A 52,820-nucleotide genomic window follows, 5' to 3' on the forward strand; every position below is an offset into this window, starting at 1 on the left:
GGGTGTGGGGTCTAGTGGTTAGAGCAGGGGGCTGGGAGCCAGGACTCCTGGGTTCTAGTCACTGGCTCTGGGAGAGGAGGTGGGGTCCCATTCCAACTCCTGCCGCTGTCCCCCCTGTGGGTCCTGGGGATGAGGACGAAGCCTGAGGCACTGCAGGGGATTTGTTGATGTGGCCCAGGGCACGTGGGGCCTGAGACGCTGGGATTAGAGAAAACCTCCACCCAGCCGCACTTAGTGCCTCGGGAGCAGCCAGCATCCGAGTCTAGGCCCAGCCTGCCCTTGAAAATCCCAGCACTCGGCCTCTGGTTCCACTTCACGATCTGCTGAGGCAGCGGGGCCCCCTCAGAGTCAGGGGCTCCAGCCCAGCTCCCTTTGGACCATTATCTGGGGAGACGGGACTCTAGTGCCAAGGGAATGAGTGACTGGGGGCAGGAGCTGTACAGCCTCAGAGGCCCCTCAACCCCGCCCCGCAGCCCCCTGCTGCCCCAGCCCTGTCTGCGTCCCCCCAGGTTGGCCATTGCGGGAAGGCTGTGGCCACCACCTTAGCCTCACTTAGGCCAAGTCTCCACTGACGAAGGTAAGCGGCCAGAGTATTCATGTCCTGGCTGAGTGGCCCTTCGCTGGCTGTGGATCGTTATCCCCATCAGTCAGACAGACAGCACCCGCGGAGACGAACTTATCGGCCTTAACTGCTGGTAGGTCGCGAGTGTGTCTGCTGAAACGGAGAAGCGCTCGCCCGGATCTCGCAGGGGTTGGATACGGAGACGCCTAAACTGGCTGGCTTTGGCTCGGGCTTGCAAGGTGAAGCTCCAGTTCGTTATCACTTCCGTGAGAAGCCGCACTCTGCGCATACAGGGAAGCACCGGCAGCAGCTTGCGGGTCAGCCCCACATGCCGGACACGCTCTACCCAGCTGACGGGTCCACCTGAACGGCTCCAACTTTCTTGCCCTTCTTGAAGGGTGGATAGTTCACAGGATCTAGCCTTCCATCTGAACAACCGCCTGGCCAATCAACCCCCCGGTCTGTGCTGGGAACTGTCCAGGCCCAGTCCAGCCAGGGGTCACCCACTTAGACGTCTAACATACCGGTGCCATCCCACTGCCTCCCCATCGCCTTGATCCAGAAGCCAGCGGGAGCCTTCTTGTGAGCAGAGGCGGATGGTTTAGGAATCTCCGTCCGCACTCCGTCCCGGTGAATATCGCGCAGCAATTTGAGGCAGAAGTCGGCACACTCATCTCGGTGATTTGGAGTTGAGCTCACGCACCTGTATCATTAGTGGCTGTCCCAGCCGCTCATTAGCGTGAACTTAGTGTGTGTTGGCTCACAGGCTCCCCCCCACCCCGGCAAACGTCGATGTGCTGCCATCACCCGTAGCGCATGGAGGGCGACCCCGGAGGAACGTGACCTGCTCACGCGAGGCTGACAGCGGTTGCCACGGGGCTGAGAAGCTGCCTGCCTCCAGAAGAAAACACGGATCCGGGCAGCTCCTGCTGGTGTGCCAGGGTTGTCTTGGCGACATCTTCGTCCTGCCCATGGGCTCACGTGCAGTGCCGCCGGCCCAGCGCCAATCACAGAGGAACCGCAGCGGATCGGGGCCGCCAGCCACGGCCTTGCAGGGCGGCAGCGGCTCTGGGACGGAGAGGCAGGTGTGACTGCGGGCGGCGATGCAGACGGGGTGCAGACCATTGGAGGGTGAACTGCCACAGCCGGCTGCCCTCCACGACGCAGCGGAACGAGACATCAGCGTGCGACACACATGAAAGCAGCAGCGCTGCTGGGGCCCCTCACTCCCGACCCGCAGCCCCCTGCTATTCCAGTCCTGGGCTGCCCCTCCTCCCAGCCCCACTGTGCCCCTCACTCCCGACCCGCAGCCCCCTGCTATTCCAGCCCTGGGCTGCCCCTCCTCCCAGCCCCGCTGGTGCCCCTCACTCCCGACCCGCAGCCCCCTGCTATTCCAGCCCTGGGCTGCCCCTCCTCCCAGCCCCGCTGGTGCCCCTCACTCCCGACCCGCAGCCCCCTGCTATTCCAGCCCTGGGCTGCCCCTCCTCCCAGCCCCCCTGGTGCCCCTCAATCCCGACCCGCAGCCCCCTGCTATTCCAGCCCTGGGCTGCCCCTCCTCTCAGCCCCACTGGTGCCCCTCACTCCTGACCCGCAGCCCCCTGCTATTCCAGCCCTGGGCTGCCCCTCCTCCCAGCCCCGCTAGTGCCCCTCACTCCCGACCCGCAGCCCCCTGCTATTCCAGCCCTGGGCTGCCCCTCCTCCCAGCCCCACTGGTGCCCCTCAATCCCGACCCGCAGCCCCCTGCTATTCCAGCCCTGGGCTGCCCTTCCTCCCAGCCCCGCTGGTGCCCCTCACTCCTGACCCGCAGCCCCCAGCTATTCCAGCCCTGGGCTGCCCTTCCTCCCAGCCCCGCTGGTGCCCCTCAATCCCAACCCGCAGCCCCCAGCTATCCCCACAGGTTTTATAGTGGGGGTGCTGAGAGCATTTTAACCAAACTGTAAATCCTGCATGTAATGGAAACCACTTAAAGCCAGAGTTCCAGCACCCACGATCCCAGCCTAATGAGGGGAGCACCCCCTGTTGAGCCCAGAGTGGGGGCAGCCACCGGTGCAGACGCCTGTCCAGGAGGAACCTGGTTGAGCCCCATGTCCACCGGCAGCAGTGTCGAGCCCAGGCCATCCCGGCTGGACTGGAACCAGTGACGCATTCTGGCCTGGGACATGAAGTCCGTGTCCCAAGTCCTGGGGTCACCTTCTGGGAAGAGTGAAACTCATGTGGGTGGGGTCTTGCCAGGTCGACACCAGGCACCTAAGGGGCTGAGGCAGGCAAAGGAAGGGGCACTGGAGCTGGGGAAGGGGCAGCCGGTGGCAGCGAAATGCTGGCAGCTCCAAGCCCCAGAGCCAGGGCTCCCTTCCCGTGCTTGCCCATCTCCTTGGCGAGGGGGCTGCAGCCCGGCTCTGTGTCTGGGGCAGGAACCCCAGGACAGGCTGCAGCTGGCCTCGTGCCCCTGACCCTGGCTGAGGTTTAGGTGTTTATATGGGCCCCTTTAGGTGTTTATATGGGCCCCTTTGCCCACGCCAGGTAGGGCAAAGGGGCCCACAGAGGTCTTTGACAGCAGGGCCAGAGCCTTGCGACTCCAGCTGAAGCTGTGGGACGGGGGTTAAAAGAGAATTAGCCCAGACAGAGCTGAGCCAGGGCAGCAGGACTCGCCCTCCGGCTTGGTGGGAACACCCTGGGGGATCATTTTACCACCAGTGGGCACGGCTCTGGCTCTACCCCTCATCTTAAAGCCAGAACTAAAGCACCGCCGTGGGGTCAGCACTGACTGTCAGGGGAGAGCCCCCCTTGCTGAGCCCCCCCCCGTCCCTGCAGCACAGCGCCCCCTAGCACCATGCTGGGGTCAGCACCGACTGCCAGGGCAGAGCGCCCCCTGCTGAGCCCCACCCTCCCTGCAGCACTGCGTCCCCTAGCGCCGCCCTGGGGTCAGCACGCTGTGGGGAGAATGCCCCCTGCTGAAGCATCGCCCCGGTGTCTCCCATCCCCTTGGTCTCCCTGTTAGCCTGCCCTCTGACTCCAGGGAAGGCGGAAGTCGCAGAGGGCAGCAGGGCAGCTGCTGAAGGGATACATGTCCACCCCCAACCCCAGAAAGCCAGGCCCAGGACAGCCATACAACTGGCACTGAGTGCAGGCTCCGGGGCGAGGCAGCTCGGGGTCTGCTCTATTGCACTGAGCAGGACCCAGCATCGGGGCAGGGTGGGGAGACAGGCACTGAGGGGGCAGGAACCTCCAGCGGGGCCTCGCCTTGGAGCCTCAGGCAGGGGGGTGTGTGATGGCTGAGCTAGGCCTGCCTGTTCTTTCCTCCAGTGCTGCCCCCTGGGAAGGATGCTCTGATCGGACCCTTGCAGAGGGAGCTGCTAGTGGGGCGGGGGGGCCTGGGCTTTGGTACTGCCTCCTGTTATACCCATTGCCCAGCCCCACAGCACGACCAGGCTCCCCAGCGCCCACCCCTGCCCTGCAGCTGTAGGCAAGTTCCCGACTGCCCCAGGCACGGCCCATGCCTGACGCACTCCCTGCCCCCGCAGACATGCAGCTGGTTGGCTAGAGTCGATATATTTTTATGTTAAAGATGCTTTACAGGTAAAATACAAAAATAGGCCCTGGGAGGAGGGGGGGGGGTCTGCAGCAGCTCCCAAGGGACTGGGGTTCAGCAGAGGGGTCACAGCTCACTTCCATCACAGCATGAGGGGGGGGTGCAGGGGCCTTGCTCTCTGGGACTCCAGACCCTGACCACGTCCTGCTCAGCAGGGGGTCACTCCCCACCCTGGGGGCCTGGAGCCCCTTGCAATGGAACCATCCCCTCCAAGTCCCGTGCTTTGCACACTCCCCTCTGAGCCGGGGCCCAGGCCCAAGCACCAGTGCTGGGCTTAGTGTCGTGGATACGGGAGGTGCCTGAGGGCTGGAGAGTGACTGAAGAAGCTGGGGGGCAGGGAGCAATCCTGGGGCTCCCAGCCTGCAGCCCGGGAACAGGGGCGGGATGGGATATAAATATTGCAGCACGTAGAGTTTTACAAACATTGCGTGTCCTCACACCCGCCCTGCGAGGTAGGTCAGTCCGATCCAGAGTGAACAGATAAGACAAGACAGAGAGAGGAGGGACATGCCCAAGGGTGAGAGGTGGAGGCAGGTCTGAGAACAGAGCCAGGAGTCCTGGGCTCAAATGCCCTGGTCTAATCTGTAGGGGCCCCCCCCAACTTCCAGAGACAGATTCCAGGAGTCCTGATCCAGCCACTCAACCGTGGGCCTTCTTTGAGAGAAGGATCTTGAAAAACTCCAAGCCAGCCCAAGGGGACCCCAGCCATTCAGCATTGTGTGGGTCAGCTCACCCCCCATGGGTGCAGTGGGGGATTCACTCAGAGTAAGGTGTGAGAGGGAGGTGTTAGGCGCATCCACACATGGGGCACTGCGGAGGGGGTTGGAAGGGACAGTGTTATGACAGGCTCAGAGTGGTGAGCGAAACCCCACAACGGGCTCCAGGGGCAATTAATCATCACAGAGCGTAAACGCTAGGAGAGATCATTAACCCACCTGCCTGGGTTACGGATGGGACATTAGGGCCAGTGCTGGAGCCATGGAGGGAAAGCGGGAGGAGGGCACCCCCCCACCCCTGAATAGGGGGGCAGGGATAATCTCTTTACACAGGAAGTCAGAGCAGCATGAAGCAGGCAAGGGACCTTGACTGAGCCAGAGGGGGGAGCCTAGATCAGCTGGGAAACCCACCACAAGACCCAGTGACGTATACAACCTGAAGGGTCTGGTGCACCTGCTCCGGTGGGGAGACAATTCAAACTCTTCTCCCCCCACCCCCGAGAATGGAGAGGAGGGTAGATGGGTGGGAAGGAAAGGTGGGCTGGGGAGCTGTGAACAGAACAGGCCCCTGACTGGCACAGGGCTGTTGCCTGGCCTGATTGGTCAGTGTGGTTTTTAGCAGGAGGCAGGTGGATTTAACCCTCTGACCACCCCCCACGGCTGCGATGCTCCAGGGGCAGCAGTAGGGGGTGGGCGCTGCCTGGCTGTCTGAGAGCTAAGGGACACGCCCCATCACACTCACCCTCTGCCCGCAAGCCAGCAGAGACCAGCTGCTTTGAATGTGGGGTGTGAACCGCACAGCTAGGGGAGAGCAGGGCTCCAGCCTCAGGAACAGATGCATGACAAGAGACGCTCAGTCATTCCTGAGCGGCTCCTGAAGAATGCTGCTGCACCAGGTGGGGCTGGAGGTGGAGCGGGGACCTTCCCCCCGGCCCACCCTCCCTGAAGGGGGTGGGGAGCAGTCCCAAGAAGCAGGACCGATCCTGGGGCTATTCCACTGTGGGAGGTGGGGCATGGCCCCACTGCCCCACAAAGAAACCTTTCTGGCAGCAGGTAAACGGAGGAGGGGTCTCAGGGTGATGGGGCTCAGCTGGGACAGAGCGTGAACACACCAGACAGCTTCTGCCAGAAGGGGGCGGGAGCTTCCAGCTACCCCAGCCAGGTCTCTGCCCGCAGGGGGCACTGCAGGCTGTTGATTCCTTTCCCCTGGGTGGGGCAGGGAGGGTAACAGGGGAGCAGGAGGAGGGGAGGGGAGCTAGCCACCCCCCCTCAAGTTGACAGCAACTCCCAGTCTCACACTGCCTTTGAGGGGAACTAGGGATCTCAACCTTGCTCGGGGCTGCAGAACCACCCGAGGAGCCGGTCCGCAGCCCCCCACGCTGCCTGCCCCCACCAGCCTCGGGAGAAGGAAGGATTAAAGCACGTGAAGGGACAGGGCAGCACAGTACCAACAGAGCAGCATGGCAGGGAGCTGGAGTGAGCTGAGAATGCCCTTGGGGAGGAGTGGGCAGGCTGGTGCGGGCCCTCTGCCATCCGCAGCCCGCCTGGAGCAGCCTCGCTCCCGTTAGTGGTTAGATCAGTGCTGACAGGCAGCGGGGTGGGTGTACCATATGGGGGGGGCACTCTGCTCGCAAACACCCACGCATGGAACACAGGCACCGGGGTTATTGCCCGGCGGGAGGCTGCGCCAAGGGACTCCCCGGCAGTGGCCGGGTTACCCTGCTGACTGAAGAGGGGATAGGGGTGCCAGGCCCTGCACCTGCCCGGACACACACCCTGCTCTACCCCAGGGAGCAGTGCAGGAGCTGGGAATCCTGTCCATCTCCTGACCAGCACCCAGAAGAGAAAAGGGGCCCAAAAAGGGGCCCCCTCACTCCCCTGCTGCCCCCCAGGACCAGGGAGGGAGCACCCCCAAGGGCCTGCCCATCCCTGCAGCCTTCCCCAGGGGCACACAATGGCTCAGCTTCTTGCTCCCTAACGCCCAGCAGCTGTCCCCTCCGCCGACACTAGTACTGGGGGGGGCGGGGGGGGAAGGAGAGGAGAAGAGTGAGGCTTTGAGCCCGACTCCCGCGGGGCACCAGGAAGGGCTGCCTACAGTGAGGTGCACACACGGCCCTGGGTGGAGGGGAGGGGCGAGGAGCCGGAGCTGGAGTGTTTGTCAGAGCGGTGCTGGAGCCGGGCCCGTGGTGTATCCCCTACCCCCTGGTCCACACGAGGGCAGCGGCCCAGCCCTCCCTCGCCCAGCCCAAGGGCACAGCAGATCCAGCGTGGGCACAGCAGAGTCCTAGTAGCGCCCAACCTTGGCATCCCCGATGGCGCCCCACACGTCAAAGACGAACTCGTCGGGGAAGGCAAAGTCACCCAGCCGCTCATCCAGCGCCTCAGCGAACTCGTCAGGGTTCTGCTTGTCCTTCCCCAGCTCTACCATGGTGGCAGCTACAGAGAGCAGAGACAGGGGAGGGAGGGTAACGAGGAGCAGTCACTGCCACAACGTTACCTGTGGCAGGACATGCCAGCCCTAGTGCTATCCCACCGCTGACACCAACAGTGCCAATGCTGCGTGCATCCCGAGAGCACTGCCACGCCCTTGCCAGGAGCGCTAGACCCCCTGCGCCAACGCGCTGCTCTTGCCCGCAGCCCTGGCTGACAGGAGCGGCCGAGGAGGCACGGCAGCTGGGAGCCCTGCGAGCCACCAGCCTGCAGAGCCTGAAGGGTTGATTAGCTCTCCCTGTGCCCAGCCCAGCTTCCCAGAACACACTGACAAGCCTGCTGTCACTGCCACTTCCACAGTAACCCCCGAAATGCTGCTCTGTGCCCCCGGGAGAGCCCTGCTCACCTCTCAGAGAGGGGAGACGTCTCTCCTCACGCTCAGTGCTGCACAGGAGGGATGCAGGCCTCTGGGCCACTAACAGCAGAGCTGGCTCTTAACTGCTGGGGAGTGTCCAGCTCCTCCAGTCCCAGCCCCTCCAGGCAGGGGCGCTGGAGGGAGCAGGGGAGGAGCACTGGCTGTGGGGGGTGCTACTAGCTACTCCAGCCTGGGCCTCTCCCAGCAGGGCGCTCCCAAGCTGCCCAGGAAGGGTTCCCATACCGGCGGACCGTGACGCAGCCCTTTCCCCAACACCCCGATGCTTTGGGCACCCAGCCCCAGGGTGACTTGGGGGCTGCTTGGCAGGAGACTCACCCAGCTCTGTGTCGCGGATGCCCATGTAGCTCTCCAGCAGGTCGTCCACCTTCTCAATAGCCCTCTCCTCAAACGCAGACAGCTGGGGGGGCAGGAGAGCTGCTGAGCAGGAGACCGAGGCAAAAATATAGCTCCCCCCCGCAACCCAGAACCCATGGGAAAAGAGGGGCCCTCTAAAGCCTCTTCCAACCCCGCCCATTCTTGGGCAGAGGGGTGTGGGTGTTGGGGGCCAGGGCTGGGATAGCAGTGGGCTACGTGTCGGGATTGAGGGGCATCGGCAGGGCTGTGGGGGAGCCCAGGGTTGGGACAGCAGGGGGCTGCAGGTCAGGATTGAGGGGCATCGACAGGGCTGTGGGAGAAGACTGGGAAGCAGGTGCAGTGCAAGGATTGTAGTGGGGGGAGCAGCCCCACATGGAGGACCTGACCCTCCCCGCTCTTGGGACAGCTGGGACCTCAGCTCCCCTCTCATTCTGCTCTGGCTCCCCGCCCGCAGTTCCCTCTGGGCAGAGGGCAGGGCCCAAGCGAACACTGAAAGGCTCCGAAGGGCTGTCAGGGGAAGCTCCCAGGGGCTGATACCTACCTGCTCCTCCACGGTGGCAGGCCCCTTGGCCCGCAGCCGTAGGGTCCCTCTGCCAGTGCCCAGCTGGGAGCTACTGTTGTGCTTGCCTCCTGCAGCCCGCTGGCTGATCATATCTGAAACACAGCAAGGAGACGACCCCATGAGACCATGCCGGAGGTGGGGGGGGGCAGTCAGCCCGCTGGCCTCGCAGCCCAGAATCCTAGCCCAGCCCGAGGCACCGGTGCAGCCAAATGGGCAGCCACCCTCCAGCAGGAAGTGGGGCCAGGTATCAGACACCACCACCTGGGCACAACAGGCAGGGTGTGCTTGGGAGGCAGCCAGGGTTGGGGTAGTGTGCGTTGGGCTGATGCCTCAGTCCCAACTCAGAGTGTGGGGAGCCCAGGGCCGGGACAGCTGGGGACTGGGATTGAGGGGCACAAGTGGAGCTGGTGGAGGGGAGCCCAGGGCCGGGATGGCCAGGGGCTGGGAGAAGATGCTGCAGGTTGGGATTCAGGCTGTTTGCAGTAACATCCACCCCAGGAAGCTGCAGAACTGCCTTCCCCTCCCCCCATCTGCCCTGCTGGGTCCCACAGAGCAGGGCTCAGACCCACAAGACTCAACTGCGTCAGTTTGACAACACGGGATGGCAGGGGCACATTGAGATCAGCCTGTGGGACCAGGGATGCGCGGGGGTGGGGGAGAGAAGGGACCCCTGGCAGTCAGGGCAAGGCAATGGGCGCAGTGCGAGAACCTCCGTTCGACAAGGCAGCGCAGCCCTTGGAGGGTCAGGTCTCCATACTCCACAGCAGAGGGATGTGCTCTTGCTTCGCAGGGGGCTGGGATCCCTGCTTCACAGATAGGAAACCGAGGCATGGGGACAAGAAGCCACAGTGCAAGCCTCATGGAACCCCCAGGCCTTCCACTCCAGGCCTGTCTGTCTCATGGGTGGGTCTAGTTCTTGCCAGCAGCAGTGTGGGATCCCACAAGCTCCTCTTTCCTCCAGTATGTGATCGGTTTCTTCCTGCCCTTGGGCAGCCTGGAATCCCCAGGGAAGCCGTGGTGCATCCTGCAGCAGCTCCCACGCCTGCAGGGACCTCTGTTCCAATGCACTTCCGGAGCAGCCAACATTGCCCCCGGACAGCCCTGTCCCCTTGAGCTGATACACGGCACTGGTCACTCCGTTTCCTCTCCCCACAGGGGACCGAGCTGCTTCAGCATCATCCTATTAAAACCCTCATGGGGCAACCAACCCAGCTGTTGTGTTTCTAAAAGAGACTCTCTATTCAGGCCAGTTAGAACAGCAGCTGCCAGGGCCGAGGGGACCTGCAGGCTGCCAAAGGGTTAACAGCCTGTGATGCGCCTCTCCAGCCAGTCTTTACTGCGTGCTGGGGAGATCCAGCCCCACTGATGTTTCCCACAGTCCCACGAAGTAAAAATAATCTGGGAAGATGTCATCAGATCAACCACTTTCCTGCTTCTGACATACAGGGGAAGGGTCCCCTGAGCCCATTCCCTAAAACGCCCACGCTGGACACAGATGGCAGCAGGAATATGGTATAAATGCCTAGGCACCGGGCTGTGTGTTGCTCAGTCCCTGCCAGAAGGGGCACGGGAGAGTAGTCTGCTGTGCTCCTTTTCCTACCAGCCCCCTGGATCCATTGCTTCCTGCTAGCCATGGTCTCCTCTCTGCCCCTCAATGACATTCCCAAAGCCCAGCTGCTGTGCCAAAGAGGTGCCCCCAAGTGCGGGGGGGGTCTGAGGGCCCCCGCTTTCTTGCTTGTTAGAATTGTCTGGAGGCGGAGGGCAAACGCCATGCAGCCGGGGTGCCGGCCATGGGAGCAGAGATCCTGTGTGTGGAGCATGGATGCTGGGGCAGGCGCGGGACAAGAATTATCCAAGAGGGGCTCCACTCGCACGGTGCAGGAGGTCCCTTCTAGTCCTAGGCTCTTCAGAGGCTGCTTCACTTGCAGTTTGTCCTTCACAAATGGGATGAGAGGCCCTGGATGTGCTGAGCCAGAGGGCGAGGGATGGCAGCTTGGGGAAAAGGAAGATGGGGACACGTGCAGCAACATGGCTCCCCCCACCTCACTGCCCCAGCCCAATACAGCAGGCTGTACACACTGCTGTAGGAGCCCCTATTTATTTCTGCATTAAATTCTATGTCATGCTGCCCTCACGCTCCTCGTGACCTGCCCGGGCAAAGCTTTTGGAGGCAACTGGTGCTTTGCCACTTTTCCACCTCCCCACGCCCTTTGCGCAGGGGCAGAGAGGACATTAAATGTGGAGCAGGGGAAGGCCTGAACTCCTCAGTCCAAACCTCAGCAAAGGCTAGCTCCCGCTACCCAGTTCTCTGCTGCTGTGGCCCACGGCCCGGGAGGAGGACAGCCCGATGAGTCCGCCAAAGCGAGCAGCAGCGAGACTGGTAACTGTTAGCGTCCTCGATAAACGTCTGCGACGAACGAGCTCCCGCGTCAGGCTGCCTGCAGACTCCGGCAGATGTCCTTGCTATCGGGTAGGCTCGACAGCTGTGGCTGTGAAGAAACCCCCCGCAAGAGACTTTGGTTTGCCCCTCCGCCATGCCCCGTTTAAAAAAAAAAATTTCTGCAGCAGATTGGAGCCCAGATGACTCTGTGGGTGCCATGCTGCCAGGACGCAAGGGGTGGGGGGGGCGGGGGAGCTGGTTATTCACCCTCCCATGCCAAGCGAGGGGAGCAAACTGAGGCAGATGCACCCCTGCTCTAGGGGCTGATGTATCGCTCATTCGGTGTGGAAGACAGAATGCCACGTTCAGTTCTGGCCCAGGGCGTTCATTTTGAAGTCACTTCTTCCCTTGATCTACAGATTTCCCTCTGGGAGAGACGGGGATGGTCTGGCCTCTGTGGCAACTGCACTGTTGGGGATTGTATATTCAGTGCTTTCTCACCGAACATGGCAATAAATGCTCCGCTCTTTAGGCCACTGCTCTCTGCCCTGTGCTTCTCTCCTGTCCCCATCCTCCGCTCTCGGCTTCTCTCCCTCTTCTTCCCCCTGCCCCAGCTCCCAATTCCCACCCTGCCTCCACCACAGAAAGTTGGCGCTGAGACAGAATGGCAGTTGCAGACGACACCACCGGGAGACTGGACTGAGGAGTGAGCACTCGCCTGCACCCGGTTAGCCATAGTCTCAGGCTGTCAGCAGAGTCAGCCAGCAGTCACTGCCTGGGTCACATGAGAGCTAGAACCCCCTTTGGGGTTTTGGGGTGATTTTTGAGAGGAGGGAAGCAGACACTGTGGATGTGTCCAAGGGTCACAAGTCTCTCAGGAAGGCGAGGTACAGCCTGGAGGCCATATGCAACTCCTCCTAGGACTCTGCCTCCAAGAGCGGATCCCGTGGCCCTGCAGCATGGGGCGTGGATTCCTTAGCACCAGGGACACGAGAGGGTACGGGTTCCCCCGACTGTTTGTAAGGCAGCTAGAACTGCTCTGCCTGGTGCATTGGGGTACAGGAGTTTCATGGGGGCATGCACTGCTTGGTTATTTACAGTCCTCGTGCACCTGTTCCCCGGCTCTCTGGCGCTGGCCCTAGCAGCTGCTCCCTGCCCCTCCAAGCACACACGAGCGTCTGTCTCTTATGGAAAACGCTGCTTCCCTTCCCACGTTCCACGGAGAACTCCTTGGAGCAGCAGCGGCCACCACAGCCTGGCAGCGGCTGGGCTGGAGGAGCCATGACACCCCGCCCACTCCCAGCGTGGTTAGCACAGCATGGGCTACGGGAGAGGGAAAGGCCCTGGACTCAGACTCAAATATCCTCCAGCCACATCAATGTGTCCGGGCTGGAGCCGCAATCAGAGGATGGCGTGCCGGGCCGGCACCCCACCCTGCCGCGTGTGTGCCTCATAAACAGACGCCAGGCCAAAGCCCTGAGAGCCAACCCACCACCAGTGGGGAAAGGACGGCGCCAGACACTGCCGCGCAGGCTGCTCTGTGCCCCGGCCCAGTGTGGGCCGTGCAGGCAGACTCCTAGGAGATCACAAACCAAGAGACCTCCGGCCCCCATCTACACTAGGGCCAGAGATGATGTAAAAAGCGATTGGCCCAGAGCCGGCATAAGCCCTTGGATGCCCACACAGCCACTGTCCCTGCAGCCCCGGGCACTGAGCAGCCCCTGTTCTGCTGGGTGGATGCTGAATGCCATTCAGACCCCTGGGACGCCTGGCTACCGTGCACCCGGAGGACAGGGTGACAGGGAGGGGCCATCATCATCATCACCACCACGTTCCTATTCTGCCTCGGGCGTGTATGGCAGTGACCAAGCTCCTCCACTCCTGCCTGCTTCTGGCAAGTCTTTCAGTGGTTCCCCAGCTCTGCCCCAGGTTTTTCAGCTCGGCTTCCGCAGCTCTTCGCCAGGTTGTTTTCGGGCGGCCTCCTTTTCGCTTGCCTTCAGGTGTCCATCTTATTGCTACTCTGGTGATGGAATCAGTTTCTGTCCAAAGCACATGCCCAATCCATCTCCAACACCTCCTGGCAATGATGGTGCTCAGATCCTCTTGGCTGCACTGTGTCAATAGATCTTGGTTTGAGATTGTTCTGGGCCAAAAGACAGGGAGGATTTTTCCCTTTTGGGGCTATCATAGGCGGGCGCTGTTCATACCCCACGCTCCATCTATTCAGCGCTTTAACATGGGCTGCGTATGGGCTGGTACCGGCGGCCACTTCTTACCGGTACACCGTACTGGCCCACTTTCACCCCTGCACCTATTCCCCCCCCAACATACAGAGAGAACCACTGATCCAGAAGCCATGGGAAGAGGGGTCACTGGCCCCCAGGTCAGCCTGCCTCAGCCCCCCTGCTAGAGCCCTCACAGGGCAGGGAACAGCACTGAGCAAGACCAGCCTGGCCCCAGCACAGGAGCCCAGCTGTTCTGCCTCTGCTAACGGGAACATGGGCTTGGCTCGTAGTGGGGATGGAGCTCCAGGTGTTCCTGGCACTGGTATTTGAGGCTTCCTGTCATCCCCCCACTTCCCCCAAAGCTGGGAGGGGGTGGCTGTGTTAAACTGGGAATGCAGAGACACTCCCCTGCCTTTCCAGGAAAGCTTGGCTCCTTTCAGACAGGGAGGAGTAGTTTGCCTCACATGGGGAGGCTGGGGTTCTGGCCTCTGCCCTAGAGCTCACAGCCAAGAGAAAGAACAGCCTTTCCAGTCATGCCACAGCACAGCAGCGGGCAGGACAGGGCACAGGGCCTGCATGGGAGGGGAGAGCAGGGCATGTCTGCGCCAAGACTCCGGCGCTGGCAAAGCGTGGAGACCAGAGGAGCCGCAGAAGGTCACATGACCAACATAGTCTAATAAGTGCAAGACTGGAATAGCAAGGGCATTGGAGAGCTGCGGGGGGAGGGGGCCAGGGCTGGAGAAGCAGGGGGGCTGGGTCAAGGGGTACTGGCAGAGCTCTGTGTGAGGATGTTGAGGTGCACCAGCAGGGCTGTGTGTGGGGGGAGCCCAGGGCTGAGGGGCACCTGCAGGGCTGGAGAAGCAGGGGGTCTGTGGGTGGGGGCTGAGGGGGACCTGCAAGGCTGTATGTGGGGGGAAGCCCAGGGCTGGAGAAGCAGGGTGTGTGTGTGTGTGTGTGGGGGGGGCGCGCTGAGGGTAGCGGCAGGGATATGTGCAGGGAGAAGGTAGGAGGTGCTGCAAAGAGGATGGAGGGGTGTGGGCACAACCATGCTGCCTGTACGTTAGTCTTACTCAAGAGCATTGAGAGAATTCTGTGATCAGCATCTCCCCAGCCGGGGCAGGGGGCTGGCCCCTGCCCAGATCACGGGGAAGGTCCTGAGCACTCTCAATGGGGGAATAACAGCCACTTAGTCCGGCGAGCTAGAAATAGCCAGCGAGAGAGGTTAAAAGAAGAGGCTGCTCCAGGTTGCCCATAGAGGGGAACAAATGAAGTGAGCTGGCCTAGAGCTCTTCCCCAGAGGCCAGCACTTTCCCTATCAGCAGCTCTCACAGCGTTCCCTCCAGTCCTGTGATCCAGGGCTGGCACAGAGCCCAGCGGACGGATGCCTCTCCAGTGGGTTTCAACAGGAGGTGGGAACTGAACAGGGCCAGCATAGGATGAACCAGTTTCCCACCTCCCTGCTTCGATCAGAGGACAAGAGGCTGCTTGTGCGTTTGTGCAAGGAGCTGGTGATCTGGGTCCTCGGCAAGAGCCCGCGAGCTGGGCCAGGGCCCTGCAGCAGAAAAGAGCTGCCAAGAGCAGTAAGGGGGATACAGCAGGGGTAGAAGGGTGCACCCAGGAGGCCACCTCCGGGAGAAAGACCTGTAACAGACGCCGCACGGTCCCTCAGGCCAGGCTGATGGAACGCAGAACATCCCCGCCCTCTCCTAGAATCAAGCATGACCTGCAAACAGGTTGTAACACCCATGTTGGGGTGCACCCACTGCTGCCCTCTGCTGGATGCTATCAGATCTGCCCTGGCCCTCCCAAGTTATGTCTCCCTCTGGCAGCTCCAGAGGTGAAAAGCCAGTCTACTCTTGGCAGCTAACGGCGCTCTCCCCGCGCTCTAGCTGCCAGCATTCTGAGAGAACAGCATGGAGCTTTTCTTCCCTCATGCCTTGTCCAGAGGGTCCCGTGCACACTGGAAGGCAGGGCAGGTGATGAGGCTGGATTGAACCGCCAGTGAGTTGTGGATCAAGGCAGCAGAGCACAGGGCTGGCAGGACCGAGCTTAGCTTTCTCACATTTGCTTCGCCAAAGCATAGCCAGCGAGCATCGGCACCTGGTCTCTCTCCAGCACAGCCGAGCAGAGGAGCCTAACGTTCGCGCGCACAGCCGGTGCCACGGAGCTGTCACTAATTAGCATGGAAGGAACTGCAGGGAATGAGCAGGGGCACGGATGCTGGCGTGAGGGCTCCCGAAGTGCCAGAGATGAACAGATGCAGCTGGTACCCGGTGGAAGGAGGGGAGAAGAAAGTTGCCAGATTCCAGAAACCAGGGACGTGTGTGTGGGCTGAGAAGTATAAGCCAAGGAGGAAATAAAGTGGAAAATGATCTTCCTTCCCAGATCAGAGTGAGTCACTCAAGGAGGAAGGAATTCGTAGTGGCAGGCTGACCTCGTGGATGAATGAACTGAGACACCAGCAGCAGGGAAAGTGATGTGACTGGGAGCTAGGACTCCTGGGTTCTATCCCTTGCTCAGGGAGGGAGCGCCGCCTAGTGGTTAAGGTTGGCAAACCAGGACTCCTGGGTTCTACTTCCACACTGCCTCGGTGTGATCTGGGGCAACGTGAGGGTAGCAACAATGACCCAGCCCGGGGCTTTGTGCAGCATTTGAAGAGCACCTGGAGAGCCTCTGTCTGAAGGTGCTACCAACAGCCGAGGAATCCGGATTCAAGGACTCTCGGAGAAGGCGGCACAGACAGAGGGTGAGGTCGCACTGTGATCAGAGGGAGTCTGCCCGGAACAGAGCTGAAAGGGCTGGAATCCCCGTCCCTGGGGTACGTTTGGGAGCTACTGACAAGGCCAGCACTGGATAACACACACAGGGGCTGGAACAGTCCAGCCCGGAATCAAGTTGTCTCCCCTTGGCCTTCAGCACCATCCTGGGGACCTAGCTTTCCCCCAGGCTTCACTCAAAGCCCTGTCCTTTGAGGGATAAGTAGGGAGAGAGCCTTCACCTTGCCAGCTGCTGGGATTGAAACAGGCCTGTCTGCTTAGTGAAATTTAGGACAGTGAGTACAGACTCCTTTCCTCAGGCCACCATAGAGATGGAGGGGGGGGAGTGCGGAGGGAGTGAAGAGAAAGAGGGTGCAGATCTGCAAGGCAGAGTCAGCCCCTCCCACTTGTCCTGTGAGCAGCCTCCTCTCATCACTGAGTACACAGAGGGTCATTCACAGATACCCTGGCAGGGCCACCTACCCCCAAGTCCAAGCAGAAAGGGGTCAGCTTTACAGGCTGGCTGCCTGAAGGCCCACGTGCAGGCTCAGTAGCTACAGGAATCTCCAGATCCCATCTGCCTTGCATGGCAGAAGCCTCCTTTTCCCTCTTGCAATACGAGGAAGGGTTCCCTGCAGTAACGTGGCTGGTGAAGCCCTACCCTGAAATTAAGCAACAGAACTGACCCACCTCTCAACCAACCCTGTGCACAGGCCATATGGCTAGGAGCTGCAGTGAGGTTACAATGCCACCTGCTGGCCACCACGCCACAGGACACGTCACTCAAACCTCAAGCAGCAGGTCTCACCCTTTTTTGGCTCAGGACCCATTTGTAAACGTCGATGGGCCTGTTGTGACCCAGCACATTGGCTGGGGTGGCCCTGAAGGAGGTTGCAGAGCCCACCTTGCACTCACCTTGCAGCAGCAACAGCAGCTCGAGGGAGGCAAGCCCAGCCAGAGCCATGGGACCAGAGCCACCGTGCGGCCCTCTGAGACATTCCGGCAACCCAAAGATTGGAAAACCCTGACGCAACGCCCCTCCCCATCTCCCATTTAATGGCCGAGTAGGACAGAAGGTAATGGCCCTTAGTGCCCACAACAGCCAGCAGGGCTTGGGCCTTTGGGCTATGATGAAAGGTGCTCCCAGATAAGCACCCAATGCGACTCCTCACTGAAGGAGGAAGGACAGAACGTGCAAAACAAAGCCCAGTGCGTTCTGTGCTGGACTAATTGCCTTGGAGGCTGAAGGTCTCAGCAGGGTCAATGGCAAACATACCACCCCCTGCTGCCAGGCCCCCCCCCGCACAGGAACGAGCCCGTCTGGAGAGATGGGGGAGCTCATTCTCTGTGGCGTGCTTGGTCCTTTCTGCTTTGGCTGCCAACAAGGGGAGCCAGTTACTTAGCCATGAGCCAGGGACACCTGCCCTACTAGGACCTGGACTGAGACCTACCGTGTTCATTTTACACATGTCGGGTGGAACCAACTTGTTACAGGCCTCATGCTCCAACTGTCCTGAGCCTGCCAGTGGCCACCCCGCCTCATCTGCCCAGCGCAGTCTGTGGGGCTCACTCACCGAATGCCTTCCGGGGCTCTGTAAGCTTCAGCGTGAAGGTGCGGCCTTTGGGCAGGTCCTTGAGCATCTTGGCAACCTCGTAGTGCCGGCAGCCGATGAGGCTCTGCCCGTTGATGGACTCGATCATGTCGCCCACATTGATGACCTGGATCCGATCTATGACGCTCCCTTCCTTGATCCTCTACAAGCAAGAGACAGGCTGGTTGGCTCACAGCACAGATGGCGGGTCCTGGGGCAGTTTTCTCCCGGCAGCTTCCAGGAGGGCAAGATGTACTCGGACAAGAGAGCGTGAACAGCAGCACTTTCTCTGCTATACTGCCGTTCAGCACAGGGGCGCGCACAGCCCTTTGTATTCAGCAAAGCTGCCCAGAACCCCGTAAGACAAGTCAATTGAGACTGAAGCACAGAGACATCTCCAGGGTCACAGAGCGAGTCAGCAGCAGAGCAGGGAACAGAACCAGGAACCCTGGCTCCCATCAGGCCACAGGGTCTTCCCTTTGTAGTTAGTCTCACGCACAAGGACAAGCACATTAATGGTGACTTATGTACAAGGGCTCATGATTTGATCACATTTATAAAATACAAACAGAATGAAATCCAGACCAGTGATATAAATACTCGGTGCTTTAGAAGGGCCAGTTTCCCAAAGCTGAAAACAATTATGAGCCACATCAGCTGAGAGGAAGACTGGGTTTAAGAACATTACGCGATGGCCATAAAGCCACAACTGAGGAAGAAGATTGTATTGGTTACAAAATGACCTGGTTTAGTGGGGAAGTGAAGACAGCTATAAAAAATAAAGAAATAATGTAACAAATGGAAGAAAGGAGAAAAGAAAGGGAATATAAGTCAGAAGTTAGGAACTGTAGAAAATTGAAAATGGAAGCAAAGAGTCAAGGAGATTCTATCGCCAGCAGAGATAAGGACAATAAGAAGGAAGTTTTTTTAGTATATTAGGAACAAAAATAATGCTAACAATACTGGTCTATTACTAGATGGAAATGAGAGAATCATCAATAGTAAAGGTTTCAGAGTAACGGGTGTGTTAGTCTGTATTCACAAAAAGAAAAGGAGTACTTGTGGCACCTTAGAGACTAACCAATTTATTTGAGCCTAAGCTTTCGTGAGCTTAATAAATTGGTTAGTCTCTAAGGTGCCACAAGTACTCCTTTTCTTTTTATCAATAGTAAAACAGAAAAGGCAGAAGAGAACAAATATTTATGTTCTGTATTTGTGGAAAAAATAATGATGTATTAATATCCTAGGTTAACACTCTTTCCACTGCACTAGTATCTCAGGGGAATGTTAAAACAGCAGCTACTAAAGTCGGACATTTTAATATCAGCAGGTCCAGATAACTTGCAACCAAGAGTTTTAATAGAGCTATTGAGAAGCTCGCTGAACTGTTAATGTTGATTTTCAATTGGTCTTGGAAGACTGGGAAAATTTCAGAAGACTGCGTAAAGGGTGACATGGGTAGTTATATGCCCGTCAGTCGGACATCAATCACAGGCATGATAATGAAGCAGTTGATATGGGATTTGCTTAATAAAGAATTAAAGGAGGACAATATAATTAATACCAATCAACATGGGTTTATGGAAAATAGATCCTGTCAAACTATCTTGATTTGTTTTTTAAATGAGATTACAAGTTGGTCGATAAAGGTAATAGTGTTGACATAATATACTGAGATGTCTAAGGTATTTGACTTGGTACCGCATGCCATTTTGATTTAAAAACTAGAATTACAAAATTAATATGGCACACTTTAAATGGACTAAAAGCTGGCTAATTGATAGGTCTCAAAAAGTAAGCGTAAATGGGGAATCATCATCGAACAGGTGCGTTCCTAGTTTGTCGCACAGGGATCAGTTCTTGCCCCTATATTGTTTAACATTTTTATTAGTGACCTGGAAGAAAACAAAATCATCACTGACAAAGTTTGCAGAGGACACAAAAAAAATGGGGAATGGCAAATAACGAAGAGGAGAGGTCATTAGAACAGAGTGATCTGGATCGTTTGGTAAACTGGGCTCAAGCAAGCACTGTGTGTTTTAATGTGTCTCAATGTATACATCTAGGAACAACAACAACAAAAAATGCAGGCCATACTTACACAACAGGGGGCTCTATCCTAGGAAACAGTGACTCTGAAAAGATTTGGGGGTCAAGGTGGATAATTAACCAAACATGATCACCCAGTGCAAAATTGTGGCCAAAAGGGTTAATGCCATCCTGCAGTGCATAAACAAGGGAATTCTGAGGAGCACCAGAGAGGTTATTTTACCTCTGTATTTAGCACTGGTGTGACCCCCGTTGGAATCCTGGGTCCATCTCCACAATTCAAGAAGGATGTTGAAAAATTGGAGAGGGGTCAGGGAAGGGCCGCAACAAGGATTAGAAAACCTGCCTTATAGCGACAGACTCAAGGAGCTCAATCTATTTGCTTAACAAAGATACACTTAATGGGTGACTCAATTACAGTCTGTAAATTACCTACGTGTGGACAAATAATTTGATCATGGACTCTTCAGTGTAGCAGTGAAAGGTCTAACATAACCCAATAGCTGGAAGTTGAAGCTAGACAAATTCAGACCGGAAATAAAGGTTAAATTTTTAACAGTGAGGGCATTTAACCGTAGGAACAATTTACTAAGGATCCTGGTGGATTCTCCATCACTGAACATTTTTAAGTCGATACTGGACGGTTCTTCAAAAGATCTGCTCTGGGGATTATTTCGGGGCAGTTCTCTGGGCAGTGTTTTACAGGAGGACAGACTAGATCACAGTGCTCCCTTCTGGCCTTGAAATCTAGGAATCATACATCCTTTCACAAGGGCCTAGAAACCCAATGCCTCCCACTAACCAAATGGCACCATGAGACAAAAGACCATGGCATCAGGAGGCATGATGATTGACAGTCCTGGTTTTACCAGCTGGAGTTGCTGCAGAGTCTACACATCTTGTGTATTAACTCAATAATATTTAATTAGGCTCCCTTGTACCTCTACCCAGAGCACTTGAGACTGTCTCTATAAACAAGTCACTTTAGCCACTGCTGTAATGCAGCCAACTATTGGGTGGAACATGGTAGCTGCTTAACAGCCATACTGCACCACTGCAGTGATTTAGACTCTGGAATTGAAGCTTCTTAGGGAAGGTCATTAGCTGAGAATTAGCGAATGCACCACAGTACCAGGGGATCTTTTGTAACATTCCAAAGAGGATTTGTGCTCTAATACCACAAGCTTGCTCTGTTGGCAGGGCTCTATTCTTTCCATCGGATCCACTAGTTTGGGCCTCTCTCATTTACTTGGAGGTTTAGAGTCTGATCAGGGATGTCACTATCACTGTGCTATGGGGGCACAAAGGGGTCTCTTCGCCTCTGAGGGAACTGCTGCAGCTCCTAGCACCCGGGAAAACCATCTGGGACACAGAGCATGTGAGAAAGTGACAAGGCAGGAGAAAGGACTGGGGCAGCCTCAGGTTAGGAAGGGATGGGTGCACTGATTCCCTAGCTCCTTCAGAGAATGACTCCAAATGAGGTTTGGGTCAGAGCAGGGGACGGGAAGCAGGAAGAGCTGTAAGCTGAGTAAAAAGAGGCGGTTAGGGGCCAAAAGCATCCTTTAAAAATTGGAAGTTAAATCCTACTGAAGAAAACAGAAAGAAAAACTATCAAGTCAAGTGTAAAAGTATAATTAAGCAGGCCAAAAATGAATTTGAAGAGCAACTAGCAAAAGACACAAAAACTAACAGTAAAAATTGTTTTAAGTACAGCAGAAGCAGGAAGCCTGCCAAACAATCAGTGGGGCCACTGGACGATCAAGGTGCTAAAGGAGCAGTCAAAGAAGACAAAGCCATTGCAGAGAAGCTAAATGAATTCTTTGCATCAGTCTTCACTGCAGAGAACATCAGGGAGATTCCCACTCCTGAACCATTCTTTTTAGGGGACACATCTGAGGACCTGTTCCAGACTGAGGTGTCAATAGAAGAGCTATTGGAACAAATAAATAAAACAAACAGCAGTAAGTCACCAGGACCAGATAGGATTCATTGAGGAGTTCTAAAAGGAACTCAAATATGAAATGGCAGAACTAACTAACTGTGGTATATAACCTGCCACTTAAATCAGTCTCTGGACCAGATATTTGGAGGACACCTAATGAGACATCAATTTTTTTTAAAAAGCTTCAGCGATGATCCTAGCAATTACAGGCCAGTAAGCCTGACTTTACTACCAGGCAAACTGGTCGAAAACAGGGTAAAGAAAAGAATGATCAGACACACAGATGAACACGATATGTGAGGGAACAGTCAACGTGGCTTTTGTAAAGGAAAATCATGCCTCGCCATTCTATCAGAATTCTTTGAGGCGGTCAATAAGCATGTGATCCAGTTGATATAGTACAGTTGGTCTTTTAGAAAGCCTTTGACAAGGGTTCTTAAGCAAAGTAAGTAGCCATGAGATAAGAGGGAAGGTCCTCTCATGGATCATTAACTGGTTAAAAGACAGGAAACAAAGGGTAGAAATAAATGGTCATTTTTCACAATGGAGAAGGGGGACCCTGCTATTTACCTAAGGATTTGTACCGTTCAACATTCATAAATGATCTGGAAAAAGGATTGACCAGTGAGGTGGCAAAATTTGCAGATGATACAAAATAACTATCTTGAGTAAAGTCCAAAGCTGATTGCAAAGAGTTACAAAGGGATCTCACAAAACTGGGTGATTGGGTAATAAAATGGCAGATGAAATTCAATGTTGATAAATGCAAAGTAATGCACATTGCAAAACATAATTCCAACTATACATACAAAATGATGGGGTCTAAATTAGCCGTTACCACGCAAGAAAGATCTTGGCGTCATCGTGGATAGTTCTCTGAAAACATCTGCTCAATGTGCAGCGGCAGTCAAAAAAGCTAAAAAGAATGTTAGGAGCCATTAGGAAAGGGACAGAAAATAAGACAGGAAATAACATAATGCAACTATATAAATCCACAGTATGTCCACACCTTGAATACTGGGTGCATTTCTGGTTGCCCTATCTCGAAGAAGATATATTAGAATTGGGAAAGGTACAGAGAAGGGCAACAAAAATTATTTAGGGGGATAGCGAGCTTTCATATGAGGAGAGATTAAAAAGACTGGGACTGTTCAGAAAAGAGACGACTAAGGGAGGATATGACAGAGGTCTATAAAATCATGACCAGTGGAGAAAGTGAATTGGGAAGTGTTATTTAGCTCTTCTCATAACACAAGAACTAGGTGTCACTCAATGAAATTAACAGGCAACTTGTTTAAAACAAAGTTAACACACAGTCAACCTGTGGAACTCGTTGCCAGTGGATGCTGTGAAAGCCAAAACTATACAGGGTTCAAAAAAAGAACTAGATCAGTTCATAGAGGATAGGTCCATCTATAGCTATTAGCCAAGATGGTCAGGAATGCAACCCCATGCTCCTGGTGTCCCTAAATCTCTGACTGCCAGAAGCTGGGACTGGACGATGGGACGGATCACTTGAAATTGCCCCATTCTGTTTGTTCCCTCTGAAGGTATTTCTCTGAAGCATCTGGCACCAGCCACAGTTGGAAGACAGGATACTGGGCTAGATGGACCAGTGGTCTGGTCCAGTATGACTGTTCACATGGCTCAGAGACTCTGGGACTAGGAGCTCCATGTGATCAGGTTTGCTGCTGAGGTTTCTATTCTCCCAGAGGGGGCTCACACTGCAGCTCTCTGGGGATGGAGAGACAGATAGGAAGGGAAGGAGCAAGACAAGACACCATAGTGTGCGTCTGGGAGGAGCACCCCTCCTCTCAGACTATGCACCCCACCCACAGTCCAATCAGCCAGTGACAGGGCGTCCTGGGCACTAGGATGGTGTGAGCAGAGGTCAGACATCTGTACCTTAATGAACGCATAGCCGGCTCCATTGTCAGTGATGGTCAGACCCAGGGCCTCCTCGGACTTGAAGACCTCCACCTCCTTCCTCTGGCCCTTCGTGTGTGCAAAGATGAAGTCCTCCAGACCGATCTGGCCACCCAACAGCTTGTCCATGTCCACTTTGTGGGTGTTTAAGGTGCAGAACATCACCTGGGAGGCAGGAAGAGAGATACAGAGTGAGGAACTCTGGGGACCACAGCTTCCCCCACTGCCCACTCAGCATCTCTGCTGGGAAGGCCCCATATCCCCAAGGTTATGTCAGGATTCTAGCACCGGCCCCACTGGGCTCAACCCAATTGGGCATAGACCTCAGAGTGCATGTAGCCACTGAGCCCAGAGTCACTGACCTGCAAAACGCCAAGGGCACAGCACAGCCTGACACAGGGTGCTGGCCCACGAAGCCAGAGAAGGCACCAACGCAGAGGGCCCACCCCATTGACTGGCTAGACACTGCCAGGCTGCAGGGCATCCTCTCTGAGCTCCCCACCCTGCAGCCTGGGTGCTCAGCACCTACCTCAGCTGGTGGGATCTTGAAAGCCTCTGCAATTTTGCTGTACAGCTCCTTGACATTGGTGAAGCCCTCGATCCTGCCAGTGGGGCTGCCATGGGCCAGCTGAGTGTGGAACACCAGTCGAGGGCGGAGGCTGGCAGGAGGCGGCGGCAGGCCGGGCTGCAGGGCTGCCACCCTGCCACCACTGCCCACCTCCACCCCACCCAAGCTGCCACGAATGGGTTCAGCCTCCTCATTCTCTACCAGCGGAGGGGCCTTCTTCCGGCGGCCTAGTCCGAGCGGCATGAGGGTGGAGTGGCCAGACAGCAGGGAGTTTCAGTCACCCACAGGAGAGACCTGTAGGAAGCAAAGGGGAAAGATGGTAGGAAATCGGCACTGGAATCAACAACAAAAACCTAGGAGTACTGGCTGACAGGCTGTCAGGGAATGGGACACGCAGCATTCCTCCTCTAGGGCATCAGCTCCAATCCAGCCCCAGATCAGGGAGCCTGAAAGGTAGGGGAATCACACTTGTGGCATGACAAGACCTGTTTCAATTCTGTTTCATCTGCAGGGCTTTAGCCACTTTTAAAATTAACCAGAATAATGTAAAAAGAGGAGTGACAGCTTTGGAAGCTCCCTGCCCCTTGCCTACCTCCCCCAAGTCCTACTGTACAGCCCCAGACCAGTGCTCTCCTGCTGGGAGCCAGCAGTCAAGTGGCAGCTCCTGCCAGACCCCCATGCACAGCTCTAAGTTATGGAGAGAGAAGTAGCCATAGGTATTTCTAGCCTGCTTTGAAAACACATTCAGTACAAAGCTGTCTAATGAGTAAGCATCAAGTGATCTCATGGCTTAGCAGTGGCCCTGCATCTCCATTCCACTAGCCAACACAGGGGAAGCAGCATTTCTGATACCAAAGCCCCTCCAGTGGTGCTGGGCTGTTCACACGATTCCTAGTGCTGCAGTGCGTGTGGGGTATGGGCAGAGAATGAAAAGTATAAACCCCGGAGTCCTGCTCCTCAGGGCTGAGCTGCTGGGGAGGCAGAAAACACCCACTGGGCCTGACCCCGAGTAATGATTTAAAAATAAAAAATAAAAATCAGCATAGTTGCCATTTGGAAACAAAGTAAAACCCCCAGGCCCTGCTGGCGAGCAGAGACGACAGAGTACTGCAGAGAGCAAACCACAGGGAAATGCCAGCCCAATTGCCTCCCAGACAAAGAAAAATCTATGTCAGGCCCACAGAGCTTTCCTTGCTGCCAGGACATGCATACTGACCCTTACACTCCAAGGGGAAGTGGGATTCCAGAGGGGCTCAGCAGGATTGAGGATCCTGGTGCTGCTGGCTAGGAATGCCCTAACCTCTGAAGCAAGTACATGGAGGAGGAAGGGGCAGCCTTGGCGGGAGTCTTCCAGACCGGGAGCCTCCAACGTCTCTGTTCTGGAATGAGGGTGGAGCGCACCCTGGCAGGCTGATTCAGAGCAGAGAAACCGGCTACTGGGCGTTCCTCAGAGGGTGTAATGGCAGAGGAACTCAGCCAAGCCTGTCAGTGATTACTCCATGTCAGGAACCTGCTCAGTCCAATGGATCCCAGCACCACCCAGGGCAGAAAGATGCCTCCAGAACTACCACCCACCATCCCCCTCACCCAGCCCAGAACCCACAGCTCCTAACAGCATTCCCCAAGAGAGGATTCAGCTCATGCTGCAGAATTTCTCTACATCCATGTTCTCCCCCTAGCTGCCCAGCTCACTCAGGATCCTCCTTATACCCTATTCTGTGCCCACATCGATCTTTCCCCTACTTCCTCCCTTCCCTGTCTCCTCCTCTTCCTTATGCTTACTAGTTTCACCTACAGCTCTTCGCTTCCTGTCTCACTGTGTCTATCATTCACACAGAGACAGAACTTACCTAGCCTTCTTTGCCCATTTTAAATCCTAGTTTCCTGGGACATGGTTCTTCACTTACTGGTGCTAAACAGCCATTTAGCACCACACTGTTTGCGGATCTTGGGACCCAGCTGAGACCTCCTGCTCAGACAGACTCAGACTCAGCACTAAATGCCTGTCTTACTATCGCCAGGCCTACCATAACTAACTCATTCAAACTATTCTAAAAAGCAACAAACAAAAAATGCAGGAGGCCAAGTTCTTACAGGACCCAAGCGGCCAGATAAATTGACCCCCTATTTTAAAGTTTCAACTTCAGGGTATTACTCGCTTAAATCAATTTAGGACTACTACCTCTTTATGCCTAACTTTTGCACCTGCCAGATCACTTATTTGTCTAACACACAGCCGACAGTTGTGGGGCAGGCAGGATAACACTGCCAGTATCTGCTCTACAACTTCCTTGTACAGCTATTCACAGTCCTGTCTTTGCATTTAGGGAGGAACTAGAGTTCCGTTTGCAGCTATCCTGCCCAGCTTTTGAAATGCTAATACCATAAAGACATTATATAGACACTTGTTTTGTTTGTGTGCATGGGGACCGAGCAGCTGAACAACTGTTATGCTCCACCACAGAAGTGGCTGCATTTTCAGCAGAGGGTGAAGCTATTCCCTTCTAGATTGCAGAGCGTTTGCTAAGTAAATACAGAATGACTAAGGAGCATTTGGAACTTTAGGGCAAAGTTGTTAGGAAAAAAAAAAAAAAAGATTCACAATTCAGATGAATAAGGAAATTTGATGGCTGGAAATGCTCAGGGGGCTTTCCCCAGCTGCTGGGTCTGGGGCCATCTGCTGCCAAGTGGAAGGAGATAACAAATGGTGCTGCCCATTAAAGTGGCAGCAGTTTCCTGCCCCAGGAACTTGTGACTAGTGACCCCTCTGTGGTGACAGAGCTGGGTGGGGGGCCTAGAGGCATCAGATGGGATAAAAAATAAGGATTCTCAAATTGCCCAGTAAAAGTAGGGCACTGTGTGCATGTTTGTATGTCCTGACTGATCTTGTGGCTAAAACACAGACATGGGACTCAGGAGATCTCAGTTCAGATGCCCAGTTCCAGCCTAACTCACTAACATGCTGGACAAGTCACTTTCCCCTCACATACATCCCCACAAAAGGTACCTCAGTTTTCCCTTTTGAAATTGGAGAGCAATACTTCCCTACTTCTCACATGAGGCTTAATTCAGCACCACCTGGCAATTCAGGAATTTGAAGGGCAAAATGACACATGGATGGTTTTGTTCATGGCCATAAAGGGAATTCTATGCATTCAGTGACTGGGCTCTGGCTGCTCAATCATGCATATCGAACTTCTACTAACCTCTTCCTCTTCTCCTTCTAACCCACCCCCGCCGGCTAAACTGCAAGTGCTGCAAACACCAGCAGTCCTTAGTACCTTTCTGTGGCAGTGAGAGAAAACTAATCCCCAGCCTGGCTGACAAGAGATTATAACATGATCCGCCAGAGCTAGAACAGCAGATACAGGGAAAGAGCAGCACCCGTTGCCCTCAGTGAACACACCTACCCAAGCATTCCCCACCATTCTCTGGGAGCCCGAATGACCATGGAGCGGGATTTGACTTGGGAGATAATTAATTCAGTGGTTTACCACCTGTAGTAGAAAGGCTGCTGTGTTTTTCCTCGACTCCTCAGGCAGTAGAGGTTGCTGAACTCATTTGAGGGATGATCAACACTAGGAATGATTATTTCTTTTGTTTTGTAGCATTTGTAGTCTTCACTGTGTTGCCCTCATGCCCCACGTCACACTCAGAGGAGAAACAAACACCTAAAAGGGTGATGTTAGTTCCCGTTGCTGCACTATGCACCAGACACTCCTCTGCAAACCTCTCACCACCTGCCTTCATTAGATAGGAAAAGGTAAGGGGAGGAACAGGCTAAAAGATACTAAATAGACAAGCAAACATGGGAAATCTCCAGTAGATTTTGCACAGTAAACTTTGAACTTAAGTCAGAACCTTTTGATCTTTCACAAGGGGGGGGGGGGTGGAGAAGAACCTAAACCAAACCCAAGCCTAATTTACAGGGTGCTGTCCCCCGTTCTGCATGGGCATTTGGAGATTCCACACAGCCCATCTCTATATTAGAACCTCTGATCAGCAGAATTCAACGTGCTTCAGACATACATCAATTAATCCCCACTCACCCCACCAGGCTCCCAAGTCTCTTTACCCATATTTTCCAAATAGGGAAACTGAGTACAAACTAAAAAGAAAAGGAGGACTTGTAGCACCTTAGAGACTAACCATTTTATTTGAGCATAAGCTTTCGTGAGCTACAGCTCACTAACACGGCTGCTACTCTGAGTACAAACTAGATTTCCTGGTCACACAGGGAGTTGATGATGACACTGGGAATATAACCAGGAGACCTGGAACCCAGTTTCCTGCTTTAACTGTTGTCCCTGGCCTCCAAGTACAGCCCAGCACCTCAAACATGCATTGTATCCTGCACAAGACTGCAGGGCTGGGACCCCTATGCATTTGCACAAAGGGGGGAGCTCTGTATGGTGGTTACAGGAGGGTACTGAGAGCCAGGACTCCTGGGTACTATTCCCACTACTTCATAGCCTTCAGTGAATCCCACATGTACTGTGAGCCTCTGCCCCCCCCCGGCATAAACCCCACAGGGGGCACCCCCATCCTTCCATGCCACCAATGCCCCCCCTTAAGTACACAGCAACGGCACCCCCTCCCACCTCTCGCACCGAGCTTGAGCCCCCTCAAACACACTCCAGCTGGAACCCCATTCCCAGCAACAGCATCCCCTTCCTCCCCCTCCCATTCCCCCACCCTCAGGCACCTCCCCCCGCCCATCCCCTCTCAGAGCTAGACCCCCCCCGCTCCCATCCCCCCCTCAGAGCTGGACCCCCCCACTCCCATCCCCCCACCCTCGGGCACCTCCCCCCGTCCATCCCCACTCAGAGCTAGACCCCCCCCCCGCTCCCATCCCCCCCTCAGAGCTGGACCCCCCCCGCTCCCATCCCCCCCCCTCGGGCACCTCCCCCCGCTCCCATCCCCTCTCAGAGCTAGACCCCCCATCGCTCCCATTCCCCCCCCTCAGAGCTGGACCCCCCCGCTCCCATCCCCCCCTCAGAGCTGGACCCCCCCCGCTCCCATCCCCCCCACGGGCACCTCCCCCCGCTCCCATCCCCGCTCAGAGCTAGACCCCCCATCGCTCCCATTCCCCCCCCTCAGAGCTGGACCCCCCCGCTCCCATCCCCCCCCCCCTCGGGCACCTCCCCCCGTCCATCCCCGCTCTGAGCTAGACCCCCCCCCGCTCCCATTCCCCCCCCTCAGAGCTGGACCCCCCCCGCTCCCATCCCCCACCCTCGGGCACCTCCTCAGAGCTGGACCCCACCCCTCCGACTCACCCCGTCCGCCTCCCCACAGAGCCGGTCCCGACCCTCCTCCAAACTCCGGCCGGGCGCAGCCGGGGCCTGTCGCTCGGGGAGGGAGGGAAGGCGGGAGCAATGCCAAGCCCATTAGCCAATCACAGCACACCGCGAAGACCCGCTAGCCAATCACAGCTCGCTCTGCGGGATGGGGCGGTGAGCTGGGCGGGCAGGTTCCGAATCCACAGTGCAATGGAAGCGTCCAATCCAAACAGCAAGGGAGAGACCATCCCAGGAGATGGGGGGGGGGAAGGGAGATACCACCCAGAAGCCCTAGGGAGAGTGGGAGATACCATTCAGAGGTGGAATAGCGAGATCCTATTGAAGAAGGATCCCATGAAGTGAGCTGTAGCTCACGAAAGCTTATGCTCCAATAAGTTGGTTAGTCTCTAAGGTGCCCCAAGTACTCCTGTTCTTTTTGCGGATACAGACTCACAGGGCTGCTACTCTGAAACCTGAAGAAGGAGGGGAGCTGGCAGCAAATGCCTCCTAACCACTTCTGCCCCAGCAGCTTCCCCTGGCCAATCACAAGCAAGAAGGTCGAAACTAGCCAATCAGAAATTAGCAGGCAAAGGTATTGGTGGAGTACCTGTACCAGGTGCTTTGTCCCCTCCTATCCCCAAAATGAGCGGAGTCCACAGCCTAGCATGCTGACCAGTACGGTCTCTTTGCTTCCTGGTTTGCAGTGTTGTAGCCATGTTGGTCCCAGAATGGGAGCGACAAGGTGGGTGAAGTAATATTTTTACTGGACCAACTTCTGTTGGAAGAAACAAGCTTTCAAGTTTACACAGAGCTCTTACTTCAGGTCACTGCTTCCCTGTACTTTTGCCTGTCTGTATCCATCTATCTGATTTTTGGTTCTTTGGGGGCAGGGACTGAGTGTTCAGAGGCTGTACAGCATATAGTACAATGGGGTCCTGCTGATAATAGCTCATCTTAACTAATTAGCCGCTCACAGTTTGTAGGGTCATTTCCAACTTATCTGTATGTATATATATATATATATATTACTATATGTTCCATTCTATGCATCCAATAAAGTGAACTCTCACGAAAGCTTATGCTTTAATAAATTTGTTAGTCTCTAAGGTGCCACAAGTACTCCTGTTCTTTTTGCGGATACGGACTAACACGGCTGCTACTCTGAAAACTGGTCTGTGGGCTGGGGCTCCTAGTCAAAGATCCCCTGATCATCCAGCTGATGCAGTTAAGGCATGTAAGTTTCCTGGGCAACAGTATACAAGGAAGCGATTTGGCTAGCCCCATCTTCAACTGCCTTTGACTGCCCAACCTGATGGACTAGGTTCCCATTTTGTAGCTGGAGGCTCCTAGGCCCTACTGTAATACACACAAATAATTGTACTGTTTGCAAGCTAGTAAGAGAGGTGTGCATTTGACATTCCCTCACTTTGGTAGCTAGTGCCTTTTGTTCTAGCAGATATTAGATACAGGTGGGATGCAGTTATTCAAGGTTGTGACATTACAGTTTTGCATTTCAAAGCTTACAATAATAAGCACTTTTAACTACCTGACACTTTTTAAAGTGAACTTTTAATAATAAAATTTAGCTTTTAGTGGATTTTCTGTGCTTGAATGCTGAGGGTTTGTTTGCTCCAACATTCTTTCCCTGCCCCATTTTTTCACCTTAGCTGGCCACCTACACCTCTTCTCTCTTGCCCTCTCCCTTCCCTTCCCATCTAGTTGATCCCCTCCTAGCTAAACCCACCCAAAATAAAAACTACTCATGAAACTGATATGTTTGCTGTTCTCACATAGTTCACTCTGCTTGTTATACTGCTTCCTCCACCCACTGTATGTAGTTTGTCTGTTTAGAGTGTAAGCTCTGCAGGGTTTTGCACAGCGCCTAACCCAGTAGGACCCCATTCTCAGTTGGCCCCTAAGCACTATTATAATAAAATAAACACAAAGCACAGTGCCTCTCAATTTTGTACCATTGACTGGCTGAGCTAGGGGGTTGCTGGGAGCCTGAGGACCATATCTAATCTGGGTGGGATGGACCATTACATCCACCTTAATTCTTCATAGGTGGAATTTGATACAATAGTCCCCCAGCTGCAATGCTCTTATGATGCATTAGACTAGCGTGCATTTCATGCCGGTTCAGGTAGTTTCCACGGGCATGCAGGCCTGGTAGTTGCACATGAGCCTTATTAATAGCGGACAATTCTTATGGGTCAGTTGTTTATGAAATGCTTGTGATGTGCTAGACAGCAGCAAATTACATCTTCTGCTCTCTAACCCTTCACCCAACAACCCTATGCCAGGGCCTCCTGGAATATAAAGCACACTAAAGCATTTACATATACACTAAAAAAAGTGGGGGAATATGACAGGAGTCGGATTTGTATCATTTCATTGTGGAAAGTTTCTACTCATGAAGACTGCTGAGGGGAAAGAAGATTGAAGCCTGGCTTAATACAGGGCCCTTGATTGACAGCCTTAACATATGGGAGCTTGGGACATGGACATCAGATTGCTACATGGAATCCCCCATAGAAACCATGGCCTGAGCAGTGGGGTGAACTAGCTCTGAAAACTTAAGAGAAAGTATTTGTGCTGCCCCAACTTCCTGCTCTTGCTCCATTTGTCACCCGAAGGGGAGCAGGCTTTTGTTTTCCAGCTGTATAGGTACAAATGAGGTAATACTGCTGGGCTGGAACAAGTTCTCAAACTTATTCATGGAAGAGAAGTAGGTCACACTGCTTCCTTCTAAAGTCCAGCCAGTCATTTCTGTACAAGGAACACACTGATGCAAGTAGTCAGTCTAGCTCTATCCAGTAGGGGTTGCTGTGCTGAAGGAAGAAACATGAGCAGCTACTAGTGCCTACAGCCAAGGAGGAGGACCAGAACTAGCAGCTATTGAGGACAGGCACTAGAAAGTGCCATGAATATCAAGCACCCAGTAAAGACCAGGTGATGACAGAGCAAGGCAGACTCTTGAAAGAAGCCCTAGGGCCATAAACCGAGAGAGCAAAAATGGTGGATCTTGATAGGAAAAGAAGGGAGAAACTGCCAGCTGAGATACCTAAATACTTCCCTACTTGTACTTTTCCAGTGTTGTAAGGGAGACAGGGATACAGTATATTACAAACAGGAGTGGAAGAGGAAGTTTTATGTAACACCATCTGATAAAATGATAGTAGTAAAGTACAACCAATTCCTCTTCAACACCTGATTCTTTCATAAGAAGCTCACATGCTCTTCTACAACTCCATTAGAGAAAGGGTTCTAAATGTTTTTCAATTTGAGGCCCCCCCTTGACATGCAATAAAAACTCAAGGGCCTAGCAGAGGTGGGGAGCTTACCTCAAAAAGTTTGAAAACAGCTTATGGTGTAGGAAGCAGGTAGCTAGGGGCTGTGCATACATGGGGTAGCTCAAGCTGCAGGGAGGCATAGCCTCAAGGTATAGGGAGAAGGGTATTAGGGGCTATGTGCTGGCAGGCTCTGCTATGGTCCCTGTTCCCTGAGGGGTCTGCCAGCCACTGAGCTGGGCCCCCCGGCGCAGGGGACTCTTACCTGCTGTGGCCGCAGGAGCAAAAGGGGCGGAAAGCTGAAAACCAGCTGCAACGTGGGGCACCAGGAGAGGGGGGAACGCTGCCATTGCCTGCTCCATGGCACCAGCTAGAGTAGCAGCTGTCTCTCAGGGCCCTGCTCCAGCTTCCCACCTCTGACCCGGCCAAGGAGAGGAGATGGGGTGGGGGGAAGTTGTAGAGCTGCCCCTGAGACTGCCATGCTCTTGTGCTGGGTTTTTTTTTGGGGGGTGAGGGAAAAATGCCCTCCACATCCCAACTCCACCCATAGCCTCAGGGCTTCTGCCCCACAGGGAGCACGAGGGATCAGAGCTTCAAGCCCACAGGTGACTGCTTACATAAGGCTTCAATTTAGTCTCAGAATCTGTGACTTCCAGCTACCTCTGTGACTTCAGACTACAGTGGTCAGGAGCTGCAGGATGGTCTGGTCCTGGCAGGGACAGGGAGCGGCATGGTGCCCCTGTCACCTCTAGTGGTCCCTGGAGCTCCAAGCATGGTCAGTAAACGGTAGTAGAAACAGGCATGAGTTGAGTAGTTTTAAACAGCAGTATCTTTGTTATGGAGCACAGTCTGCAGCCCTTTGCTTTTTAAGCCACCACAAGTATTCAAGACATCCACTTTGAAATTGCATCCTTCTGGGGGAGAAGATGATCATCAAGAGAAGAGATGGTGGTAGCTTACCACAACTCAGACAACTGAAGCAGCATGGTGCTAGCACGTGGGAGCTCTCCCATAGAAAAAAGGTATAGAACACCTTCCCAAAGTATGTTTGTCACGCAAGACAGAGGAGGGATAGAATGCATGGACTAGCTTGACTAGTTTCCTCACAGCCCCTGGCTCTAAGCTTTATGGGAAAGTTATGTGCTCCACAACTCTAATGAAGCCATTAAGCCATGTTTACACCACCCCTGGTTCAGGACTAGTGGAGCTGTTCCAGCGGTGGTAACACCGAAAGCAGCATAAAGAACGCAGACCGCACTGGAGGGTAAAAACCTAGGCCCCAGCCCTGTGAGCTAGTAATTCCACCATGGGTACCATCGTAGCTCAGTGAAAAGCACTAGTGCTAATACACTCTGCAAAAGATGGGTGTTTAGTGACTAAACCAGTGTTCAACTGCATTTTCCCATTACACTGAAGTGTAATGACATGTTTAGATAAGTCCTTCACTCCAGATACCCAACCCTGCCCCCACACATGCCTAGATCTTTTTCTTCAGTTAAGGAGACTTTAATTGTGGCGCAGCTCTTTGACATTAGTCTATCATGGCAGTAACATTACAAGTTAAGTTTCCAGTGCATTCTGGGTTCATGCTCCCACATTGGATAGAGAGCATGTTCTCTCACAACCCCCTCATGAATCTTTATCAATGTACTCAATCCTATAAAATATAAGCTGCTCTACTGCATTACACACATCAACTTTACACAAATGTATACAAAAAATATATAATATGTACAGGAAGTGCCACTGTGCTCCTATATCAGGAACAAAAACCCTTTTATCAAAAAGGATAACTCTGGTGGTGCTACCTATTCAGAGGATCAGAGTCCTTTGAAAAAAGTCCAGAGTCCATTAGTGTATGGAGTAAGTCTTTAACACAATAAGTTTTGACACTGACCCTGCATGCAGGATGATGGAAACTCAACATCCTGTTTAGGTACAGTGTACCTGGAATGAGAAATGGCTGCCCCATATTTGTTCAGCCCATGACCAGGAACCAGGATAAGAGACCTTAAAATGTCTGTGTGAGGGGGAAGACTTTCATAGAGGGAATGATTCAGAGTATTATACTTAAGATCCATTTTCCTTTGCATATTTTTTCCTAGACCAGACCTTGTTAACTTTGGTTGTTAGCCAATGTATGATGAGTTTAAACCTAAGGGCTTACTCATTCAGGCTCACATTTTGAAAGACATCAGGACTTCTCTAATGTTTCCAGAGTCACAGATTAAGGTCAAACACAGGGTGGCTTCCTTCTAACACTATCGACAGAAGGAAAAACTGTTAAGAAAACCCTTAGCAAGACATTGACAACTTACAGGAACTAAAAACAGTTAATATTTAAGAGTGTCCCAGTAGGAAAGTCCTTAAGTGTAGGAAGTGACAAGGGACACAACACAGTACAACAGCAAAGGCAAGATGTTAGAGATTGTTTTACTTGCAAGTCCAGTTTTAGATTTATGTTTCACCCTTTCCAAAGGAGGAACTACAGGTCTGCATGAGATGAAATGAAACAGATGCCCAGTCTATGGGTAACCAGTTAAGGGAAGGCAGCACATTGAGCACTAGGGTGGAAACTGGTCACCAGAACAAAGGTTTGGCCATGAGATGTTCTGCAGATTCCTCCCACAAGCAACTGCTCACTGATGTAAATACTTCAAGTGATGATCTGGGACTATAGAGTCACTGAAAAGTGAATGCACAATTTTGAAGATGGTACTCTTGGGGAAAAAGATACTTAGCGTGAAAGTCAACAACCTCCACTAAAGAGAAACCCTGAAGTCCTGGTTATGGTCCAAAAACCTTTTGCTTTGGAAGTGTCCTTATTTCAGTTCTCCATGAGCAGCCTTGCTATATTGGCAGGATCTGCTCTAGTACACTTTTGGAAGCCTGTGGAATTCTGTCTGGAAACTTTACTTCAAATTCTATAATAAGGTCCCCTCGCTGGTCTGGATTCTTGGGATATGGGAGGCCCTCTCCAGGGATTCGCCGCTTTATCCCAGGTTTAATGACATCTTTAAATACCATTGGAATGGTCCTGCCATCCAGCGTCGGCACATTGACTGTGCAACCACACAGGGCCTAAGTATAAAAACAGGACAATCAAAACACTGTCTGCAAACAATCTCTAGCAGATTTCCCGAACAACCAAAGAGAAAGCGTTTCATTGCGATGGCCTGTTTATTCCAGTTAGGCTCTTCTGAATCCTGCTGAGTTAATCTGATACAGGCACCAGATCAACAGCGCTGGAAATTGTACAAATATACCACAAACAGTTGTGCAACCCTTCCACATTGATGGATCAGCAGGGTCAGTTTGGATGTTGAAAGTTCACTTTCTCAAGAGAGTAATTTGCCCGTGATCTGCCATCTCTAATGGTGACTTATGCCCTCTGGTTGCTTCAGAAGGAAGTATCCTGAGGCTACTAACTTATTTTATACAGACCAGAGAGCAGTTAGGCAGGTATCCTATTATGGATTCAAGCCAGATACTGAACGAAGTGTAGGGGAGAGAAGAGATCTCAGTATTCCCATTTGTCACTCCCACTATCTAAAACCCAAGCCAAGCCACCCATTAGAGTCCCATACTGAATCGGGCACCTTTGCTTACCTCACGGAGGCTGATCTTAGCTGGGAAAATAATATCAGACCCATCTCTCTTAAAGACATTGTGTGGCTTGTCTTTTAAAACAAAGACAATGTCAGCTGGAATGTTGTTTGCTGTTTGGTCTCCCTCTTTGGGAAAAGTAATCTTTGTTCCTTCTTTCCACCCTCGTTTGACTTCAATGGTCAGAATCTTGTCCTCATTCCGCGTGGTCTTGCCATCTGTATTGAGTCGTTTGTGAGAGATTTTCATTTTCTTGGTGCAGCCAGTGTAGATCTCCTCCAAGGAAACCCTCAGATCATGAATGACAGGAGGGTCTTGTTTTTTGCGTATACTTTCATGGCCCGAGCGGGAGCGAGAGAAGCCCATATTACTAAAGCCCCCCATCTGAAAAGTGGAGAAAGGGTCATCAACATCCATGTCTTCATCTCCATTCCTTTGTACAAAAAAGGTATCAAATGGGTTCCTCCCACCAAAAAACTCTGCAAACATAGCATGAGGATCTCCATGAAAGGTGTAGCTGAATGAGGTACCACCATTGGCACATCCACCACTGCTGGGACCACTTCCCTTTAGTCCTGAAAAACAGAGTAAATATAATCCAGTAGTTAGTCATAAAGCTTGAGTTTACTCAGTTCTTATCAAGAGTCCAGTCCACCATGGCTTTGTTAACTGCAAGACTCTCCCCCACCCTAAGATCTTTGAAAAGAGATTTTTATTCATGACTACATTTGAGATGCATCACCAAAAAGAGGTTTGCTGTCATCTTAAAATGATGTCAAGATTCAAACCTCCCTAGTCAGAAATTAGAGTCATGTTTAAGAGCTCTCATCTCCCCCAATTACAGAGTCTCCTAAAGTATTAACTTATTCAGAGCAGTTTATTTTTTTTATAATTGACCCAACTGTACTCCTTAATATGGCAGCAAACCTAGCTGGCCTATAAACTTCCCATCTCTATCTACAGAGAGTCTGATTTAGAATCATTGTAGGCAAAAATAATTTAAACTGAAATGGTTGGAGACAGCAAAGTTAAATTCTTCCTACTTCAATGAAACACTGTTACTGAGGCAAGTTTCATAACCTAACATATACAAACAAACAAACGTACTAGAATCTTCTAGTGACAAGCAAAGCCATTCTCTAGCCATGTCTCGGCTGTCCTAGAAAAGTGGCCTATCAGCATACTACCACTAAGACATCAGCTCTTAAGGGGAAATCACTAAGAATTTACAGGAAATGCAAGATATAAGACACAGGAAACTAGCAACTGTAAAGCAGCTCAGACTCCACTTTTCGGAAGTAGTTTAAGGACAGTTATCTACAATTCTATTAGCTGGAAATATCAACTAAATTAGTTTTAAACAAATCCTTCTCTTCTTCCAGTTTCAGCTGAATAAATATTGACAGTTGAGTTAGCCGAGCTAGCAGTGTTTGAGAAAGTACAAAGCAAGCTCCCTTGCTTGAGTCATCTAAATGGAGGAGACTGCGCCCTAGAAAAAACAATCTGGACTAATGTTAAATTAGAGATTTGGTGCAGAAGTTTAACTCCTTAATCTGGAGGAAGTCAGGCAGGCACATTGCCTCCAGGCTTTGCACATGGACTTCAGAGCAGGTCTCTCCCAAAGAGTCCGACACTGGTATTCTATTAATAGTTTTAACAGGCTATGTTATTAATGCAACAGGACGCTGATAATAAAGAAACTGGCCAATTCCCAAATCCACTTACAGACAGTAGGAACTAGTTCTACTTTCTTTCATAACTAGCCCTGTACCAGATCTCCCTGTTCCTAGGAGTCTCCTCTTAGATTAGTTTGTTGACAGTCATTGTCACAGCCACTTAGCCGTCCCATGCCATTGACAGCATCTACAAGCTGCACAGTCAAGTTGTGTCCCCTTCCTGTACACACACAAGCCCAGGATTCAGTACTGTCCCCTGAAAGTCACCCCTCTCCAGACTTGCAGACAAAACCAATGAATTTCAGGAGCAAGGGTAAAGGATGAAAATAAGAGAGTCCAGCTACTAGTGAATACTTTACTTCTCGGTCACTCCCAGGGCTGCCCCAAGAGAGCCTCTCTCCATCATCCTGTATGTACTGGGGATACCAGGCGCAAAGGGATATCCAGCTCTCTCTCCAGAGAGTTCAGGTGTGCCCCATTAGGGCATAATATCCCTCTTCCCCAGTCTCAGAGCCGCACCTCACAGCAGGGAAAGCACTTACACAGGATGCCCATCACCATGGCACCCCACACCACCCCATACAGGGGGCCCTGCTACAGAGCTGCACCAGAATTTCCTTCTCCCCCTGGACATACGGTCTGCCCCAGCCCCCCTTCCAAAGAGGCCCTCCTGTCCCCACGACAACTGCACCCCAAACCCGGGCACCTCATTTCCCCTCCTCGCCCACCCAGCCTTAGCCGTCCACCACTGTCCCGGGCCAAGCCAGCCGCCCCCTTTACTTTATCCGAAAAGCAGCAGCACCCTTCTTCCCCCAGCGCCCCAGGATTCACGCTTCCTTCTCCCCCCCCCCTCACATCAAGCCAGCACCCTTCGCCACCCCATAGCTCTACGGGGGCAGCCCCCCCGCCCCGATACTCCGCTCCCCCCCCCAGCTCCACACAGCCCCCCCCCCCCCTCCCCCAGCTTGGCGGCAACCGGCCCGCAGCCCCCGCACCTTCCTCGCCGAACTTGTCGAAGACCTCCCGCTTCTTGGGGTCGCTGAGCACGTCGTAGGCCTCGGCGACCTCCTTGAAGCGCTCCTCCGCGCCGGGGTCCTTGTTCTTGTCCGGGTGGTAGCGCAGCGCCTGCTTGCGGTAGGCCTTCTTGATGTCGTCGTCCGAGGCGCCGCGGGCCAGGCCCAGCGTGCGGTAGTAGTCCTTGCCCATGGCGGCTCAGTCCCTGCCCGTGGCGCTCTCCCTGCCCCCGCGCCGCGGCCGCCGCCCCGCATTTATACGGCGGGCGGCGGAACCTTCCAGAGCTGGCCACGGCCCTCCAGAACCTTCCTCCGCCCCGGCCGCCGCCTCCGCCAATCGCAGCGCGGGGCCGGCCGCGCCCCGCCAGTGGGGGGGGGGGGGGGGCGGGTCTGCGTCACGTGACCGCACACAACCCTCCCCCCCCCCCCTAGAGAGCGTAACCGTCGCGGAGGCCACGCCCCTCCTCCGCCCGCACCCGTGGGGTGGGCGGCGACAGAGGCGCGCGCTGGGCGACCAACGGTCGCAGCCCCGTCAGGCGGGACCAATGGTTGCGGCCCCTCCGAGCGTTCTCGCCCCGCCCCCTCCTCGGGGCGGGGCTGGGCGCGAGCTGAGGTCTGAAATGTCCATTTCCAGGGCAGCCCCCCTGTCCGTCTGCGTCCGCGGAAGGAACTGGGGGACTTGCGGCGCCCCACAGGCGAGCGCCCTTATCCGAGCACAGGCTTCCCCGGGCTACAGCCCGCTTCATCCGATGCATGCAGTGGAAAATACAGTGGGGAGATTTACATACACGGAGAACACGAAACAATGGGTGTCACCATGTACACTGCACATACACAATGCAACATACACACCCTACACACTGCAACCTACACACTGCAACATACACACCGCAACATACACACCCTACACACTGCAACCTAGACACTGCAACATACACACCGTACACACTGCAACATACATACACACTGCAACATACACACCCTACACACTGCAACCTACACACCGCAACATACACACCGTACACACTGCAACATACACACTGTACACACTGCAACATACATACACACTGCAACATACACACCCTACACACTGCAACCTACACACTGCAACATACACACCCTACACACTGCAACATACACACTGTACACACTGCAACATACATACACACTGCAACATACACACCGCAACATACACACTGTACACACTGCAACATACACACTGTACACACTGCAACATACATACACACTGCAACATACACACCGCAACATACACACTGCAACATACATACACACTGCAACATACACACCCTACACACTGCAACCTACACACTGCAACCTACACACCGCAACATACACACCCTACACACTGCAACATACACACTGCAACATACATACACACTGCAACATACACACCCTACACACTGCAACCTACACACTGCAACATACACACCCTACACACTGCAACATACATACACACTGCAACATACACACCCTACACACTGCAACATACACACCCTACACACTGCAACATACACACTGCAACATACACACCCTACACACTGCAACATACACACCATACACACTGCAACCATCCACTGCAACCAGAGTGATCAGGATACAACAAGGGGTGGGGACACCTTTCCTAGTGATAATCCAGGTGGGCCATTTCCAGCAGTTGACAAGAACGTCTGAGGAACTGGGGGGAAGGGGGAGGGAGAAATAAACATGGGGAAATAGTTTTACTTTGTGTAATGACCCATCCGCTCACAGTCTTTATTCAAGCTTCAGTTAATTGTGTCCAGTTTGCAAATTAATTCCAGTTCAGCAGTCTCTCGTTGGAGTCTGTTTTTGAAGTTTTTTTGTTGAAGAATTGCCACTTTTAGGTCTGTAATCGAGTGACCAGAGAGATTGAAGTGTTCTCCGACTGGTTTTTGAATGTTACATGTTTATCCCCCCTGCCCCACTGTTCCTCAGACGTTCTTGTCAGCTGCTGGAAATGGCCCACCTTGGTTATCGCTACAAAAGGTTTCCCCCGCACTCTCCTGCTGGTAATAGCTCACCTTTCCTGATCACTCTCATTACAGTGTGTATGGTAACACCCATTGTTTCATGTTCTCTGTGTATATAAATCTCCCCACTGTATTTTCCACTGTACGCATCCGATGAAGTGAGCTGTAGCTCACAAAAGCTTATGGTCAAATAAATTTGTTCGTCTCTAAGGTGCCACAAGTACTCCTTTTCTTTAAATGTCAATGTCGCTGACTACACCCACTCGTGAAAGCCACGCGCTTCATATCACCCTGGTCGTGGTGGGGTCCCTCTAGTAGGGGCGGAGCCAGGCTCCCGGAAGGAGCAGCCTGGAGCCCCTCCCACACCAAGAGCACCCATCACCTAGGGTCCCACAGCCCCCCCAGGAAGCCCATCACCCCGGGTCCCACAGCCCCCCTTCCCCACCAAGATCACCCATCACCCTGGGTCCCATAGCCCCCCTTCTCCACCAAGAGCACCCATCACCCTGGGTCCCACAGTCCCCCCCTAAGAGCACCCATCACCCCAGGTTGTACAGCCCCCCTCCCCCAGGAGCATCCATCACCTTGGGTCCCATAGCCCCCCTTCTCCACCAAAAGCACCCATCACTCCGGGTCCCACAGTCCTCCCCCCAAGAGCACCCATCACCCTGGGTCCCACAGCCCCCCCGCAAGGCACCCGTCACCCTGGTTCCAAAGCCTCCCCCCCACCAAGGGCATCCATGGCTGGATCCTCTGTGTTTTAAGGTTATAAAAGGACTCAGGGAGGGGAGAGACAAGCACAGGATGTTTGGGAAGGGGAAGGCCAAGGTCAAAGTAACCAAGCTTGGCAGAAGGCTGCACGTTACATCACGCAAGCCAGAAGGCCCGAGACGGGCACACAGGACTCTGACCCCAGCCCAAAAGGTGCTTCAGAGCAGTGAGGAAACAGGCAGGGAAATGCACGCAGGGCTTGTGATTTTGATACAGATCTGTGTATTTCTCAAGCAATTAAGGGAAGACAATGCTGCCTATGACCCCTGTGCAAAGTCTAAATGTGCGTTTCATGCTTTATGCCTGGCACCTGCCCCCTGAGAGAGTTACGTGGTGAGCCGCCAGGCTCACGCCTGCAGCTGGAGTTCTGCGAGTACTCAGCACTAGTTTGCGATGCTGGCGCTGGTATGGTCTAAGCCAGAAGTGGGCCGACTACGGCCCGCAGGACCCTCCTGCCTAGCCCCTGAGGTCCTGGCCCAGGGAGGCTTGTCCCCGGCCCCTCCCCTGCTGTTTCCCCTCCCTGCAATGCTCTGGGCGGCGGGGATGCAGAGCCGCGGCCTGACCCGGTGCTCTGTGCTGCACGGTGGTGTGGCTGGCTCCAGCCGGGAGGCGCGGCTGCCTGTCCTGGTGCTCTGGGCGGCCCACCTGTAGTGCTGCCAGCCGCCGGTGCTCCAGGCAGTGCGGTGAGGGAGCAGCGGGGGTTGGAGAGCGGGCAGGGGAGTTCGGGGTGGTGGTCAGGGGGCGGGGGTGTGGATAAGGGTTGGGGCGGTCAGGGGACGGAGGGCTGGATAAGGTTTGGGGCGGTCAGGGGGCGGGGAACAGGGGGTGTCACGGAGTCCCTGGGCGATGCTCTGGAACTGCTCCCCATGAAGCCAGGCAGGACTCTGGGGAAGTCTCCTCTCTGGGAGCAGCCTGTCTTCAGGACACACAGCTCACCCGGCTTCCACCTTCCTGGGTCTGACCTCGGAGCATTCAGCCTCCTCTGCCCCTCCATGCGCTTCCTACAGCGAGTCCGCTCAGGCGGGCTCCTGGGGAAGCCAGAGGGTCCTGCCCCCCAACTCCGCAGTCAGACGTGACTGTCAGCCAGCCAGTAAAATAAAGGTTTATTAGACGACAGGGACATGGTCTAAAACAGAGCTTGTAGGTCCAGAGAACAGGACCCCTCAGCTGGGTCCATTTTGGGGGGCAGTGAGCCAGACAACCACGTCTGCCCTTCACTACATGACTCCAGCCAGCCCCAAACTGAAACGCCCTCCAGCCCCTCCTCCTCTGGGCTTTGTCCCTTTCCCGGGCCAGGAGGTCACCTGATTCCTTTGTTCTCCAACCCTTTAGCTCTCACCTTGCAGGGGGGAAGGGCCAGGCCATCAGTGGCCAGGAAACAGGGTGTCGGCCATTCTCTGTGTCCAGACCCCTGCACACACGTGCCCTCTAGGGCTCTGCAAGGATCATACACCCTTATCCCACCCCCTAGATACTTAAGAAATGCCTAGGGGAAACTGAGGCACCCGCACAGTATTCAGAGGAAACATTAAGAACAGTCCCACTTCATCACAGGGGGATTGAATGGGGGCAGGGGTTCTGGGGGGGGGGGAGTGAGGAAAGAGAGGGGGGGTTGGATGGGGCGGCGGCCAGCAGTCAGGGGCAGGAGTTCCGGAGGCGGTCAGGGAGAAGGGGTGGTTGGATGGGGCAGGGGTCCCCAGGGGGCAGTCAGGAATGAGAGGATTAGTTGGATGGGGTGGCGGGGGGTGGTCAGGGGTGGGCTTTCTGGGGACGGTCAGGGGATGGGGGGGTAGATGGGGGTGAGAAGCAGGGGGGGTCGGACATGGGGCGGGGGCCAGGCCATGCCTGGCTGTTTGGGGAAGCAAAGCCTCCCCTAACAGGCCCTCCATACAATTTTGGAAAGCCGATGTGGCCCTCAGGCCAAAAAGTTTGCCCACCCCTGGTCTAAGCTCTCAGGACAGGCTAGTAGATAGAGGGTCTGTGCACCGAAAGTACGCCTAGGGACCTCAAGCCAGGGTCACTGCCTGGACTCTGTTCAGACCCCAGTCAGAGATTTAAAACACACAGGATCCAGCAGCTGGTTCCCCTTCCCCAGCAGTCCAGTGAGTAGCCAAAAGGGGACCTCTGACAATTCCTTTGAGGGAGTAGAAGATAGATCAGCTACTGTGGCCCAAATGGACATTGGCCTCTCTGAAGAGATTGCCAGCAAAGGGCCAGTTAGTACCAGTTGTGATGGGAGGGGACCTCTACCCTCTGGGAAATGGAAGGAGACCCCCAAACGAGGGCCACTGAAGGGCCATCAGAAGAGAACAATTTATGGCCCCTGCATGGGGCTGCCATGGTACCTCTGTCCCTGACATTTCCACAGATCTATTTGTCTACAAATTTTTCTAGACATATGTTCTGATCATTTTCACACACTTTTTTTTGCTTGTTGATCCCCTCACCCTGCTCTTGACCATTGGCTGATACCAAATAAGCAACAGGAGAGCTGGCAAAGACTAAACCAAGTGTGGGAGGCAGCGTGGCTTGTCAAGTGGAGCACAGGGGACTGGGAGCCAGGACTCCTGGGTTCTGATGCTGATTGGGAGGGATCATGGTGGTCTAGTGGTTAGAAAAGAAGATTGGAAATCAGGATTTTGGGAGTATTTTTCATGGTTAGAGCAGGGGACTGGGAACCAAGACTTTTCCCAGTTGGACTGCTGGCTCAGTGTGTGACCTGGGGCAATCCGCAACATCTCTGCCTCAGTTTGCCTGTCTGGAAAATGGGCGTAATTGTGGCAAGAGAGGTGGGTGAGGTTTGTGTAACGTGTCAAGCACTCTGTGATCCTCTGATGAAAGGCCATGTGTCATGGCCTAGTTGTGTGCTGGCTAACCAGCCGGATGTGTGGGGTAAAACAGGTGTTAGCCCACTTCACTAGTGGTAACACTGGTAATTCCTGGCTCTTATCGAGCTTCTCATCAGCAGAGCTCAAAGCATTTGACATAGGAATTCAGCATTATGAAGGGGCATTGCAAGGGGCTGCTGTCCCTCTGGCTCAGGCAGATTTGGACAGGCTTTTCAGACTGCAATGATCTCTTTGGGACAGAAAGCATGGCCCAGAATCTGAGCTCAGTTACACCAGGGCAGACCCATTCATTTGCACCAGAGTAACTGAGCTCAGAATCTGGCCCCTTGTTTTCGTACTTAAGTGGCTACCACATCCTCTGTCCTGCGATGCCGGAGCTGACCTGCCTCAGAGCGGGGAAGGAGGAAGGAGGAGCTGGTTGGCAGAAAATGTTTAGAAATACACGTTCTGCTGCTGGAAGATGATGCACAGTGATTTCATTTCCAGCTTTCCAGGATGGAGAAAGCCTGCCAGGAAAGTGATGAGTTGGTCTCAGAAGTTACTGCAGGAAGAGCTGGAGGAGTGACAGGCCGGGAAATACCCTCTTTGGGCCCAAATGGTCTAACTCATGCAAGAGCAGTCTCGTTATTGTGGGGAGTGAATTACTTGCACGTGCCCTGGCCTTGGGAAACACTGGTTGATCACCAGGACAGCAGGTGAGGGGAAGGGGCCAGGCTTGCTCTGGGTATGGCATGTTCAGTGCAAGGTTAGATATTCGTAGATTCCAAGCCCAGAAAGGACCATTGTGGTAATTTAGTCTGACCTCCTGTATCGTACAGGTTTATTTCTCTTTGAACTAGAACAGATCTTTGAGAAAATATCCCATCTAGTTTCAGAAGTTGCTAGTGATAGAGAATCTACCATGACCAGTGGTTAATTACCCATCTGCTAAAAATTTGAGTTACTTCCAGCCATTGGATTATGTTAGCCCAGGGGTGGCCAACCTGTGGCTCCGGAGCCCCATGCGGCTCTCCAGAAGTTAATATGCGGCTCCTTCTACAGGCACCGACTCCGGGGCTGGAGCTACAGGTGCCAACTTTCCAGTGTGCCGGGGGGCGCTCACTGCTCAACCCCTTGCTCTGCCATAGGCCCCACCCCCTCCCCCCCAGCCTGCTGTGCCCTCGCTCCTCCCCCGAACCTTCTGCAGGCCACAAAACAGCTGATCGGGAGGTGTGGGGAGGGAGGGGGAGGCGCTGATCGGTGAGGCTGCTAGTGTGCGGGAGGCGCTGGGAACGGGGGGAAGCTGGTGGGGGGCTGCTGACGTATTATTGTGGCTCTTTGGCAATGTACACTGGTAAATTCTGGCTCATTCTCAGGCTCAGGTTGGCCACCCCTGTGTTAGACCTTTTTCTGCTAGATGGAAGAGCCTGTTATCAAAGATTTGTTTCCCATGTTAGTACTTATTGGCCATTATCATGTCAGCCCTTAACCTTCTCTTTGTTAAGCTAAATAAATTGAGCTCTTTGAGTCTATCCTTTAAGGCAGGTTTTCTGATCCTTTGATCAGTCCTGTGACTCTTCTCTGAACCCCCTCCAATTTATCAACATCCTTCTTGAATTGTGGGCACTAGAACTGGACACAGTGTTGTAGGAGAGGTCAAACCAGTGCTGGGGTCAGAGAAGCAATGATCTAGAGGAAGGGGGCTGGGAGTCGGCATTCTTGGGTTCTATACCTGATTCTGAGAGGGGAATGGCATCTGGTGGCTAGACCAGGCGGGCTGGGAGTCAGGACTTACGTAAGAACAGCCACACTGGGTCAGACCAATGGTTCATCTAGCCTAGTGTCCTGTCTCCGACAGTGGCCAGTGCCAGAAACTTCTGAGATTTAGGGACACCTGAAGCATGGGGTTGCGTACCTGACCATCTTGGCCATCGCTGAACCTACCCTCCAGGAACTTATCTCATTCTTTTTTTGGACCCAGTTTTACTCATGGCCTTCATGATATCCCCTGGAAGCACGTTTCACAGGCTAACTGTGCATTGTGTGACGAGTGCTGCCTAGGAAGGTTGTTCTAGGTTCTATACGTAGCTCTGGGAGAGGGGTGGGTCTAGTGAATAGAACATGGGTGGACCAGGACCAGGACTCCTGGGTTCTATCCTTGGCTGTAGAAGGGAGTATATCTGACGGTTAGAGCAAGAAACTGGTCATCTCTGCAACTCAAGTTAAAGAGATCAGATACCATAGTGATGGGCATGGTATAAGAACTGAGGAGAGGAGCCTGGAAAGGGCTCAGGGAGGGAAAGAATTGATGAGTGAGGTGTTGAGGTGGGTAATTTTGACCTCATTGCTCTGGTAGCTGGAAAGCTCAGAGAGGATCTTTGGGTTGCAGGCACCTGGCCTGCAGACCCAACCATCGCTGCCTTCCCAGGGCGATCCCTGCAGCGGGTTGTAGGTTTTTTTCTTCTTCTCTTTGCAATGCACAAGCGTGGCTGTCTTGCGCCCAAGGTTTTCACCATCTCGCATGTGGGTGCAGAGCTGCCTGGTGCGTCTCCAGAGGGTGTGGGCTCTGAGCGCCAGGGCTTGCAACCTTTCACCAGCCTTAAAGTCGCTTTGAACAGAATGTGACCAGGGGAGCAAAATGCAGAGATGTGGCTGGGGGAGGGAGAAGGGAGGGAAGGTGAAGCCGCAGCAGCTTGGTTAAACAAAACACATTTTTAAAAGTGAGACGGAAACAGAGACTAGGGCTCATGGGGTGGGAAAGTGACCCTTAGCTAACCATAGTATTGTCAGCATGTAGTTCCGGGCAGTCTCTCTCTCCTTGGTCACTTTATCTGACTGACTCCCACCTCTGCTGTTCTAACCCCTAGACACCACTCCCTTCCCAAACCTGGAAATGGCACCCAGGAGTCCGGACTTCCAGCCCCCTGTTCTAATTGGACACCCTGCCCTACTATTAGGCTATAAATCCCAGCCTCACCAGCTCTGTTTGATACAAATGTTACAGCAAAACAAATAGACAGGTGGCTGCACACATGTCTGAAAACAGTTCTCTGGTGCCTTGGGCAGCTGCCTCCGTTGTCTGCAGCAGTTTCATACATAAAGGGATTTGATCACTCCTTCTGTTGAGCCTTACCAAGCTTGGCCACCCATTGGCTTCAAGGAGATCTGTGACTGTCTTTGGATCCCATTAGCACTGTCCAGTGTAACGGTGTCAATCACTTCTGGCTCCTGTTAGCCTTGTGGAGCCATCCCGGCTAGGGAGAGCAAGACAGATTCTACTCCAAAGCAAAAGATTTGTTGAACAAGGCCCAGACCCTCAATGGGTCCCTAACGCCCTTTGAGAACCTGGGCCTCAGGACTTGCCTACACTGAGGATTTATTTTGGACTAAGGCAGCGTGTCTCTAGCGATAGCTATTCTGCAGCTGGCCATGTGGACTCTCTTGTTCTGCTTCTGCAGTAGCTTTTCCCAGCCACTTCCCCAGGCAGACAAGCCCTTAACTGCAACCTAGGTGTGAAAATCACTGTGGACAACAGTATGCTAGAGGGGTCACTGAGAGCACAATCTGAAGACAACAGCGCTGCATGGTTTTAAATCACGACGGGATCTGCTCTAGTTCAAGTAGGAATTACTCCGGGGCAGGTCTCTGGCCTGTGTTATACAGGAGGTGAGACAAGATGATCACACTGGGCCCCTCCAGCCTTGGGATCGTGAACCCCAATGATTTGCATTCCTGGCGAAGATGCAGAATAGCCCAGCTTGACTCTCAGATCGCAGGGCTAGTTTATGAGATCAGAAATGGAAGTTGGCCCTGCAAATTGGAGCCATTGAGGCAATAAATGTGGAACCCCTCAAGGGCAGCTTTAGAGTCACTCTGCAAGGCAGGGTTGTGCATTAGCCTTGCAGATTTGAATCTAAAGGGAGGAAATGCACTAAGCAGGAGATCCACTGGCAGTTAGCTTGGCTGCATATCCTGGTCTGTATTACTGGTCAGCTAGTCACACGGGTGACTGAATATGACAGAACCCTCCCCACTCCCTTCCTCCACTACACTGTAGCCTCTGGAGCTGCCTTGCCTCATTGTCTCTCTGCTGAGAGTCAGAACTCCTGGATTCTATTCCTGGCTCTGGAAGGGGAGTGTGGTTTAGTGGCTAAAGCAGAGGTGGTGTCCTGGGAATCAGGACTCCCGGGTTCTACCCCTGGCCCGGGAAGGAAGTGGAGTCTAATGGGTGAGAGCAGGGAGCAGCCTGGGAGTCAGGACTCCTGGGTTCTAGCCCTGGCCCGGGAAGGGAGTATAGTGGTTAAAGCAAGAAATGGGAAAACCCTGCAGCTGTTTTTTAAGCCAAGTTTAGGAAGAGCATGTGCTAATTTGCAGGGCAAAAGTAGCCAAGGCTGGTGGCTCTGTCAGTCACTCCCTGCATGACTGTAAGGAAGACATGTCGCCACTCTGTGCCTCGGTTTCCCCATGAATACAACTGGGGCGTTTGTGACGCTGACTAACAGATTGAAAGGCCATTTTGGAGCCTTGCCGGTAAGGGGTTATTATAAAGAGCCGAGCATTATTCCATTTTGTAATCCCATTGCGTGGCGTGAGTCACCGAGGCGCAGTCTTGGGAGCGCCGGAGCAGCTAAACTAGACAGACGTTTTGCAGCTCACTAGGGCAGCGGTTCGTTTAATTAATAAAAACTGTAGCGCAAGATAAACCCGGGAAGGTGCTGACTTTCCACCGGCACCATTGCTGCAGAGAGAAAACCACATTCGCTCAGGCAGAGGAGCGCATCAGCTTCTCCCCTGAGTCGCAGCCAAACAGTCATGCTGACAATGGAAGCTTGACAGAATTGGATTTCTATATAATTTAGATGGAAAATACTGATGTTTATTTTTAAGCATTTTTTTAGACTTTCATCAATTAATTTTCACGGTTGTGAGAAATTATGGGGAGGTCAGACAATTATCTAATGCCAGTCGACACGGAGATTCAAAAAGTGAAAGCTGTATAGATGGTTAAAACACAAATTTTCACCACCACATGCCAAAATACAGAAAGACAGCAGCCTTAAGTCAACACATAATACCTGCTTTTACTAGTCATTCGCTAGTCATTTGTAAGAAGCTTAATTCAGAAGTCTAAATCACTGGCTTTTGCCTCTAATAAATTCTCAAGCAGCATTTGTCTTACTTTGCCCCTCTGCCAATTTCAGTTATTAGCAATGGAAATATTTTTTGTAGGGTTGTGCGTCTGGTGAAATTGCCATTTACCAACAAAAATCTAATCCTCCCAAGGCTCTGACTGTAAAGAATGTAGAGATTTTCATATCATGCCATGATCCTAGGCACGAAAGGGGGTAGGCCAGGTCTGGATGGGGACAGACCTCTTCTGGCTGTGGTGAATAAAGGGATCTGATGGGCAGTAGGAGGTGCTGGGCTGCTGGAAACCTCACATCCTGCCATCCTGTTTATAGTTAACGCCCAAGACTTGGGCTGTTAACCGCTGTCTTCGCCAGTTTCCAACAAGCCCATTTCCGTCCCACCATTTCCTCCTGTGGTTTCACAGGGAGAGACTACTCTCTACTACTCGTCACTACTTGTGTTGTTGCTGTGCACTCATTGAGAGGTGGCTGCATTTTGGTGACTTCTGCAAAGCATCCTGGGAGCCACTCAGATGACAGGTGCTGTGAAACGATAAGAGCATATGCCTTGTTTTCTCCGGCTGTCACAGGAGGGAGGGAGTTTTGAAGTTCAGCAGCGAAGAGCAAGCACCCAAACTGCAGACCATGGATTTAAAAAATCAACAGGCTAGTCTTTAGAAAGACAGTAAATGTAAAACCCACGCATATGTTACTACATTCATCCGCCTTTCTCCTGTCCTCCACCTCCCCAAAAAATCTGGGTTGATCGTAGGATCTCAGCCAGAACCTGAGCAAGTGAAATTCCTTAGGGGTTAGTGTAGAACTAGATTGGGTAACCCCCTTCTAGCTCATTGCCTTCCAGATGTTCCTGCAATAAGCGGAGCTGGCTCAGCAGCCCCCGCCCTATCCGTGACAGCCCCCAACAAGCTGGAGTTAGCTGAAGCTCGGGGGGCCTGGGCAGACATAGATAGGAGCATGAATAACCAGCAAGTTCGGTCCTGCACATGGGACCACATCCATTTGTGGGATGCTCCAAACACAGGGTTAGGCCTTCGCTGCAGGCCTAGGGCAGGAGAGGGAGGCAACACTTGGCCAAGCGCAAACACCTGGCACAGCTGCAGCAAGGGCATAGGGCTGGTTGAGGAGGTGGGCCCAGTCCTGCCTCCTTTTAGGAGTTGGATTTAGGACAAGGTTAACCAGGTGGGGCTCACACTGGGTACTGTGAACCCTTCCTTCCACTACTGGGGCTTCCACCGGCAGGAGGGATGTTGGGATCCTTGCCCACTTCCCCTAAGCTTCCAGAAGGCGCTGGCTGCCTCTCACATGGTAATTCCCTCCAGACGCTCCCAGCCTGCACCCATATGAGTCACCAGGCTGCCTTGGTGCATCTCTTTCAGGGTGGATTTGATTTAAATCACGAGTCAGGAAAACTTGATTTAATCATAGATTTCTACACAAAAGTGCATTCTTGTTGGTTGTTATAACCTTAATACATATTCTTCACAACTCAGAGCTAGATGTAGGTTTCATTTTTAGAAGGTACACACGATACATTTTTAAGGGACTTATTTTGAAAACTTTAGATTAGTTTTACAGCTATATCAGAAAATGAATGATTGTTTGGCTATTTCATGTACCAAAGGTAATAGAAGCAGATATTTATGAAGTCATTGGGCGGTGAACTATCTCCAGTTCAACAGGTTAATCATTAATATTTGGAGGATTTTCTTGCCATGCTGTATTAGGAGGAGAACATCACCAGACAGACATTTAAATTGTTTTATTTAACTAAAACAACGTTATGTATTCTGGGTTTTTTTCTTCAACAGCAAGAACAAAAAAAGCATATGAATTTTTGAATTTAGTTAAACATTCACGTTTTTTAAAATCAGGTTTGTTTTTGTTAAAATTAGGTTTGTTTTTGTTAAAATTGTTCTTAACTAAAATAGTTTAATTTTTGTTTTTGTGTTTTTAAATATTTCATTTAATAGACTGTGTCAGCCAGGTCAACATGAGAAACTTAAAATATTGGTTTCTGCAGCCAACTCAGTTGTCTTCACCTTTATTTCCTGTTTGTTCATAATCAAAAAGAAAAACAAACTTTCCTGCTTTTTCAGGTCCCAAACGATTTCTCAGTTTGGAATGAATTAGTCCTAAGGAAGAAAATATTCTTTCTACACCAACAGAAGCTACTGCTGTTAAAGTGAGATGATCACTTCAACAGTCTCTGAATCCAAGTGCTTAAGTGACTTACACCAGTTCACTGGTGTGACTTTCTTTAAAACATCATCAGCAAACATTTCTTGAATGGTTCTTATTCCCAAACTGGGCCTCTTTAACGGCCTGCTGCCATTATAGGTTTTCCCCCTTCTAGCGAGAGAATGGTATGGTAGATCTCAAATTAATGAAGGCTACACTCAGAAAGACCTCAAGACTTCTGGAATATGCTGCTCAGTTTCACTTTTGTTTCTATTGCCTGTCCCTCTCTTGCATTTATCTCGACTTCTCCTTGGCCAGATCTATTCCGACCCCAACAATCTTTTATTCATTGAACTTTTTGAAACTTTGCACTTTAAGAGAGAGGTAAGGGATTGACTCCAGTTTTGGGCCCCTCACTTCAAGAAGGATGTGGATAAATTGGAGAGAGTCCAGCGAAGGGCAACCAAAATGATTAGGGGTCTGGAACACATGAGTTATGAGGAGAGGCTGAGGGAGCTGGGATTGTTTAGCCTGCAGAAGAGAAGAATGAGGGGGGATTTGATAGCTGCTTTCAACTACCTGAAAGGGGGTTCCAAAGAGGATGGCTCTAGACTGTTCTCAATGGTAGCAGATGACAGAACGAGGAGTAATGGTCTCAAGCTGCAGTGGGGGAGGTTTAGATTGGATATTAGGAAAAACTTTTTCACTAAGAGGGTGGTGAAACACTGGAATGCGTTACCTAGGGAGGTGGTAGAATCTCCTTCCTTAGAGGTTTTTAAGGTCAGGCTTGACAAAGCCCTGGCTGGGATGATTTAACTGGGAATTGGTCCTGCTTCGAGCAGGGGGTTGGACTAGATGACCTTCTGGGGTCCCTTCCAACCCTGATATTCTATGATTCTATGACTCTGTGTACACAAATTTGCAGAGGAACAA

The 52,820-nt window shown here is 53.0% G+C and overlaps 2 protein-coding genes across 3 annotated transcripts; both read right to left on the reverse strand.

Annotated features, from left to right (window-relative positions):
• Positions 1-4,100: 4,100 nt before the first annotated feature.
• On the reverse strand, positions 4,101-29,480 carry GIPC1 (GIPC PDZ domain containing family member 1). 2 transcript variants are annotated; one of them, XM_048832290.2, is made up of 7 exons: positions 29,364-29,480; positions 24,049-24,381; positions 23,499-23,684; positions 17,585-17,765; positions 8,629-8,741; positions 8,049-8,130; positions 4,101-7,303 (listed from the first exon to the last, which is right to left on the reverse strand). In XM_048832290.2, exons 2-7 carry the CDS (start codon positions 24,328-24,330, stop codon positions 7,152-7,154), a joined length of 996 nt encoding a protein of 331 aa, XP_048688247.2. In that variant the 5' UTR covers positions 24,331-24,381; positions 29,364-29,480; the 3' UTR covers positions 4,101-7,151. The 2 variants fall into 2 exon arrangements, with proteins under 2 accessions (XP_048688247.2, XP_048688240.2); XM_048832283.2 differs by lacking the exon at positions 29,364-29,480 and adding an exon at positions 27,585-27,798.
• Positions 29,481-34,140: 4,660 nt separating this feature from the next.
• On the reverse strand, positions 34,141-39,261 carry DNAJB1 (DnaJ heat shock protein family (Hsp40) member B1). The gene is made up of 3 exons (XM_048832291.2): positions 38,934-39,261; positions 36,266-36,837; positions 34,141-35,737 (listed from the first exon to the last, which is right to left on the reverse strand). Exons 1-3 carry the CDS (start codon positions 39,142-39,144, stop codon positions 35,507-35,509), a joined length of 1,014 nt encoding a protein of 337 aa, XP_048688248.1. The 5' UTR covers positions 39,145-39,261; the 3' UTR covers positions 34,141-35,506.
• Between the last annotated feature and the right edge of the window lie 13,559 nt (positions 39,262-52,820).

This window comes from Caretta caretta, chromosome 20 (assembly GCF_965140235.1).
Source record: "Caretta caretta isolate rCarCar2 chromosome 20, rCarCar1.hap1, whole genome shotgun sequence".
NCBI lineage: Eukaryota > Metazoa > Chordata > Testudines > Cheloniidae > Caretta > Caretta caretta.

What these genes read in the sequence shown, in the direction of transcription:
- GIPC1 (XM_048832290.2), bottom strand. Translation starts at nt 24,330, where the DNA reads ATGCCGCTCGGACTAGGCCGCCGGAAGAAGGCCCCTCCGCTGGTAGAG. An exon ending in TCAAGATCCCACCAGCTGAG is followed by an intron (nt 23,685 to 24,048) that starts GTAGGTGCTGAG and finishes CCTGCCTCCCAG; the next exon opens with GTGATGTTCTGCACCTTAAA. An exon ending in CATCCGCGACACAGAGCTGG is followed by an intron (nt 7,304 to 8,048) that starts GTGAGTCTCCTG and finishes TGCTCTCTGTAG; the next exon opens with CTGCCACCATGGTAGAGCTG.
- DNAJB1 (XM_048832291.2), bottom strand. Translation starts at nt 39,144, where the DNA reads ATGGGCAAGGACTACTACCGCACGCTGGGCCTGGCCCGCGGCGCCTCG. An exon ending in CGACAAGTTCGGCGAGGAAG is followed by an intron (nt 36,838 to 38,933) that starts GTGCGGGGGCTG and finishes TCTGTTTTTCAG; the next exon opens with GACTAAAGGGAAGTGGTCCC. An exon ending in CTAAGATCAGCCTCCGTGAG is followed by an intron (nt 35,738 to 36,265) that starts GTAAGCAAAGGT and finishes TTTTATACTTAG; the next exon opens with GCCCTGTGTGGTTGCACAGT.